The sequence below is a fragment of the Anabrus simplex genome, chromosome 5 (assembly GCF_040414725.1).
Source record: "Anabrus simplex isolate iqAnaSimp1 chromosome 5, ASM4041472v1, whole genome shotgun sequence".
In the NCBI taxonomy this organism is placed as follows: Eukaryota; Metazoa; Arthropoda; class Insecta; order Orthoptera; family Tettigoniidae; genus Anabrus; species Anabrus simplex.
The window spans coordinates 143,887,983-143,960,071 of record NC_090269.1 but is presented as its reverse complement, the minus strand read 5'-3'; the positions used below and the strand labels follow the sequence as shown (position 1 = coordinate 143,960,071).

The window sequence follows — 72,089 nt, the reverse complement described above, 5'->3', positions numbered from 1 at the left end:
AAATCGGGTACACCTTCTATAGTGTTCAAGTCAATTATGCATGTACGAGGATACTCTCGCAGTGCTAATAGACGTAATTCATTAACACAGTTGCACACAACCAGATATTGGTATTGTTGTTCACTGAGAAGATTGAAAAACGACGTAAGCGTGAAATCTAAATTAGGTACACTCATACCTAATAGAGCAGTAGATAACACATTTGTAGACGAATCTATATTACAACAGGCTATCTCGTAACATCCAGTAGGTAACCTCTGAATGTCAACTATCACTCCTCTGGGTTTTGCACTCATGGTGTGCTTGATATCGAAGAACTGAAGCAGAGAATCTTCACTCTCTCGTTTATATACACTATTAGCAAGGAAAAAAAAGGAAGAAAAACTCGCGCAAGATTATTGGAAGAAAAATACTTCATTCGTTAGTGGTTTATAATTTATTATGCGATCATGAATAATAATGCAATGCAGAGTAGTGTTGGCTGGAATAGGTTCGTTCGTTTCAATTTCAACGCGAACATCTACAGAAGAAGATTTTATCGATTCAACCTGTTCCATGCAATTAACAACAACAATAGGACAATGCGAGTGAAATTCACTTCGTGATATGTTCGGTTCGGAACGATTATCATCAAGCTGATAGTACGCATTACGAAACTTGATGAACATATCATACAATTCACTGTAGTCACCATTGTTAAAATTAGCTACAGCCTTTTCATAGGGATAAAAGTTTGAATTTAATAATACGCCAACGGATCGAATATTACAGTGACCGAACAGAGAAGAAGAAACATTAATTTTCTTACGATCGGTTTGGAAAGCAAGCATAAAAACTCTCGGTTTTTCTATTTGTGACGTAGTCATAACAGTCCAATTAATTTTCGTTGAATTTGGAATAGTAGGTAACTCGTGATAACTCCACGATCGAAATGCTACAGGAATAGAAGGATTTTTTTGGATTAACTTTATGCGTTTAACTTCTTCCTCGTCGGACAGTATTAGAGTTGGTAGCTTTATATACATTTTTCGTACTTTGACCTTAGCTGTATCTTCCGCGTTGGCTGAAAACAGTGCACATTTGTCATCTCTAGAACGAATAAAGATAAATTCAAGTTTACAGTTTATGAATGGTTTCCTGTAGTCTTCAAATAATCCACAAAGAAGACTCAGTGGGATAATTGCGTGGAACAGCTTTGTAGTTGCGTGGGCAATATTAGCTTCGTTTGGTGGTGTGGAAATTGATAGAAAATAGCCTGCATTTTGCAGCGCTAACATTTCATTTTTAGAATAAGAGGCGAAAGTTTTTATAGCAGTAGTTGTGCCTACACGTCGTGTTCTTTCAATCTCTTTCCCATTCAATTCAATACGCATTTCATCGAAGAGATTTGCTGCAAAGTTTTGATCGGGAACGGCTGTAGCTGATGGTGTATTATCTGCGCTTGATCTAACTATTTCACCTTCGATGTGAACATCAGCTTCAGAGGGTAAAAATATATGTTCTTGGTTGTGTACAGGAACTCGAATTTCATCGTTGTTTTCATATTTCGTGCCAGCATATGGATGATAGCTCCTTACTTCCCGCCTAGCAACTCTGTTGTCAAATATAACTTTGTCCGTTACGTTGAACATATTTCTCCTTGATGTTAGCGTGATTGTACACAAAAAGAGACTAAAGTAGTTTTTGGTAGAGAATTAGAATTTATATGCTTTATCCTAGGGGGGTAGTCGGTAGCATTGTAAAGTGAATTCACACAAAAAGAGAGTGATGTTACCTTGATTACGCACACGAAAAGAGAGTAAAGTAGTTTCTGTAGGAGAAATAGAACTTATAGTAGTCGGTAGCCTAGCGATTGTAAAAAGTCTTTATTGTTTGTGGTTAATTTTTTCTTGTCGCGTACACGATGAGATTGTTTTTTTAGCTTTACTCTATATTTTACTACTCTAGCTGCTTCCTCTTTTAATCCTCGGTTTTTTGACTGGTTGTTGTAAATTACTACCATGATGTTGTTGTTCAACTGTTCCTTACTCGAATGATAGTACATAAGTGTACGCTTTATGTTATATATGATTACTGTATTTTTACTGGACGAATAATTAACTCTACTGTTACATCCTCATTTTGTAAGTCGATTGGGTTTTCGAACTGATCTTCGAGTACAACGGATATATGTTGAATAACACTAGTGTTTACCGGTAAGAAGCTTATAGTTGACGGTTGAACTACGATAGGATAGCCTGCTGGAACAAGCGGTTTAAAATTGTATAACGAATGTGTTTGTTTACCGTTGAGGTAGGAACCGGAACCTAACACGAGATTACAACATACACGAATCGAGTTCACGTTATTAATTTTAATAATCTCTCCTGAAATATGTAATTTATTAGCATCATATTTTCGGCGTGAAAATCCTAACAAATCAGCAATTGAATCGGAAACATCAAAGTCTACGTCTAGGTTGGAGGACATTTTACAGCGAAGATAGGTCTTTTCGTAAGTAATAGTAATAAGTTTACTATCTCCATCTAGAGGGTCATTCTCCTCTTCGAGAATAGGAAAGTTGTTAATTATTGCTTCTTGAACTAGAGCTCCTATTTCCGAAAAAGTGTAACTACCTTCCGGTAATGTGAGTACAGTTGTTTTGTCTCCCTTCATTTTAATACCAATCTGGTTATTTGTGCTATTAACGATTACGTTACCTATTTCATTCAGCTGTGATTCATGGTTAGCATATTTCTCATATACATTTAACAGATAACCTAAGCTAGTGCCAACACTGTTCGGTACATTGAAATCAATGTCAAACGGAGAATGCATAGTAGGTTTGTTGTTAGTAGTCGAGATAAAAAAACTAAGTTTTGGAGTGTACTCCCGCAGAAATAGTTTCACATTTTTAATAGTTAGCAAACTTTCTATTTTTGCAACAAGATCTTCGAATTCATAAATGCCTTCTGCTACACTCAAAAGAATTTTTTTACCATTCAAATATATAGCAAACTTATTATTTTTACTAGTGACATTTCGAATACTATTAGATGTAAATAGTGCGGCAAGACCTATTTCATAGAAAGAAGCTCTATTCAAATAAATCGGAGTTTCTAATACTACATCAATCTTCGAGCCTCTACCCTCGAGTGTAATCCGTCTTTCATACGGCATCGTGCACACTGAACACAAATACTAAGGTCTTGCTTTATTTATACAGTATAAAAATAGTAAACACAGATGACCACAAATTGATGAATTAAAAGTTTGATAAGAATGAAAATTATATCGAATGTAACAGTTTCTTAAATATTCTAATACCTCTTTAGGGGGACGTAAATTACCAAAACTATCGAAGTAGTAGACATACGCACCTCGTTTACTGAACGCAACCCAGTGCGAACCAGATTTACTTATCGGATCTAAATTCAAAATACAACTCTCATTTTTACGAGAAATTTTCGGTAACGTATCTCGCATAAACACACCTCTGAAGTAGGGAATTTTTAAACGATATGCATAACGATACAGATCTATGTTAGTTAATGCTCTATTCGGCAGACCTTCCATTATCTTTTGTATGCTGGAGGATTTAAGTAAATGCCCTTTCCTTTGTTTCGAGTAGAAAGCCCTTTCCCACGCATCGCTTCTAGCATTCGATTGTGGCGCTTCATTTCTTTTAATTCTTCCTGTGCAGCTTTCGCCTTGTTTACAGCCGATGCTATGCCCGCAGCTCCACTTGCTAGACCGCCCAAGCCCGACAAGGCTGCAAATATCGGAAGGAGTGGAAGAAAACCACCTTTCTTTTTTTTTACAGCATGTTGTCTTTTTTTGGTTTTACTCGTTCTCTTCGATGTTTTGATTTTCTTCTTCGTCTACCACCACCTACTTTAGTTTTCGCTTTCATAATACCCGTAACTGCTAGTGCAGCTGCTCTTTCTCCTAATGATGCATCCTGAGAGTTTACACGAGACCAAGCCTTAGAGGCTAAGATTTCATCTGCTTCTTTCCTTCTGTTCTGGTCTTTGTATGTAGCGTAAGCGATATCGTGTTCTTTACATGCCTTATCTAATAGATTTATTCCTTGATCACCACGCTTAAGTCGTTTTTCTAACTTTGTCCCAAGTCCACAGAATTCATAACCTGGTATGTGCAATTCTACTGGTAAATTATCTATAGCTTTATTAAGAACTTTGCCTATTATTCCTCCTTTCCCTACTCGTTTACATGGAGCTGCTACAACGTTGCGTCTTCGACGCAGCATACTCAAATAAGAGCTCCTGCTATCAAGTGTGTTGTTATATACGAATTACATTTTTACACGATGTGCAACTGTTGAGTACTAAAAATGTATGTAAGTTTATTTTTTTTCTTTTTTTTTTCTGAAAGGTAGAAAGATATATATATATAAGAGAGATATTTTTCTGCTCTCCTCATTTTACAGCGACATGGCGTACATTCCTCGTCCGTTAAATTTAAAATCTGAGGTAGATCGGATAAGGACTTTCGCTAGATGGCGTGTACCGTGGATAGACCCCTTAAGTTTAGCTAAAGCTGGATTTTACTTCACGGGATACCTAGACGCAGTTAAATGTATTTTTTGCGGAATCGAATTATTTTCGTGGGATAAAGATGATGATCCGTTAACAGAACATAGAAAATGGTCGCCTTCTTGTCGGTATATGAGAGGTTGTGAAGTTGGCAACATAGTATTAGATCACTATAACAGGACAGCTCTTCCAGCACTTCTTAATACTACGTGTAGTGTGATGCACGAACCATTTTGGAACTAGATAAGTAAAACAGAAGGTAAAAAAAAAGTTCGTGTTTATTTAGTAATCAACAATAACTTTGAGAAAAAAGAAATCCACTGTGCACTCGATCGTTGAAAATTATCATCATCAAAAGAAAGTGATGGTGAAGACAATAAAACAATCGATATCTTTACCTGTTGCAAATCTGAACGACACAAAACGTTCAGTAGGAAAGAAAAATAAACATAGTAAACTGTTGCCAGACACAATACGCTGTCTCATATGCGGACCATCGAATGCAGGGAAACTAATGTAATGATTAATTTGTTATTGCAACCGAACGGGTTACGTTTTGAGAATGTGTATGTTTACTCAAAATCATTGTCGCAGAAGAAATATATTGAGCTAGAGAAGCTTTTAAAATCTATTAAAGAAATAAAATGCGAGTTTTACTCTGATCGTGAGCAAGTAATACCGCCAGAAAAAGCTCAAAGAAATTCCGTGTTTATTTTTGACGATGTAGCAAGCGACAAACAGCAGCACATGAAAGACTACTTTAGTAGAGGTCGACACCATATCGTGGATGTTTTTTACTTATGTCAGACCTATTCCTGCATTCCCAAACAACTTATTAGAGACAACGCTAATTTCATTATTCTGTTTAAACAAGATGCAAGAAATCTTCGGCATGTCTACGACGATCACGTGAACACCGATATGAGTTACAACCAGTTCACTGATTTATGTTATCGTTGTTGGTCACAGTCGAAATTCAGCTTTCTCGTTATCGATAAGGATAGCGAAATAAGCAAAGGTCGATATCGAAATGGATTCGATATATTTTATGTGATATAAATACGAGAGTGTATACATTAACGAACTCATTTTCGATTTGTTGAGTAGAGAAAGAACATCACGATGGCATCAAACAACAGAACCAGTAACGTGTATGTAACGCGACCATCATCACGTCATGATATTGCTACTAAATCATATGTAGATGAAAAAATGATGGTTAATACAAATTACGTAACATCAACATCTGACGGAAACTTAAGTATTCATGGTAAACGTTTAAAGAACGTCGGCAATCCTATAAACATGGAGGATGCTTGTAATAAAAATTATGTGTTAAAAACCGTTAAGGACAGTATTAATAAAGAAGAAATACAACGTGACATTTTAGATCTTAAAAATGAAATACATGACATATGTGAACTAGAAGAGGATGCAGTTGATTTTAAGAACAAAAGGCTGAAAGGAATAGCTCCAGCGATGAATGGAAACGAAGCAGTTTCGCTTGACACAATGCGTACGCACACTAACCATGTGCAGAGAAATTTAGAGAAACGAGTTAACGACGTTTCTGCACGCATAGAATATGTTGATTCTCTTTTACGTGATATTGTGGATGATCACCTTCCTGTAACTGACAATATCCTCAACATGAACAACAAGAGAATATCGGGTGTGGCAGATCCTGAAGAGGAACAAGATGCAATTTCGCTTTTATTTTTAGAAAAGCATACAAAAGGTAGACTACTACAAGTGAATGACGATGGATCGATAGATATGCAAAATAAACGAGTAACAAACATCGGCAAACCTATTCATTCGACGGATGCGATTAATAAAGCATACCTGGAAAAACATTCAGCAGCGCGTGAAGAACTCGAAAAACTGAAGAATGAAATAAGCAATCAACAGAAACTAAACGTTGATGGGGGTGGTACTTTGAGTATGGAAAATAAGCGAATTACTAACGTACATAATCCGTTAAATGAGAAAGATGTTGCAAATAAAGTCTTTGTAGAACAGTATGCAGCTGCACGGAGAGAAGTTGACGAGTTAAAACTTGTCGTATCTAAACTTCAGAAAAATTCTCTACCAGTAGAATCTAACGGAGAATTAAATATGAAGAACAAACGAATTACAAATGTTGATTCACCTATCCACGAGCAAGATGTTGTTAACAAACAGTATTTAGAAACGTTTGCAACTGCAAAAGAAGAGTTTGAAGTGATGAAAAAGGAACTGCACTAAAAACCAAGAAAAGCTCTTTTTCAAATTAACAGTCTACCGTCAAATCAATCACCAATATATATGCTACAAAACTGTCGTCTTATGTATAAGCTTCCCTACACGGGTACACTTACACCGTTAACAAGTACACGTGGTTCTCTGGTATATGCGATGATTAATCACGTGAACAATCCAATCGAATTAGAAGTAGGTACACCAATTGCTGTAAAGGAAGGTGATGAAATTCAATTCCGCCTAAAAGACCCAGAACAATGGAATACTAACGATCTTCCGCTCCATATACTCTTTGAATATACTATATATGAGTAAAACAATAGACGTTACGCTTCAGTTTAAAAAATGCAGGCGAACATAGTGGAAAAAAGTCGTGTAAAGGATAGACTAGCAAAATTAAGAAAAGATGTAAAAAAAAATATAACTCTCTTAAAGCAGATATGGCTTTAAACCAACTAAAGTTAGAAGAAACATTTAAACCAATAACTGCACCATTAAATAAACTACAGCAGCTTACAGTTAACTCGAATGGATTAGTTGCAAAGAAAAATCGAAAATTAAATAGTTATATAAGTGATGAGGCAGAAGAAGAATCGGAAGAAGAAGAAGAAACTCTGGACAGAAAGGTTACAACTCTCCTGCAAAATTATCTTAACCCACAATTGAGACACAAAGTTGATAGAATATTCGGGGTTCGAGTAGTTCATGGAGAACACTATTTAGGGAGAAAAAAAGTACTGTTTCGCGATAACAATCTTATAATTGACAATTTTAACTATCCTTTAACTGAAGGTCTCCTTGAATTAATATTTCAGAAAGATCCGGACGCACAGTTGTATGATGATAAGGATCTGTCAGCTTACAGTCATATATTAAATTACACTAACGTGCACAGGAAACAGTATGACGCAGGCAAGCCAATGAGAGGCACGAAATCGCTCAAATTTCAAAAAATTATCAAGCCATTAGCAGAAGATGCAAAAGTGAAAAAAGGAAGGAGCACACCAAAATTTGTAAGTGTACACAAATACAAACGTACAGGAAGAGGATCAAAAGTAGCCAAGTGGAAAAATGAACAAAGAAAGAAGATCGAATTAGTTCACTGGAATGATCCAAACAGTCTAGTGGAGAGATTGAAAAAGTTAATAGCATCTAGAAGTGCTGGTCATTCGTCACACGAAAACGAAATCTTGTCAATCGAAGAAGAACTTCGAAAGTCGAGGTACATCGAATAAATGAACACTGCGCGGTGGGACGAACTTCCGTTCGCAAATATATTTAAAGCGGTTAGATTCTCAAAGGATATTTCAGTAATCTATGAAATTGGATGTGAAGACAGAAGAAGCAACTGGCAACAACTGGCTATAGATCGACTGCGATTCAAGAAACGAATAGACGACACAGAACGAATTCTTTTACCTATACTTTATGAACAATATCAGAGAAGAAATAGCGAAAGAACTCCACGCTCCAGTGCGAAAGAATTTTGAAAGACGGAGCGTTATTAGCCGGGGGAGAGATGATTTACATCAAGCGGATCTTGTTGATATGTCTCTGTTTTCGAAAGTTAATAGTGGATATAAATACATGTTAACTGTTATTGATGTTTATTCAAAGTATGCCTGGGCAGTTCCACTTAAAACAAAAACAGGAAACGAAGTAGTGGAGAATATGGAACGCATCTATTCAAAATGTAAACGCTATCCAAAACATCTGCAAACTGACAGGGGAAAAGAATTTTATAATAAGATTTTTCAACAGTGGATTACAATAAGAAAAATTAAGCACTATTCGACAGGGAGCAGCTTGAAGGCAAGCGTAGTTGAACGCTTCAATCGAACACTGAAGCAGTGGATGTGGAGGAAATTCTCGGCGTGCGGATCATACCACTGGCTTCGCATGCTACCAAAACTATTAGATGAATATAATAATCGAAAACATCGTACGATTGGTATGAAACCTATAGACGTCACAAACAATCTACAACAACTTGCTACTGTGTACAAATTACGGGAAATGAAGAAAAAGAAGTCACCTTATCCACCAAAATTTAAAGTAGGTGACACAGTACGAATAAGTAAAATTAAGCGATATTTTACAAAGGGCTATACTCCTAATTGGAGTAATGAATTATTTACTGTAAGAAAAGTAAAAGAAACATCACCGAGAACTTACTTGCTTCACGACTATCAAAATAAACCAATATTTGGTGCGTTCTATGAACAAGAACTGCAGAAGACAAAACATCCTAAAATATACCTCATTGATAAAATTTTAAAAAGAAAGAACGACAAAGTTTTCGTATCGTGGCTAGGATTCGACGCCACGCATAATTCATGGATTCCGAAGGAATATGTATTCTAAAAAAAATCAATAGTAAGTACGCTAGTATAATATATTTTTAATTTTTTACTCTAATGTCTGATAGATTTACCATCTTATAGTGTCCTCTCTCTATTGTTGCAGACTTCCCTTGCCCAAGAAACTGTGCTGTTTGTTTTGTTGATGACAACGTTGGACATTACCTCAAGCAAGAAGATATTTCCACCTCAACTCTGCATAATTAATTCGAAACATTTGTGTAACATGTATCTTAATAAAATATAATAAACAAAATTTAACTAAAGATAACCTCTTGTAATTTTTTTAATATTAAATTCCAACCTTTTTCCTACTCCTTTACGTATCTGTGTTAGTGCGACGTAAAAAAAATTATATTTAATTAGTTTATCTTCCTAAGAGCAGAAAAGAAAGCAAGATAAATAAAATATATTTTTGCACTCACCTATAACAGTTCAAATAAATTAAATTCTCCTCCTCCTCCAGGATCACTTCTTAATCTTCTCCTATATAGAAAGAAAAAGTTAATGTAAGATTAAAATCTTTCGTAATCCGACAATAGACGAAGTCTTGAAATTTAGAAAAAAGTTAAAACTCACCAAGAATATCGCCATCACTTCCGTGATCGTCCATTAGCTCTCTTAGTTCTGCTAACATCGCGTTGCACGAAAAGAAACTAAATTTGTGGATAAATAATATATTTAAGTTCGGGCTTTCGCGCCGTAACAAAATACGTGTATGCAGCCTAACGAGAAGCCGAAACTCTTCGTTAGTCATATGCCGAATTCTGTTAACGATCGCTCTTTCAAATGAGCCCTGTACTTCTACTATATTATTTATCTCACACATTTCCATTAATCTAACTATTTCCCGCAGCGCGAGAAGCTTTTCAAAGAGAGTTTCTTGGACGGACGGCATTTCGAAGGCAGTTTGAAACTGTAACGTACCTACAGCAAGCGATCGCAGTATATATACCTGTTCTAACGGTGATATGTAATTTGAAAAAAAAAACAACTAGTTTCAAAAAACCTGCCTGGATACAACATCTGCTAGTAAGCTGCGTAGCGATCCGCACTTGAGTTCACGCATCCTCTTTTTTTGTAGCCTTGATGAAACCGTGGTCAAAGCACGACCATGACCAGCAATGACCGCGAAAGAAGTAAGGCGTTAACCGGTTTATGCGAAAGCTGCTTGCAGAAAACATCCGGGATAGATATACACTACAAAGGAATGTTCTGCTTCAAACATATGTCTACAAAATAATAATTTTACACACAATAAAGTTGCGTCTGGTAATATAATGTGAGATTATCTTACACCTAGCATTAAAATTTTTATATAAAGCAAGTGAATTCGCTCACATCTAGATGAGTACAAGTTCGATCCTCCTCGTTGGCAATCATAAAATTATTCTCTCTAGTTCGCTATTTTAACACTAGGTAACTGCTAAGAGAAGTGTACTTTAAAGCTAACTGGAGTATACACCATGTCAGTGTGACGTAACGTAAACTGTAGCACACTATTTAAAAAAGTGTGTGAATAAATATTAAGGTATTCTCTTTGTTGGCAACAGTGTGTGCGTGTCATCAGTCATGGAGCGACAAGTAAAGAATGAGTTTGGTGAGAAGAGAAACCGTAACATCCAGTGTAAATGTGAACTTTGTACACCAAGTATTAAACCTGATCCTTTACGTACAATATATTTCTCATTAGTAAGTGAAGCTATTACATCATACTATACACATGGCAGTTTACTTCGAATGCCACAACATCTAATTCGCTATTTACCATCTGGGTTTCTCTCAACATATGCCGCTAAAGATTTAGATGAAGCATGGGAGAAACTACCCTACTATGTAAAAGCAAAACTGGAAATAGCAGTTTGCAGCCCGTGTGTCAGACATTATTGCTACAGAGGACAAGACGAGGTTGATGGTTTTGACGGAGCGATTCCAATGATTAAAGACTGTGAAGCATGTAAGAAAGAATTTAATCATGTATTTTGAACTAACAGGTAAATAAAACAGTGTGATGTTCCACTTATTATTCGAGTTGCTTGAATAATTCATCCTAACCTATATATGCATACACATATTTTTTTTTGTTTTTACACCATCCAAATGCTATAACCTTGAATCCTTTACCAGATTTTATTTTTCTATCCTCAAATCACCAACCTGTGTAGGTGTGACAAATTATAGCTTTCACTCACACACTGTCTCAATTCAGAGGTTGATTAAGAAATAATTCGTAATATTTTATTTAAAAAGAAACCATGCTTTACAGTTTTTCAACCAATATTTCAGCTACGTGGCAGCACGTTCTTTTGTTTTGTTAAAACACTGTCGTGTTTGATGTCTTTGTTCACTGAAGTTCTTTGCTGTTGTTCTTTGCGGTGAATTCACGCACCCCTAACCGATTCATTAGACGATTTATTATTTCATCTTCCGTGCTAAACATATATATTCGATATAATTTTTGATGAGATAGCACATCATGTGTTTGCCTAACTAATTTATTAGTTCAGAGATCATAATGCATTTTTTTGTGTTAGCCATCTTGGACAAAGATAATAAGAAATCACAGACATGACACTCTCATGTATGAGCTGTTTGACCTCGATGAGTATACACAGTTGCCGACGTATCCAACAAAAATGGCGAGATGTTTTTGTTTTATTCCGTATGTAAAAATTCATACTATCGCGTTCGTAACAACGGAATGTCTTAATCAACCTCTGATTTCAGACTTTATCCGAGTTTTTTTTAAAATTTGTTTTTTACCTAGTACAATGATATTTCATAGATGACATTTATTGATGTAAGGTTAGTAAACAATGCGTGTATCTATCGTCAAGAATTACAGCTAGATGTGCATCCTGTTGAAAAAATAATTAAAGGTAAGTAGTCATGAAAAATATTTTTTTATTATTTAATTAAACTAAGCACTTTTGTGTTGTCCTTCACTCATCACCAACCAGTTGGCTAGAGTTGTTACTCGCTAACCTTCAACAGACCAAAGCTGGAGGAGAGGAGCGATTCTTTTTTACAAAAAAAAATCTCATATCCTGTTCACCTTTTGGGCAGCAAGTAACCTTGTCAAGCAAATCCAGTTGCTGCAATTATTTAACATGTAGCTGTCTCACCTTGAGCAGTGAGAGAAACTCCACCAAGTAACTTTTAGAAGCAAATCTACTCACAGAACCTTGCCTTTCAAGAAATATTTACCTCTTACATAAAGACCTCTGGGTAAGTGTAGTTAACATTTCCTACATGCACCCTAACAAGTAAAAAGAACTCTGCAAAAAAAAATATATAAATTTAGTACCATATCTAACATGATGATTTTTGTCAAAATGTCTTTCCTGTCACCAACATAAACATTTCAAGAGGTAATCACATAGGCAAGTAGGGTAGAATATTTTTTTTTTTTTTGATAATTGAGCTAAGCACTTTTATTACACTCAATAGAGGATCTTTTTTTTTTTAATCTCTACTAGAAGAGTGAGGTTAATAGTGAACTTGTTTTGCTCTTACAATACCTTTCAGTAAAAAGATACTCAATTACGCACCAAAACAAGTGATGTCACCTATCACGCCCACCCACCCTAAGCATAGCAGTAGTAAGCTACCGCAAGGAGCGACATTCCACACTTGTGTGTAGCCTTGACAGCGAGACGCGCCCCCCGCACGTGCCTTGCCAAGTGAGAGGCCCCTTCAGGGAGTGAAGCGCACGGGGCATGCGCAGTGGCTGCCGCTGGTCCAGAATTCTTCTATCGAAACTCTGGTCCAGCTTTCTTCTAGATACTCTACTAACCATACTTCGGCCTGAGGAGGGAGTTGTTCTTCAAGAAGCCGTTTGTAATTGTCCTGTTTCATTGTCCCCTCTACAATTTGAATTCGTCCAGGCCCATAGATGGACATCACACCCCACACCATCACTGCAGTTGGGTGTTTCACAGTCTGTTGTACGCACTCCAACTTGTATTCCTCTTCACGTCGATGACGTACATATCTTGAACATTCTTCAGAAATGCTGAAATACGACTCATCACTAAAACACACTTTCTCCCATTCATCAGACCAGTGCCGAAGTCCTTTTGCCCATTCCAAACGTGAATGTGCCATTGATGGAGTGATCTTCGCTTTCTTCCTTGGTCTGCACGATTTGATGCCCTCACTATACAAGATCCTCTGGACACTTCCAGGAGGAACAACTGCTCCATAACCTGTCATTTTAATGCTCAAGTCCTTAGAAGTGCATTTTCTATTGAGAAGAGCCCAATTTTTTAGTGTTCTAATGCCTCGTGGAGAAAGATTTGATTTTCGCCCATACTTTCCCACTCTATTTTGATGATAAGTTATATTCTTCCTCAATTCTACACTAATTCTACTCGCTGATTTTTGACTTAAAGACACTTTACGTGCAATTTGCCTCTGTGAATACCTTCCTTCACTCTGCAGAGTATTGACAACTGCAACTTTACGCGGGAAAATGTCTTTGCCTCTCCCCATCATCAACAAACAATCTGATTATACGGCACACAGCACTAGAAGTTAAAAAAAGAAACAACTGATTGAATAAAACTATGAGATCACTTCAAAATTAATGGTTAGAAATAGCTACACTTCCCTAACAACAGTACAATCCACCAACAATAGCCAGAACTACACTTTTTTACTGTTGTCTGAAGCAAGAATCCAACTGCTACTTGCAGTCACAAAGCAGGCAATGACTCTCCCTCCATAACAAAACAGCTGAAAGTCAAAGCAGAGTTGCCAACAGATTGATGCATTCGTAACTGTGTGGGAACTGATGTTGCACATGTTCACCAATGATCTAACAAGAAAAGTCCATTTTATGAAGAGATATCTTTAATATATTTCAACATACCATGAATTTGTCTGTCGAGTCTAATAATTTGAACAGATCTGTATCTATTGACTAGGTTTTTAAGATATTAGAGTTTATATTCCATATTGTGTAGGGTTAGTGGTGTACTTACTTGTTTTTTTCTTTAATGTTGGGGATTGGCAGTTCAACTTTATCTTCTTCTACCAATATTTCCTCCTTACTGTCTACAGAAGGCTGTAAGTAAGAAATAAGTAGAGTGAAGAGGTGAAGTACAAAAATGTATAACTAAAAAACAGATGAAAAAATACATCTAATATGGGCACAGAGAAATTATATATATCTTCCAAAGTAAAAATTATAAGAAATAGAGAGAAAAACAGCAAGTGTTAAATTAAGTCATAATTATATAGTAAGAAGGAAGGATCAAAAGAAAGAAAAGGATAGGGTAAAATTGGATGAGATAGCAACAAAGAAGAAGAAACTTGAAAGGATGGAAACATCTCCACATCCTTACAAAATAACATCCTTCTCATTTCATTACTTGCTCTTTCAACACTGATTAGCTATTCTATTTAACCTATCCTATTATGTTCTCTTCCTCCTATTCCAGTCTCTCTATTCATGACATGACTTGTCACATTTAAATTCTTTCCACTGAAAAGAGGACTCTAAGAATCAAGAAGCATGTAATGATAGTCATCCCAACCAAACTCTCCAGGTTGATGACTTGCTTGCCATCATTCCCAGACAGTTTTCCCAATCATTTTTCTAAAGACAATGTTTCTAATTATCAACTTTACCATGTTCTACCAACACTTCCTCCTTACTGCTTGCAGAAGATTTCCTTTCCTAAAACACACTGTTTTACCACAAGTTAATCACAAGGTATTTACATATTATCACATCTATAATGCTATCATCAGTGTGAAGGAAACAAATGTGCAATACAAGGACAAGGAGCTGAACATAACACTGTGGCATGGAGAGCAAAATGGAATGAAAATGATCAAGCAAAAGAGAAAGATAATGGTGTTGACTAGAGTAGAAGGGAAGAGAAAGTAACTGGCAAAATCTTGAAATTGCGAAGAACTTCAATTAATTGGGAGGTAAACTGATGCAGGATGAAGGGCTGGATATCATGATCAGTGAAATGATCAACATGGTGTAGCAGTTCAAGTATTTGAGTGCCTAAGTATGCCATGACAGTAACATGCCATTGACTGTGTTACAGAGATTGGCTGTCATTAATAATTACAGTGGACCATTATCCAGCTATTCGACTGTTAAATGTACACATATTCCCATTGCATTACTATTGGCCAGCCAATGGCCGTGGCCATGTTGAAACACTGGATCCCGTGAGAGCTTCGAAGTTAAGCAACATTGGCCTTGATCAAGATTTGGATGTATTGCCACGTGTTGTTGGTGGGTGGCAAGGGAATGGAGGAGCGGAAAGGAACTGGGCACTCTATCATACATAAACTCCGGCTCAGGCAGGCTTCTGCAGAGGTTTGGACCTGCCTTTGGGCAGAGTACACGTTACCTTACCACTCACTGACATTCTACCATTTCTGCCGCTTGCTCTGGCGGACTATTATGTGAACCTTGATACTTAGCTGCTGTCTGCCTGTCGTGATGGTCGCAGTTCTACGTTTCTGCATTCTAGCCCTTACGGCTAGAAAGAATGATCTACAACAACCATAATGGACAACTGCTATGTGCTCTACATTCAATTCATTTAATTTCTTTGTTTCTTATATGGTGGGTTGTGTTAATGAGTTTGTTTTAAAAATGTGATATCTGGTGTGACTAAGGCAGTCAATCTACTTCATACTGAAATTATTCTACAAGATCATTTATGTGAATTTTGAGTCGTATGTCGATTACTGATTTTGGATGATACTACGCAGCTTGGTAAGTGATCTACTGCCTTGGCAGAAACCTATTATAACCAACTATGCACTCTCAAAGACCAACTTCGAATGCAAGATGTCGCCATTGTCAGCTAATAATTCATTTTTGGTAGATGTCTCCACATTAATTTCAACAAAATTCCTTCAGCAGTGAAGATTTTACCCACAAAATATTATTTTAGAAATGTTTATAATGATACCTTTGTGAATTTATGGATTCTAACAATTTTTAAGTAACAATAATAATAATAATAATAACCTGCTCATGCTGTAAGTCTTTCTGTTGGAAATTATTGATGTTGGAGGAAATTCTAAATGTGGGGTGTAATATGCCTAATGCATCCAAGGCTCCTACTGACGTAGAAATAGAATTATCATACAATCTTAGTGTATGTAAACAATTCATAGCATGCCAAGCATTGTGTGTAACTCCCAAGCTTTCAGCAATAGTTTATTCGATGCTGAGGCCACACCTATTGTAGTAATACTTATTATAAAAATGTAAAGATATTCCTTAGTCAATTCTAAATGTTTTCTTTTCAAAAGGGCACTGAAGTTACTAATTATTTATCTTTCGGGTGTGCATTCTTCACATTTATATTTGTCGTATTAATTCTCATGTAGTAGCTTTCTCTTTGGGCATTGTTATTATTACATCATATCTTGAGACCTTTCATGTTATTGTTTTGTCTATGATTGTCAGATAAGATAATGTTATGTAATAATTATCTACATAATTGTTTATGAGGGCTCATTGGAGATAGATGCTTATGACTCAAAACTTCTTATTGCTTAGTTGCTGCGGTGCAAATTCAATTACTGGATTGGTGTGGATCCATTTGGGTTTTAGGGGAACAATGGTCTCAGTAATGTTTAGTTTAATTATTTAATATTTTCCTTTATGTAAATTTTGCAACTTTAATTTTCTGAATTAGCGATTATGTCAAATCTTGGGCATGGTACATACTTATTGTACTTTAAGCTTCCTCAGTTGCCTTCTGAATTCTGAGATCACTTCATTTCTCCCCCTTTGAGAAATTTCTGTTTTCGTTTTGCATTATTATTTTCCTGATTTTTATTTGAAAGGTATTTGATATATTGTAACTAATGCACTTCAGTGTTCTACTTGGAAACTCTAAAGGTCAGGATGGAAATGGATATCCATGGAACAAAATGAGATCTCAAGGATAACTTTCAAGATTGTCATTAATGTGCAAATATATGAGTTACTTATAACCAGACTGCAGTACCATAAATAATTAAACAAGAAAAGGGTAGTTTCATTATACACAAATTGGTTAAACATATTTTACAGTTACTTATTTAAGAACATGTACTTGTTTTAAAAATTTTCCACTATGTACAAAGGATTTTCTCATATTAAAATTTTTATATATAATTAATTTATTCTTTTGTCTGGTGATTGTTTAATTGATTCAAGGTACCTTCCCCTTTTTCAAGGTTTTTAAAAATGGTTAGATATAATATGGTGCACCATTCTTTGAGTTACATCGGTACCCCATTATTAGTGAACATCCACACATGATATTATTTTAAGCATGCTTATTTATTTCAAAGAGTTTTAATTTAACAAGATTAAATGTATTTTCATCAGATATTAATATTCAATAATATTATATTTCTTTTCGACTATGACAGTATTCTTTCAGGTGAATTGTCCTTGTCCTCTGTTGTTACCTGATCCATTTTCTGTTAGGTCCTTTAGACCTTGGTTCTGCTTGGATTCCCATGCTTTCTAGCCGCATTGTTTGTGTGTTGTGACTTCAGCCTGCATACTGTTACCAACATTTTTCTTATTACATGTTACAAATCTCATGACTTGTCAATATTGAAATGTACATTAATTCAACAATGATATGAAAGTTTATTGATATCAACCTCTTCAATACACATGAGGTTCTTAAAAATTATTTACATCCTGTCATCTAATTTACCGGGATATGTTTCGCCCAATGTATGGGCATCATCAGCCGTAATCTCATTTCTAAAAGATAAAGATCGGGATCCTGATTACTCTAGTTGTGTTACAAACAGAAATATATGTGTTATAAAAATGAGAAAAACTTGTAAGTTCACAAAATACAATTTACACAATTAAAAAATGTTTTAAAATATGTACGAGATAAATGAGTAATGTTGGTGCAATCTTACATTGAAATCCTTAAAACATTTTTAAATAGCCAAACTGTCCTTATTTACGTAAACGATAAGAAATACTGTGGCTAAAATTACGGCCTTGAGCTACAAAATCAAAATGAATGGAATCTGGTTAAAGACAACCTAATTTGAAGTCGTAGAATGGTTACAATGATCCTTAAGTAGCTTAAGACATTAGATATTTTTGTAGAAAGTTTATAGTAGGCCTATTATCATAGAGTATACAGCTGAGTGATTGATGGAGTTATTGTTGTTGTTATTAGACCCGTATTTATGAGGTGAGTCCACAATCTTCTTATTTTGTTGAAAAGATTACAAAAGGTTCATGGCTGAGTGTTGCCATATGTGTCTTTACTAGCTGATACGATTGTTTCTTCGTTCTGCTAATAGCCAAATTGGAACAGTCGTGCTTGATGTTGGCTATAGCTTGAATGCTGAGAATGAGTATTGATGGATGTGTGGTGAAGAATCTGTAATGAGAGGAGGATAGAAACACTTTAAGTTTAAAGATTTAAAGAAATACGGCTATGTTTGGCAGGAAACGTTGTGTATATATTTATTACCTCTCGATTTTTGTGGTATGAACTAGTTGCCTTTGCAGCATCAGAATGAATGACACTTGCTTATTTTGTGTTGTATCTGTGTGGAATTGAGGGAGGGGGGTGTGGTGTGGGAGAGGAGATGGACGGATCGTTAAGCTTATGCGCTGTTGGCTGTGGGAGGTTAGTAGGGGCGTACACAGAAGGAATCACCTTTAATGGAATGGTGGGAGCTTTTGTGGATGTTATTTTAAGATTTCTAACCATTTTATTTTGATTTAAATTCAGTGATTGTAACAAGTTGGGCAAAATTTCGTATAAAGGATCTTTTACTTCAATTAAGTCGTTGAGATTAAGGTTTTTGTTATAGAATTGATCTAAATAAATATAAATGCTTTCTAGTTCATTCATTAATTTCCCTTTGCTCACTCCTTTGATAATTGTAAGGTCCTTTCGATAGTTGTAAAACAATGCCCTGTGTCCTTCATGTGAGAACTGATGGCCGAGAACTTGTTGTGTTTATTGGCATTATAGTGCTCTTGATATCCTGTTAAAAATCTCCGGCCCGTTTGTCTGATATGCATATGAGTCTGCATATGCCTGAACTTGAACAGATGCTACTGTTTGAGTTGAGTGTGTTGTGATTGAAAAACAGGTTGCTGTTAGTGTTTGTTGTCCTAAAGGCAATGTTCATATTTTGCTTTTTTAAGGGATTTGTTACCTGGTAAATACCTGGATTATTGTAGGTTAAAGCGGCAAATATAGATTTTTTTGGGTTTATCTGGGATGAGGTTTGTTGCTAATTTAAGTTTAATCTTGTTGATTATTTGCTTAACTATTTCTGTTTTAAAGCCGTTATGTTTTGCCAAATTCTTTATATAATTGATTTCTGTTTTTAGATTCTTAGGTGTTACAGGGATTTTTAAGGCCCTGTAAATTAAACTGTAGAAGGTGGCCTGTTTGTGGGAGTTAGGGTGTACTGATGCCTTTTTAATTGTTAGAGGGGTATGAGTACGTTTTCTAAAAATTTTGAAATCAAGTGTATTTTTATCGTGTGTTACAGTGATATCTAAAAAGTTGATGGATCCGTTGACCTCGTCCTCTTTGGTGAACTTTATACTTTGGTCGAGGATGTTTAAAAAATCTAAAATTTTGTCACTGCTGTTAAGATTATTATCGATTATTGCAAAAGTATCATCTACGTACTTAAGCCACAGGCTGAGTCCCTTTATTTTTTATGTTATTCTGTGGTGTTCTAATGAATCCATGTATATGTCAGCCAAGATGCCTGACAATGGATCACCCATTGCTAGGCTGTCTTGGTGATAAATTTTGCCATTGAAAGTGAAACAGTTGTTCTTTAATACAAAGTTCAGAATATTAATACACACATCTATTTCAAGCATGCATAGATTACTATGTTTGGAAAGGTTTTCCTTAATAATGTTTACTGTTTCAGTGTTTATCCATTTATGAGTGATTGAATTATTTCTGAGGTGAAATTAAATTCTGAATGGTGTGATAGAACTTGTTTCTTTTTCTGACAGTAATATTTCAAGGTGATTAACTATTCCTTTGACCTGAAACAAGTGTGTTAGATCTTGCAAATTCGACTCTATTTCTTTATTTACAAGTGGTATGATTGGGTCACGTGTTCGATTCCAGTAAACATTCACCATGTAAAAGTTTATTTTCAAATGATCAATCTTAAACCATGGACTAGCTTTCATTGACATTCTACCATATGAAGTTACTACTCTATTCTTTTGAGCGCACAGTTCATTGGTGTTATGAATCATTTTTTTAACTTACTATTTCTTCATCTGTGCAGAAGCCGCTTTCCAAATTAGCACGCTCACAAGTTTAAATGCGTATGTTCACGTCTATATTTCGAGTGATCAATCTCAGTACCCCGACTGCTAGACCTTTCAGATCATCCAGACCTTCCAGAATGCCTAGAACTTCCATCACTGGAGAATTTGTGGAGCAGAGAGCTGATCAATGGTGGAGGGAGGGGAACCACCAGCCACAAGCCAAGGAACGGTCATACCCGACTTAACCTTCTGTACCGAGGTGACATAAAACTTGATCTTTTATGAATAAATTCTGACAGCTTTTTAAATAAGAACTCTACGAACTTTATTTGAGCAAACCTCTCTCGCTATATCACTCCATTAATCTACCGTGGATGCCCTGCATGAAGTCTTTTTTTTTTTTTTTTTTTTGCTAGTTGCTTTACGTCGCACCGACACAGATAGGTCTTATGGCGACGATGGGACAGGAAAGGCCTAGGAAGTGGAAGGAAGCGGCCGTGGCCTTAATTAAGGTACAGCCCCAGCATTTGCCTGGTGTGAAAATGGGAAACCACAGAAAACCATCTTCAGGGCTGCCGACCGTGGGGCTCGAACCCACGATCTCCCGGATGCAAGCTCACAGCCGCGCGCCTCTACGCGCACGGCCAACTTGCCCGGTACGCGTGAAGTCTTGTGCACTTCAAGCCCACAGTACGGGCATTTCCCTTCACAATACAGTATAAGAAAAATAAAGGCCCAATAATACTGCCTTAAGGAATTCTCCTCTTAATGGTTACAGAGTCAGATAATGTTTGAACTTCTCTAATTCTCTGAGCTCTATTGCAGGTATCTAGAAATATAGGCATCAGTTCAATCACTCTTTTGCATGTGCTATTTTTTTGTGACCGTATTTGTTTTTATGTCGCACCAACACAGATACAGCTTATGGTGACAATAGGATAGGAAAGGTCTAGGAATGGGGAGGAAGCGGCCATGGCCTGCTGTGAAAATGGGAAAACACAGAAAACCATATTCAGGGTTGCCTACAGTGGGGTTCGAACCTACTATCTCTCAAATGCCAGCTCACAGCTGCATGCCCCTAACCACACGGCCAACTTGCCCAGTTTTGTCTAGTACTATTGCACTCATTTTTGCCGGTGGTCTGAAGTGATCTACCCTATCAAATATTTTGGATAGGTCAATTGCAACACAGTCTATTTGACTTCCTGAATCTACCATATCTGCTATATCTTCCTGGAATACTACAAGTTGAGTTTCAGTCTGTACCGGTTGGTACACCCATAAGCCGCACATTTGAATTTTCCGCCTTAAAGTACTCCTCTACTGGAGACACTCTGAAACTTATAAACTGAATTAATTCAACCATTTATCTGAAGATGTCACTGTGTTCATTTCGAATTGTTTTGTTTACTAATTATCAAGAAGTGTGGACATTCTCTCACAGATGTCTCTACCAAAAACTATGATCATGCACCCTGGTGTGAAGTGAAGGAACTTTTCTTGTAGATATTTTGTATTCATAAGTTGTTGTCTTTACTAAATTTTGTTCTTTCGTTGGTGGGTTGGCAATATTAACCCTTTCTTTCCACCTGGTTTGAATTTACCCAATCAGGAATTTCTGTAATTAATTTCCCTCCAATCACAGGTTTCTTCTTCATTTTTGACTAGTAGCTTTTAGCTGACCAACGTCTGTGGGTGTACCTTAATTATTCATGAAAGGTCTCAAATCTTCCACGAAAGTATAAAAACTGCTGATTTCCTTGTCTCCCGGCCACTTCAACAACAGCTAGTTTAGTGTATGGAAGTATAGCAGGGGGCGAGTAGTGCCTCTTTCTTCGGGCAGCAGCTCTTCAACAAGGTAATGGCCGTTTAACATATTTCTTTTTCCTCGATAGTTCAGCAGTTTAACCCACGGGGCAGGTCCGAAACCTTTAATATGTAACTTTTAACTTAAAACATGTAAATCTTTTCCATCTTTGTGAGACTTCATATATCTTTAAATGTAAATCGGGGATAGAGAGTGCTTTACCCTCTCCAGCTCCCCTTCATTTTGACTTGAGGTGACTATGTTTTTGTAACTGATTTTCTAACCTTTCCTAATGTGTTAAAATTTTCTTATACAAGTCACCTATATAGTGTGGGAATAGCCTTGGTGTATCGGCTTAACGCCACTTAGGTTTTGACAAGGGATAAGGTAGGAGTGCAAGTACTCGCCTCCATTCAATCTTGTATTTTGGGCCATTAATTTAACCCGTTTTTGTTTTCCGTCCTGAGAAGGCCCAGTAGATTGGGCATGAGATACCCCTGTTTAATTCTTGTAAGTTGTGGCAAGCCTTGAATAGACTTGAAAGACTGAGAGCGGATCAGCTCTTTCTGGTATTTTGAAAGGTGCCTCGGGGAGGCGTGACATTTTGATTACTGGGAGCATGTGCTCCATTGTATTGAGGGAATTTCTGCCCTTTTCTAAAATATGTGGTTGTGAGCTGAGAGCTCAGACTGCTAAACTTTTGGGCACGTAGCCCAGGATTTGTAAAGACCCCTTAACTTGTACTTTTGTTTGTAAAATTACATTGTACCTGATATTTTTTATTTCACCTAGTGAAAATTGTTAAACCTTGTTGTCTATTGAAAATATAACCTTTATTTAAATTTTAAATTCATCTTTCGGACTTGTAGTTAGACCCATTCCAGCCCGCACCTTCTTTCAATTCTGCTGATCCACCAAGACACAGTAACAAGTGGCAGCTAAGCGTGGTTGAATGGGTCTCAATTTAGCCCCTTTTGACGGCTTAACATCGCTTTTGTTTTGAACTCTAACAATTTTCTCTGTCGCTGGAATTTTCTTTCTTATTTTCTAAATTTGTCAATCTTTGTCATCATGTCCGGCCCTCGCGATGCCCTCCATCCCGGCTATTTGCGCAAGGAGGAATTAATTTATGAATTAACTATTAGAAATGTTCGATCTGGAGGCACGGTTGCGGCCGATACCGCCAAGCTTAAAGATTCGCTTGATTTGCCGATTAGTATACCCATTTTGGGGGAGAAAGATATTGATGACGCTCTCTCCATGATCACTGATAATGCTACTGAGCTAGCATCTGTAGTTAGTTTTTTTGAAGGGGGTGATCCATCACCTAATCAACTTAAGCGTGTGCAAGCAAGATTGTTCATTTTTACAATAGGGTTACTGATCTATTGTCTGAAGTTAAATGACATTCAAGGGAAGGAGGCTAGTGCTGTTCTCAAAAACCCTTCTAAATTGTCCAGTAAGGTTAGCCTATTGTTAACTGGGGCAGTACCCCCCAAAACCGACCAACCCACTCTGGTAAATGTAGTTAGCGAGGAGCATTCTCCCATGGGGCAAGAAAGTAGGATATCTGTAGGAGTCCAACAAACATCTGCACCATTAGAAACTGAGTCCGGTCGTTGCACATCCATTCCATCCTTTGTATTGAATAATGCACCCTCTGAAACAGCTTCTACACCCCATAGGCCATTACCTACTATGTCACCCGGGTTCAGTAGTTTACCTCATCAATTAGCAATGTTGCTCAGGGGTATTTCTAAGTTTTTGGTTAACTCCACCAGTGATGTTATTTCATTCCTAAGGTTTTTAGTTGAGTTCCAAGATCACGCATTTGTATTTTCTCTTTCTCCGTGTCAAATTTTGCAGATTATTTATCCCTATTCCATCGGTGTTCTCTCTGACAAAACAGTAAGAGCCATTGCTGATCAATCCTCTATAGAAGACTTCCACGCGCATCTATTAGCAAACTCCAATCCGGCTAGGGCAAGGTCCTCTTTATTACAGAAGTAGTATTACCGAGTACAGAGGCTGGATGAAAATCTTGCTGACTTTATCCAAGACATCAAATTCTACGCTAGAGTATTTGCCCTCCATTTTCCAGAAGATCAAATTGTTCAGGCTACTGTGGAAGGGATTTCACCTCCCTACAGGTCATATTTGTGTTTTGCGTCGCGTCCTCAAACTTTTGCCGAATTAGAGGCTATGGCTGTCTCAGCGGAAAGAGTTAGAAATGCTGACACACTACGTGTCGCGAGGGAACCCCCTCCTTCTTCAAGTAACATTCGGCTTCCACCTTGCCGAGCTTTCACACCCCGTAAATCTTATGCTTGTGGGTCTACTGACCATCTCCGCAACGAGTGCCCTTTGATTAAATCCAACGGGCAAAGAATGGAGCAGGGTCATCTCGAGGCTGTTTTAAATGCGCCACTTTTTCCCATATTGCCAAGAATTGCCCGAATTTTAATAGCACTCCCTCCTGCTCAATTTCGGGTGCAACTTCCACCAACAATCAAAAGTGACTAGTGGCTTCGGCTGAGTCGGCTAACTCATCTTTCCGAGGCTCAGCACCAAGTAAACGAGCCCCAATCTCAGGCTCAGAACATGGTAGGAAGACTTCCAACCCCGCATTTGAATGCCCTAAAGAATGTTTTAGGATTGCGGCAGATTCCCCTGCTCCTGTACCATTTCTCAAAATTGAATGAAATAATGAGCCTGTAACTGCTCTTTTAAACTCAGGCAGTGTTTGTTCCATTATTTCGGCTGAATGGTATTCCAAATTAAAAACTGTTTGTAAATTTTCCGATTTTTGTTCGTCTTCGGTTCTATGCATTTCGGCTAACACTTCTCCATTAGAAATTTTAGGTTTTCTGTATGCCAAAATTAGAATTGCTAAATTTACTTGGAAAGTTAAACTGTTTGTGGATAAGCACTTGTCGTGCCCCATTATATTGGGAGCGGATTTCATGTCTCACACCGGTCTAGTGCTCGACATTCAGAGCAAGTCGTGCACCTTCAAATTTGCTAGTAATTTCAAAATCCCCGTACTTAAATGTAATTCTGCATCATGTTCATCTGTGTCGCCTACCCAGGATGAGATGTTGTTACACCTTAGATATCTACCTGAGGAGCAGGCTGATAGTATTCGTAAGTTGTGTCAGTCGTTTCCAGAAGTTTTCTCCGATACTCTTGGTGTTACTGACCTTATTGAATACAAGATTGAAGTTACGGATTCGATCCCTGTTTGATTTCCTCCTTATAGGTTATCTCCACCTAAAATGAAGGCTCTGAAAGAGATCACAAATCAGATGTTGAAAGTTGGTATAATTTGGCCCTCTAAGTCGGCGTATTCATCGCCTATTTTCCTTGTTCCGAAATCCCAAAGTGGCTTCAGGCCTGTGACTGATTATAGAGCTCTCAATCGGAAGGTGGTGTTACAATCTGTGCCCCTTCCAGACCTTCACTCTTGTTTTACATGGTTTCGAAAGGCTAAATTCTTCACCATTTTAGACCTCAATCAGGCTTATAACCAGATCCCTCTGGCGGAAGAATCTAAACATCTTACAGCGTTTGCCACTGATTGGAACTTGTATGAATACAACCGCATGCCTTTCGGGCTCCCCACGGGAGCAGCCGTGCTTACGAGACTGTCAGACAGGGTCTTCTCCGACATCAAATTCGAGTACTTGTATCACTATCTTGATGATGTCGTTGTATTTTCTGAGACCTTTGAAGAACATCTTGATCATCTGAAAGAGGTCCTTAGTCGCCTTCGTAAGGCAGGGTTAACAGTTAAGCTGTCCAAAGTTGCTTTCGCTAAACCTTCCATGTCATTTCTAGGGCATATTGTGTCGCCCGATGGTGTCGCTGTAGATCATTCTGGAACTCAGGCCATCCGTGATTTTCAAACTTCCTAAGGACATCAAAGGAATTGCCAGATTCATTGGTATGGTGAATTTCTTCAGGAAATTTATTCCTAACTTTGGTAATAGAGCGGCACCCTTGAACTTACTTCGTAGGAAAGGCGTCAAATTTGAGTGGGGGCCTTCTCAACAAGCCGTTTTCGAAGATCTCAAATTAGCTCTCTGTAATGCTCCTGTTCTTGCCATGCCTGATTTCTCGAAGAAATTTATCGTCCAAACCGATGCGTCGTCGTCAGCAGTGGCTGCAGTCCTTCTTCAAGAGACTGAACTAGGGAGGCGACCCATCGCCTATGCGTCTAGGACTTTATCGACTTAAGAAGCCAGTATTCCATTTATGAACTTTGAAGGTTTTGCAGTCTTATTTGCTCTAGAAAAGTTCCGCCTCTATCTGGAACATGTCAAGGTTGACTTGGAGACTGATAACCAAGCCTTAAGTTGGGTCTTAAGTAGGCCGCGTCTTACTGGTCGCATAAGCCACTGGGCCATCAGAATTTCTGCCTTCCAGTTTGATGTTAGGCATATAAGAGGCTCTGAAAATGTTGTTGCTGACGGACTAAGCCGTATGTTTTCCAATGAGGTAGAGCCCCTTGAACAGGAAGACAGTTCTTCACTTCCCAAGTCCATATCTCATGGTGTTAATGCCATTCTAACTGATGCTCCCATGCTATTTAGAAATATCAAAAAACGTGAAGATCCACTGCTAGCTCCTATTATGGAAACCCTTTCCTCTGGGGAACACGTCGTCCCTTATGTATTGAGGAATGGTATTCTATTTTGCCCGTCGAGACATGATCAGAAAATGAAAGTTGTGGTTCCAGCTGTTCTTGTACCTATGATCTTCAATTACTACCATGAGACCCCATTAGGGGGGCATTTAGGCAACTTCAAAACTCGAGAAAAGATCAGAGAAATGTTCATTTGGAAAGGTATGGACGGTGAAATCCGCAAGTTGGTGAAGGCTTGTAAATCTTGCTTGCTTAGTAAACCCACCATGTCCACTAAGCTAGGTCTTCTGTCCTCCCATCAAGCACGGCGCCCCATGGAACACCACTATATCGACTATGTAGGGCCCTTCCCCCAATCAAAGGGGAACGCCAATAAATTCATCCTTGTGTTTCACAAGATTTTCCTGGTTATTTCTGACTAAGCTGGCTACCGCTCAGTCCACTATTTCTTGTTTAAATTCCATCTTTGCTTCTTTTGGTCCATGTCAATATATCGTTTTGGATAATGCTAAAGCCTTTACCTCCAATCTCTCCCGTAAATTTTGTTTTGATCTATCCATCTCACATGTAACAACTTCTGCATACTATCCTCAACCCTCTGTTGCTGAACGGGTCAATCGTAACCTGAGGTCGGCTCTAATTGCCTATCATCATAATGATCATTCCAGGTGGGACATAACCCTGCATTGGTTAGCTTTCGCTTTTAATTCGGCGGTTCATGAATCTAATAAGTTCACTCCAGCTTCCTTGATATTTAAGTTTGTACCCAACACGCCGCTCTCTAACCTTTGGTCTCTTAGTGATATTCTACCTGAGACAATAGATCCAGATAATATTAGAAATCTTTGGAAGAAGGCTAAGGCCAACCTTAAAATTTCTCATGAAAAGTTTAGGGAAAGATATGATCGTGGATGGAGGCCCACCAATTTAAAGGTAGGAGAGCAAGTTATGGTCAAAAACTTTGTTCCCACGGGCAAGCTTGCCCCCAGATTTCATGGGCCATGCACCGTTTTGAATTTCTTAACCCCGATGACATTATTAGTAAGCAATCCAGCCACTGAGAGGATTTTTAGTGTTCAGCTGTCTCAGGTGAAACCTGTGTAATGTAATTGCTAAATTGCCATCTGTGTCTTCCAACGATGTAAAGGTTATATCTTCTATTAATGTTAGGCCTTCTGCACTTTGTTCCCTCATCTACCTTGTATATGTATGTAAAACCTTACCCGCCGGTTATTCTGCTGTCCTTTCCCGTATGGCCATTACCAAGCTCCCGTCTCCTGCTAAACCATACCAGTGGCAATTTTAAAAAAAATTTCAAAAATTTTCTATGCCACTGACCCCTCAGCCTTTCCTCCAAGATAGTACCCTAAAGCACTAGTTCCAACAACAATTCTGCCGCCGAGATTTTATTGTTTCAGTGCCCCGCAGCCCTTCGGCGCCTTACCGCCACAGTGGTGGGGTAAGGCCCACTCCACTACCGTGATGACCCTCTGTGTACGGCGCGCCGGAGTCTATCTCAAGGCACAGGCTGAAGTGTGGCGCACCAACCGCAAGCTTATCAGGGGACTGTAAACAAACTTCACATCTGCGGCGCCCTTCACCATGACTACCCCTCTCATAGTGCAGGAGAGAGGTATCTCAGGATACTTGAGGGGTCCGGGCGACCTCGACTGGACTTTGGCAGCGGCGGCTGGTCTTGCCGTTAAAAGTAGCAACATGTACCTTGTATTCTACGGCAAACAAGACACTCTAAATCTGGAGTCTAACAAGTTATCAACGAAAAGACGTAGAAATTTTTTTCTTTCTTCAAAATTCTTCTTCTTCAATATTAAGAGATTTTTTCATCGATTAACGTTTCTTCCATGTACTTCAACAAATCTATCACCAGAGAAGCAAAATTTTCTTCAAGTTGGGTTGAACAAAACTTGGACTTTTGTTTTGGAAAATAATCTTATTCAACATTCTTCTGTGTCACCCCTTGGAAGGACTTTTGGGGGGAGAGGTCTGTACCGGTTGGTACACCAATACGCCGCACATTTGAATTTTCCGCCTTAAAGTACTCCTCTACTGGAGAAACTCTGAAACTTATAAACTGAATTAATTCAACCATTTATCTGAAGATGTCACTGTGTTCATTTTGAATTGTTTTTGTTTACTAATTATCAAGAAGTGTGGACATTCTCTCACAGATGTCTCTACCAAAAACTATGATCATGCACCCTGGTGTGAAGTGAAGGAACTTTTCTTGAAGATATTTTGTATTCATAAGTTGTTGTCTTTCCTAAATTTTGTTCTTTCCTTGGTGGGTTGGCAATATTAACCCTTTCTTTCCACCTGGTTTGAATTTACCCAATCAGGAATGTCCGTAATTAAATTCCCTCCAATCACAGGTTTCTTCTTCATTTTTGACTTGTAACTTTTAGCCGACCAATCAACGTCTGTGGGTGTGTCTTAATTATTCATGAAAGGTCTCGAATTTTCCACGAGGGTATAAAAACTGCTGATTTTCTTGTCTCCCGGCCACTTCAACAACAGCTAGTTTAGTGTATGGAAGTATAGCAGGGGGCAAGTAGCGCCTCTTTCTTCAGGCAGCAGCTCTTCAACAAGGTAATGGCCGTTTAACATATTTCTTTTTCCTTGCTAGCTCAGCAGTTTAACCCACGGGGCAGGTCCGAAACCTTTAATATGTAACCTTTAACTTAAAACATGTAAATCTTTTCCATCTTTGTGAGACTTCATATATCTTTAAATGTAAATCGGGGATAGAGAGTGCTTTACCCTCTCCAGCTTCATTTTGACTTGAGGTTACTATGTTTTTGTAACTGATTTTCTAATCTTTCCTAATGTGTTAAAATTTTCTTATACAAGTCATCTATATAGTGTGGGAATAGCCCCGGTGTATCGGCTTAGCACCACTTAGGTTTTAACAAGGTTTAAGGTAGGAGTGCAAGTACTCGCCTCCATTCAATCTTGTATTTTGGGCCATTAATTTAACCCGTTTTTGTTTTCCGTCCTGAGAATGCCCAGTAGATTGGGTATGAGATACCCCTGTTTAATTCTTGTAAGTTGTGGCAAGCCTTGAATAGGCTTGAAAGATTGAGAGCGGATCAGCTCTTTCTGGTATTTTGAAAGGTGCCTCGGGGAGGCGTGACATTTTGATTACTGGGAGCAAGTGGTCCATTGTATTGAGGGAATTTCTGCCCTTTTCTAAAATATGTGGTTGTGAGCTGAGAGCTCAGATTGTTAAACTTTGGGGCTCGTAGCCCAGGATTTGTAAAGACCCCTTAACTTGTACTTTCGTTTGTAAAATTACATTGTACCTGATATTTTTTGTTACTTCACCTAGTGAAAATTGTTAAACCTTGTTCTCTACTGAAAATATAACCTTTATTTAAATTTTAAATTCATCTTTCGGACTTGTAGTTAGACCCATTCCAGCCCGCACCTTCTTTCACCTCTGCTGATCCACCAAAACACGGTAACACAGTGCATTAACCTTTCCTAAACCCAAACTGTCTTCTATCAAATGTTATTAATTTTGCAAACATATCTAACATAACCAGTAATAAGTATAAAAGAACTTCAGATATAGTACTATATCCAAACCCATTATCTTTAGTATATCCCCAGAAATCTTATCAATTCCAATTGTTTTCTAGTTTTCAAATATGTATCTTATTGTAAATGTCTTTGTTATCGTAAGTAAAATCCAATACTTCATTAGTATTAGTCACCTCTTCTATCTGGACATTTTCCCCCTAACAAACAATCTTTACATACTGCAGACTGAATACTTCTGCCTTCTGTAGATCCTCACATACACACTCCCCTTGTTCATTAATGATTCTGGAAATGTCCTTCTTGGAACCTATTTCTGCCATAATGTATCTATACACATCCTTCCATTTTTCACTAAAATTTGTATGACTGTGCATGCCATCATGTTATCCTTAGTGGACTTCTTCACTATATTCAATTTCCTAGAAAGTTCCTTCAATTTCTCCTTACTTCCACAACAACTTCTAATCCTATTTCTTTCCAACCTGCACCTCTTCCTTAGTCTCTTTACTTCCTCTGTTACCATATAGCAGGTCTTTACCATTCCTTAATACCTTCAAAGGTACATACCTGTTTTCACATTTCTAAACCATCTGTTTACAATGTTATTTACTATATTCGACTGATCATAATTACTTTTTAAAAACTCTTTCATGCTCGTTTTAACAGCCATATGGTACTACCTAGTAGTCCTACTTTTATGACCTTCCTTTATAATACATATAATGTTTAATGACAAGAACAGCTTCATGATCACAAATACCATGTATTACTTCAGTTTATCTATACAGCTCATCTGGTTTTACCAGCTCCAAATCCAGAATATTCTCCCCTTCTTGGAAAAGGTGCGGTATCCAACTGATGAGCCCATGCTGCACTCTGGGCGAAACACTGGTAACTTTTGACGATTGAGTTTCCTGAATTTTATTTCTAGCTACCTCAATCGGAAGCCATATTTTTGGTCATGCAAGCCCGGGAGGGCAATATAGCAAGTGGAGATGCAATTCTCCCCTAGGGGCCGATGACCTTCGATGTTAGGCGCCTTAAAACAACAAGCATCATCATCAACAATTCTCCCCTAGTATGTCGGCACTGCATTGTGCTTATCATGTGTATGGCTTGCAGTGGTGTCGCTACCGGCATGCTAGCCGGCCAGGGTCTTGGAAAAGGTCTGGTATCCAACTGATGAGCCCATGCCGCACTCTGGGCGAAACACTGGTAACTTTTCACGATTGAGTTTCCTGAATTTTATTTCTATTCTCCCCTCTAGTTGGTTGCATCACTTTCTGATTCAGCTGTCCTTCCCAGATTAACATGTTAGCCATTTGTAGGTGATGTTTCCTGTCATTTATATTATCCTTCCCGGCTGACATTCGGTAAATTGAGATAACTTGCTACAATTACATTATTTTCTGTATCGTTTACTACATAGTTTATAAACTAATTCTGAATCAGAATCTTCATCAACGCTTTGAGGTCTGTACTTTTCTAAAATATCATGTTCCCTGTTATCCTTAGAGATGAGCCGTACATGTAGAATTTCATGTTTGTTACCTTCAAATCTTACAAATTCTTGTTTCACCGAAATGAATACTCCACCTCCTACCAAACCTACCCTGTCTTTATGATAAACACTCTAGTTTTGTGAGAAAATATCTGCATCCATTATATAATTTCCCAGCAATGATTCAACTCTTATTACAATATCTGGTAAGTATATATCTATTAAATTATTCAATTTTATTCCTTTCTTTGCAATACTTCTAAAGTTCAACACTAACATTTTTATGTCATCCCTACTTCATGTCCCAACCCCTGTACCCTTATCACCACTCCATAGTCCACCCCGTTTCCCTGAATGTACCTCGCTATACCCTTCTTAAAAAACATCATAATTTATGTGTATCTTACTTGTTGAAATTTAGGGTTAAGCCATTTTCTCACTATTTCTATTATCAGACAGTGGCATATCATATTATGTACATTACCTCACATGTGTTTTCCTCTGCTGGCCTTGGCTCTATTAACTCTGATTTTGTTTCTTGTTTCAGAAGTACCATTTCTGATACAAGTTCAAAATTTTCCTGTGGAAAAGAATATATATTAGGCAAGCTTTTTACATGCATCTGCCCATTCACTAACAAATAAGCATTGTAACATATTACCTGCCAGAAGACAAGTTCATTTCAATATTAATGGAAGTTGAAAGTAACAGAACGTCAGCTTTTATAAAGCACTCAAAAACAATTGATTTCATTTCATATCTGCTTACAATGTGAAAGATCACAATATATTCCGTACCACGTGATACAATAATCGATCTCTTCCATTCAGGAAGAACACAAAAGTGATGACAGTCAAGAAAATAGACTTCATTCAATAATACTACAAACCTTGTAGTTAAACACTGGGTCAATGAAAGACGCACAATAGATCAACACAGATCTACCCAAGGTGAGATACATATATAAATACATAATCAATATAGACTGTTATGCCTTTCAACATTCAGTCTGCAAGCCTCTGTGAATTTACTAAATGTCGCCACAATCTTCTATTTGCAACTAGTGCTGTGGCCTCATTTAGTTCTAAACCTCTTATCTTTAAATCGTTACAAACTGAGTCTAACCATCGTCGTCTTGGTCTTCCTCTACTTCCCTTACCCTCCATAACAGACTCCATTATGCTCCTAGGTAACCTATCCTCCTCCATTCGCCTCACATGACCCCACCATCGAAGCTGGTTTATGCGTAAAGCTTCATCCATTGAGTTCATTCCTAAATTAGCATTTATCTCCTCATTCTGAGTACCCTCCTGTCATTGTTCCCACCTGTTCATACCAGTGATCATTCTCGCTACTTTCATGTCTGTTACTTCTGACTTATGAATAAGATATCCTGAGTCCACCTAGCTTTTGCTCCCACAAAGCAAAATGATAATTTCGTCTGGGAGCTGACTTCCTTCTTACAGAATACTGTTGATCCCAACTGCAAGCTTACTGCATTAGCTTTACTACACCTTGATTCAATCTCACTTACTATATTACCATCCTGGGAGAACACACAACCTAAATACTTGAAATTATCAACCTGTTCTAGCTTTGTATCACAAATCTGACATTCAATTCTGTTGAATTTCTTACCTACTGACATCAATTTAGTCTTACCATACTCATTGCAACTATTTTCAAGTTGCAAGGTATTAAAGTGCAGGCTTTCGGCACAATCTGCCATTAAAACCAAGTCATCAGCATAGCCCAGACTGCTTACTAAATTTCCATTTAATTGAATCCCTCCCTGCCATTTTATACCTTTCAGCAGATGATCCATGTAAACTACAAACAGCAAAGGTGAAAAATTACAGCCTTGCCTAACCCCTGTAAGTACCCTGAACCAAGAACTCATTCTACCATCAATTCTCACTGAAGCCCAATTGTCAACATAAATGCCTTTGATTGATTTTAATAATCTAACTTTAATTCCATATTCCTCCAGTATGGCGAACATCTTTTCCCTCGGTACCCTGTCTTATGCTTTCTCTACATCTACAAAACATAAACACAACTGCCTCTTCCTCTCGTAGCATTTTTCAATTACCTGGTGCATACTGAAAATCTGATCCTGACAGCCCCTCTGTGGTCTGTAACCACACTGCTTTTCATCTAACTTCCTCTCAACTATCGATCGCACACTCCCTTCCAAGAAGCCAGTGAATACCTTGCCTGGTATACTAGTCAGTGAGATACCTCAATAGTTTTTGCAATCCTTCCTGTTCCCTTGCTTATAGATAGGTGCAATTACTGCTTTTGTCCAATCCGAAGGTACTTTACGAATACTCCATGCTAATCTTACTAATCTATGAAGCCATTTCGTCCCTGCCTTTCCACTATACTTCACCATTTCAGGTCTAATTTCATCTATTCCTGCTGCTTTATGACAATGGAGTTTATTTCCTCAAGCGTAATTTCACCAACATCAATTTCCTCCTCCCCGTGAGCTTGGCTGTTTGCAACACCACCAGAAGATTTCCATTTACGTTGAGAAGATGTTCAAAATATTCTCTCCACCTCTCCAGTGATTCACTAGGATCTATTATAAGTTCACCTGAATTACTCAAAACACTGTTCATTTCCTTTTTCTCTCCCTTCCTAAGATCCTCTATTACTGTACAGAAAGGTTTCCCTGCTGCTTGTTATTACCAAAATCTTCCCACGACTTCTTTTTGGATTCAACAACTACTTGTTTCGCTCTGTTTCTTTCATCTACGTACAAATCCCTGTCTGCCTCAGCCCTTGTTGGAACCATTTCTGGTAAGCCTTCTTTTTACGTTTACAAGCTGTTCTTACTTCATCATTCCACCAAGATGTTCACCTTTTCCCATTTTTTACAAACAGTTATTAAAATAAATTTGTCCTAAAATGGACCGTAGTCCAAGTTACAACAATTCTGCTTTATGTCGCACCAACACAGATAGGTCTTATGGTGTTCATGGGATAAGAAAGGCCTATGAGTGGGAAGGAAGCAGCCGTGGCCTTAATTATGGTACAGCATTCACCTGGTGTGGAAATGGGAAACTACAGAAAACCATATTCAGAGCTGCCTGCAGTGAGGTAACTCACTATATCACAGATGCAACCTCACAGCTGCGCGGCCTTAACCCCATGGCCAAATCGCCTGGTTGTCCAAGTTAAACCAATTTTATGGTATAATGAATATTCTGAAGCTGATACTCATAAAATTGTAAGAAAACAATATACTGCATGACATAGTGTTCCCAGATGGACCAGTAAGAAAAGAAGAACAACAAGAAGCGAACACAAGTTTTTACCAGAGGCAGCCATTTGCTGACAAATACCAAAAAATCCAAAAAAATTACTTAATGACACAAAGTATTAATGTCATCAAATAATAATATTTACAGAAATACCTGAGAGATTAATACAATTGTGAAAAATTATATTTCAACACCAAAAAGACATTAGTTTAGATGAAGGTATTTTTTTCAAAGCAATAGATTTATTTCTTTAAATTGTCCAGGTCCAAGTTTTAAGTATGCACGAAAAGACATGTGACATGGTGGTACCTTAATAATTGCTGTAGTCACCACTATTTAAGTGCAAGCATGCATTGTGTCATGCAGGTGCCGTATGCCATTTCGAGGAGTAGAGTCCCTCACCTGCTGCACTTGGCCTGTCAAATTAGCAACAGTTAAAGCTGGTATTGGGTGATACTGGATGTCATCCTAATAATGTTCCATTCATGCTGAATGGGAAAAAGATCTGGTGACCCAACAGTCCAAGGCAGCTGGTCGACACCTTGTAGAGCATGTTGGTTAAAAGCAGCAGTACAAGTACAAGCGTTATTCTGCTGGAAAGAATGCCCCTGATTTCTGCAAATGAATGATAGCACAACTAGTTCAATAGCCGCTCTGATGTACAAATATGCTATCAAGGTTCTTGAGATAATGACGAGAGTGCTCTAGCTACAGCTTGGCTTCAAGTGCACACCTGACTTCCTCCTTATCAACGTTCGGCTTTCATTGGCACAAAGATACAAATGGCTCTCATCTCAGAACACTACAGCTCTTCACTTTGCCCTCCAATGAGCTCAAGCTTGACACTACTGAGGTAACAAATGACAGCGATTTGGAGTTAATGGTATGAACATTACACAACGTCTGGCTCAGAGCTCTCCCTCAAGTAAGCAATTTGTTACAGTTCACTGTGTCACTCTGGTGCCAACTAAAGCTCTAATAACTGCTACAGATGCGATATGATCACCAAAGCCATGCGGTCTTCCATATCTGCAGTGGATCGTGTGCAGCCAGACCTCATTTTCTTGAATTAGTGTCTTCCCATGACCAATTGTTTCAATTCTTTGTTGAAACATCTGTGCAACTCTTTCTGCAATATCACAGAAAGATCATCCACCTTTTTATTGCCCTAATACACAGCCTTGTTCGAATACTGATGCTGCCTTCTCAGTCTGCTAAATGGCATGTTGACTCATACCAACATCACAAATATCAACACCAGATAAGGACTAAAACTCATGAAGTGTACAGCATGTATTTCAAAAAAACTTACTCTGCAAGCCCATAGTAATGCTACTAGCATCACACGTCACTGACCACCACACAAGTCTGAAAAGGCCTATCAAATTCCTTTTATCTAGCACAACTCCTTGGTGTTAGGATTTTATTTTTCGCCAGTGTATATCAGTCAATATTTTAAATGTAGTTATTACAAGCAAGACACCTGAGTATCTATATAATAACTATTAGGATACTATGCAATCCACTAACAATGACCTGCATATTGTTGAATATTAAACATTTTAGCTGCTGCCACTTTCACTTCAAATATTTCCCAGAAAGGTATCCGAGTATCTACAGGAAAAAGAATCCTCAGCGAATTTTGAAATAATATATACATAAAAATGACTAGTGATAAAGCAGAACAAAGAAAAATTACTTAAAAACCAAAATGAAAATAATGATTTACTGAAAATGACAAAAAGTGAAATTGAAGAATATCTAAATGTAAAAAATGGTAAAGTGATAAAAAGGATTTCTGTAGTCAAGGGCCATGATCAGGATCTATGTAAGAGTTAGCAAGGTGTATAATACACCTGTTATAAGATGACATGTCATCGAAATCTGGGCCCAACAATAACTGACAGAGTTTAACATAAATGGTTCTACTTACTTACTCACTTACTTACTCCTCAGCGCTACAGCCCTTGTAGGGCCTTGGCCTCTCTGACGATTGTAGCCCAATCTTCATGATCTTCTGCACACCTCCTCCATCTTCTTATTCCCATCTTTCTTAAATCCTCCTCCACATCATCCAGCCATCTTTTCCGGGGTCTTCCTTTCCATCTTCTACCACCTGGATTTCCCTTACAGATCTTCTTGACAGCCCTATTATCTGGCATTCTCTCCACGTGTCCCAACCACCTTAATCTGTTGCTTTTTATTTCGGTTATGATACTTCGATGTCGATAGAGTTCTTCCAATTCCTTGTTTTTCCTTATTCTCCACAATTCCCCTTCCTTCACCAGGCCAAAAATCTTTCTCATTATTTTTCTCTCCCATCTGTTCAACAGTTCTTCATCTACTTTGGTCATTGTCCATGTTTCAGAGCCGTAAGTTACCACTGGTCGTAATACTGTTCGATAGACTGTCAACTTTAATCTTCTACCAAGGCTGCGTGATCTAAACACTTTCAATAAAGCTAAGTAAGCCCTATTGCCTGCAGCAATCCTCGCTTTTATTTCCTCTTTCATGTCGTTATCTTTTGTCACCAGCACTCCTAAATACTTCAACTTTTCACATCTCTCATAGTTAATCCCATTTAATTTTATGCACTTGTCTTCCCTTACTACGGTCCTCCTAGATGCAAACAAGTAACGAGTTTTGGCATTATTCACTCTTAGGCCCATTTCACCTCCTTCCTTTTCTAATCTATCCAGTCCTTCCTCTAGGTCCTTCAATCTTCTAGACAGCATATCAACATCATCAGCATAAGCCAGATTCTGTGTTACACGGTTGAACAACGTACCGCCTGGATTACTGACCTCCACCTTTCTCATCACACGCTCCAAAACCACATTGAAGAGCAGGGTAGATAACACATCCCCTTGCCGCAAACCTTGGTTTACTTCAAACTCTTTAGTAAGATTTTCTTCTATTTTAACCATGCATTTAGTACCTGTTAAGATCATTTGTACCAGTCATATCAATTTAGTTGGGAACTCCATGTCCATCATTGTTTGATACAGTTTCCTTCTCTTCACACTATCATAAGCCGCCGAAAGTCCACAAACAGCTGATGCACATCCACATTATATTCATAGCATTTCTCCATTATTTGCCTGACAGTGAAGATGTGATCTGTTGTTGATCTACCCTGTCGAAAGCCACTTTGGTAGTCTCCTAGTATCTGCTCAACCAGTGGAGTGAGTCTCATAGACAAAACCTTGGCTAAGACCTTATAAACCACACTAAGCAAAGATATACCTCTATAATTTTCACAATTTGCTTTATCTTTCTTCTTATGAATTGGGCAAATAATTGCTAAGCTCCAATGCTCTGGCATTTGTTCTGTTTCCCAAACTTCCACAATTAGTTGGTGAACAAGTTGCGTCAACTGCTCACCCCCGTATTTGATCATCTCAGCTGAAATGTTATCACTTCCTCGAGCCTTATTATTCTTCAAGTACTTAATTGCTGTCCTCACTTCTTCTATAGATGGTACAGGCACTGGTTTTAAATCTAGGCTAGGATCCTGCCAAGGCTGCCAATCCACTTCTTCCAATCTCACCGTCTCTGCAGCCACATTCAAGAGTTCACTAAAGTATTCCGCCCATTGGTCAAGAATCCGGTCTCTTCCCCCAATCATGTTTCCTTCTTTATCTCTACAGAATACAGCATGTGGTTGAAAACCTTTCTGTACGTCCTTTATTTTCCCATAGAACTTCCGTACTTCTTGCATATCATATTGTTCCTCCAAATCTGTAATCCATTTCCTCTCTGCCTCTCTCTTCTTTCTCCTACACATTCTGTCTGCCTCTTTCCTCTTCTTCCTAAATTCTTCTACGTATGTTCTTGTTTTCCTGCTAAACATTTTCTTCCTTGCTTCATTTCTTTCCTCAACTGCTCTTCTGCAATCATCATCAAACCATCCTTGCCTTTCGGTCTTTACCTCAACTCCTAGTACTTCATCCGCAGTTTCCTGCAATGCATCCCTCAATAAAATCCACTTTCCTTCGATGTTTTCCACTGCCCAGCTTTGTTGTTTAGCCTCCAATTTCTTCTCCATCCTGCATTCATATAGTTGTGCAGTTTCTTTATCTTTCAATTTTGAGACCATATATCACCTTGGAGCTTTCCCTTTCTTAGCAGATCTGTAAGTTGCAATACGTTGCCTGTATTTTACCCGTACCAAGTAATGGTCCGAATCACAATCAGCTCCCCTACAACTGTCAACTTGTAGTATGTCAGATGCATGTCTCCTATCAATTACTACATGGTCTATTTGATTAAAGGTGACACCATCTGGTGAACACCAAGTGGCTTTCCGTATATTCTTTCTCTGAAACCATGTACTCTTTACCACCATTGAGTTTCCCATGGCAAAATCAATTAGCCTCTGTCCATTATCATTTGACTCATCATGCAAAATTTCCTTCCCATCTGTCTCCCTATAGGCTTCTTCTTTACCCACTTGAGCGTTGAAATCTCCAAATATGATTTTTACATCTTGTCTTGGGATGCATTCTATTTCTTGTTCCAATTGTCCATAGAACATATCTTTCTCTTTATCCTCAGCCTCTTCTGTAGGTGCATACATACACACAAGGGTGATATTGGAAAAATGGGCCTTCATCCTTAGAGTGCATATTCTTTCATTTACAGGTTTAAAATTCAAAACTGCTGACTTATATCTGTCATCCACTAGGAAGCCTGTGCCACCTACTGTACCTTTGGCTCCTCCACTATGCAGAACAGTATATCTACCACTTCTAAAAACACCATTTCCTTTCCATCTGACTTCCTGAATTGCTGCTATTCCAATATTATATTTCTCCATTTCTTGTTTTAGATTGTTTAGGGCTCCTGGTTTATTCAGGGTTCATACATTCCAGGTTGCTACATACATATCATATTTCCGTTTGCATCTTCCATTTCCTCGCGTGGGTCGTTTACCATTATCATCAGTCCGGCTATTCTTGTGTGTGAGTTTTGTAACGAGTTGTTTTTCCGATATAGGGTTGTTAGCCCCATGATCAACCCCCAACCTGGAGGACCAGGGTATCCCTCTTAGTCTGGCCTATCACCTTTGACCTGTCCGGCTTGGGTGGCCCTACCAGGAGCTTATGCTCCCGCTGGCATAGCTCTCAGGATCACTTAGGCACGCAAGCTCCCACATCGCGACAAGATGAAGATACCAGCGTGGGAGTAAATGGTTCTACACTTCTCAATAATATTAATCAATTCACAAGTAATAATAATAATAATAATAATAATAATAATAATAATAATAATAATAATAATAATATGTATTAATGCTCCCGCTGGCATAGCTCTCAGGATCACTTAGGCACGCAAGCTCCCACATCGCGACAAGATGAAGATACCAGCGTGGGAGTAAATGGTTCTACACTTCTCAATAATATTAATCAATTCACAAGTAATAATAATAATAATAATAATAATAATAATAATAATAATAATAATAATAATATGTATTATTTGATGCAATCTGATTGTGTTCCTTCAAGAATGAAATATATATGAGCCAGTAATTTCATTCTTTCAAAGGGTCACATGGACAGAAACACCATAAAAGGCCTAATCTTTGGAGCCAAAGGAACGATTACCAAAGTATTTGTAAAGTGGAGAAAAATATATAAGCTGTAAAACAACTTCAAGATCAGATAGTATGAACTATTTTAAATTTTCAGTAGCAATCATCAAAAACCATCTGAATGAATGTCATAGAACTTCCAATTTTCCTCAGAAGCTATGGCTCAAAACTTGTTAAAAATAAATGTAATAATAATAATTTGTGTAATATTCTGTCTCATGGCAAGCACATTTTAGTGTCACATTAAATTATTATTGTTACCGAGTTTTGGTGGTAGTTATGCATGAAAGAAGGTGCTGGGTGGTGAAGGGGTCTCAAGCTACTAAAGTGAAATTAATTTTAAAATTTAACAAGGTTATATTTTCTTTTCAAAATTAGGTAACAACAAATTGAACAGGTACTTAGTAGCCGAAACACGATTGACAATTACATTTACATAGGTACCCCATTTGGGGCTTCAAAAAGTCAGAAACATAATTCTTGAGCCATGAGCCCAACCTTACAATGAACACCATACAACAAAGGGGCCGAAAACCCCCAAACATGCCAGAAACACCGGCTTCCAATTACATCCAAAAGCCTCCTTGAGGCAGAAACACAATTTTCAAAAAGGGCAACTTCCCCTTAAAATACAAGCCTATCATAGGCCACTCCGAACTCCACCTTTAAGCCGTCCTCAAAGGACATATACACAGGAGCAAAATACCCAATCTACTGAGGTCTGTTAAATGACAAGAAAGTTAATACATGACCTCTAAAATCACAATTTGAGAGGAGGCGAACTTGCACTCCTAATACACTTTGTCTTTAAGACCTATTTTGGCTCTAAGGCCACTGATGCAAGGGCAAATCCCATACTACAGAGGTGACTTAAGAAACTACTAACTTACATTACTGAAGAATAGGTTGCGAAAAATAAGTTCACCTCAAACAATGTGAGTGGGAGCTCGAGAGGGTTAACACTCTCTATCCCAGTATGTCGCTTTACAAGAGAATAGAAGAAAAGAGAAGTTACATTTTAGGAAAAGGTTACATAGGGGAACGCTTAGAACCTGCCCCGAAAGTTAAACTGCTGAGCTGGCAAAGAAAAAAATTTATTAATCGGCCATTACCTTATTGTTGACCGCTGCCGAGGAAAGAGGCGCTTCCCGCCTCCTGCTATGTACTTAATACACTGAAAGATGGAACAGAAGTGGCCCGGAGACCCTAAAATCAGCAGTTTAAATACTCTCGCAGAAAGTTCTAGGCGTTAGGGGAAAGAAAACACCCTCCCACAAAGATTTTATTGGGTAGGACCCCGCAACAGATACAAGTTGGGGAAAGATACACCAGATTGGTCAGAAATTAATTGAAAAAATTCGTGATTGGATACATTCAAAACAAGGGGAAGAAAGGGGTAAATATTGCCAACTTAAACAATGACAGAAAGAAATTTAACAAAGAACAAACTCCTGAAATTAAATTTTCTCCAACAAAATAGTTCTTTGACTCCGCACTAGGGTGCACTATTGTTTATCTTCAGTAGTGTCCTCTAGAAGAGAAAGTTCACACTTCTTAATACAAGCAAGACAAAAGTACGTCGAAAATGACACAGTTCACAAACTCAAAAATTTCCAGGTAGTGACATCTTCTGAGAAATTTGGAAATTAAGACCGTAGATAAAGTTCAGACTTCCTCCAGAAGAGGAGTTTCAACTGGCGCAACTTTTAAATAAACGGTGTGGAGGTGTACCGCCCGGTACAGACCTCCCCCCCCAAAAGTTCCTCCACGGGGTAACAGAAGAACATAAACTTTAGTTTGAAAATAAGTTCCAAGTTTTGATGTTGATATTAAGATAACTTGCAGAAGTTTTTGAGAAATTTCTTAATTCGGTTCCAAAATTTTGTTGTTGGAGGTGAAGTGAAGTCTTTAGGTTTATAGAAGTTGAATTTCTGAAGATAAGCTTTTACTACTTAAAAGTGAAGGAAAAATTTGCAATGTCCATCAGATATTGCGGTTGAATTCCCAAATGTAGTTATCTCTTATAGTAACTGTCCATGTAGTTGATGTTGATGAAGTTGGATGGCCGGACCGGCCGTTGCAGCTTGCGTCCAAAAGGAGGCCGCTCGGACCCCTTAAGTACCCTGAGATACCGCTCGCCCGCACTATGAGGGGAGCAGAGTGTTGAAACACGCCGCGCCCGCGGTGAACATATACAGGCTGCGGGCCAGTAGCAGGTCGTGCGCCGCACATCAGCCTTGGCCGGGAGGAGAGCTCCGGCTCGCCGTGCACATGTCGTCCTCGCTGGAGAGGAGGGGGCCCATCCCCCTCCCCAGTTGCTGCACGGCGCTGCGCGGCTGCGGGGGCACTGAAACATTAAGGCTAGGCGGCAGAATTGTGTTGGACCATCGTCTTTTTGAAGGCACAGGCATTATGGAGAGGTTGAGGGGCCAGCGGCGTGTAGATATCCGTGGCATTTAATCTTATTAAGCCACAGTGTAAGGTGGAGCAGGAGACGGGAGCGTGGTAATGGCCGTGGCAAGAACAGGATGGCAGTTTAACGGATCGGGGCGGGTTTTACAAAAGGCTTACATCTAAAACCAAAATATTATAGAAGGGGCAGAATGCCATAAAAGTGAAACTCAAAAAAAATATAACCTTCATATCCTTTCAAAATAATATGAAGCAAGTTAACACAAAATTACACCGGTTTCACCTGGGACAGGTGAACCCTAAATATCCTCTCGGTGGCTGGATTACTTAACAATAAGGAAACCGGCGTAAGAAAATCGAGAATGATACAAGGCCCATGAAATCTGGGGGCAAGCTTGCCCGCGGGAACAAAATTTTTGACCATAACCTGGTCACCTACCTTCAAAGGGGTGGGTCTCCGTCCACGATCATACCTTTCCCTAACCTTTTCATGAGACACTTTAAGATTGGCTTTAGCCTTCTTCCAAAGATCTTTAATGTTGTCCGGATCTATTATCTCGGGTAGAATGTCATTCAGAGACCAGAGGTTAGAGAGCGGCGAGTTGGGAACAAACTTGAACATTAAAGAAGCTGGAGTGAACTTGTGAGATTCATGAACCGCTGAATTCAAAGCAAAAGCTACCCAATGCAGGGACGTGTCCCACCTGGAAGGATCTTCATGATGATAGGCAATGAGTGCGGACCTGAGATTACGGTTAACCCGTTCAGCCAGAGATGGTTGAAGGTAATAAGCAGAAGTAGTTACATGAGAGATGGATAAGTCAAAACAGAATTTACGAAATAAATTAGATGTAAAAGCCTTAGCATTATCGGAAACTATGTATTGACAAGGACCAAAAGAAGCAAAGATAGTATTAAGACAAGAAATGGTGGACTGAGCGGTAGCCAGCTTAGTCGGAAATAACCAGGAAAATCTAGTAAAACCATCTACACATACAAAGATGAACTTGTTGGCATTCCCCTTTGACTGGGGGAAGGGTCCCACATAATCAATATACAGGCGCTCCATGGGGCGCGACGCTTGATGAGAAGACAAAAGACCTACCTTAGTGGACATGGTCGGTTTACTAAGCAAACAGGATTTACATGCCTTTACTAATTCACGGATTTCACCGTCCATACCCTTCCAGATGAACATATCACGAATCTTTTCACGAGTTTTAAAGATACCAAGATGCCCTCCTAATGGGGTCTCATGATAATACTTGAAGATCATAGGTACAAGAACTGCTGGAACAACAACTTTCATGATCTTATCATGCCTCGAAGGGCAACATAGAACTCCATTCCTCAGAACATAAGGGACAACATGTTCCCCAGAAGAAAGGGTTTCCATTATCGGAGCCAGCGTCGGATCTTCACGTTGGTAGTTCTCGATATCCCTAAACAGCATGGGAACATCTGTTAGGATGGCATTAACCTCAGATAGCATGGACTCGGGAGGTGATGGGCTGTCGACCTGTTCATGGTTCTCAACGTCGCCTGAAAACATACGGCTGAGTCCATCAGCGACAACATTTTCGGTACCTCGGATATGCCTGACATTGAATTGGAAGGCAGAAATACGGATGGCCCAACGGGCTATACGACCAGTACGACGCGGCCTACCTAAGACCCAGCTTAATGCTTGATTATCTGTCTCCAGGTCGAATTTGACATGTTCCAGATAGAGACGGAACTTTTCTAAGGCAAATAAGACTGCCAACCCTTCGAGCTCATAGATGGAATACTTGGCTTCTTGAGCCGATAGAGTCCTAGATGCATAGGCGATGGGTCGCCTCCCTAGTTCAGTCTCTTGAAGAAGGACTGCCGCTACCGCCGACGACGACGCGTCCGTTTGGACGATGAATTTCTTTGAGAAATCAGGCATAGCAAGGATAGGGGCATTACAGAGAGCTAATTTCAGATCTTCAAAAGCGGCTTGTTGAGAAGGTCCCCACTCGAATTTGATGCCTTTCCTACGAAGAAGGTTCAATGGCGCCGCTCTATTAGCAAAGTTAGGAATGAACTTTCTGAAGAAATTCACCATACCAATGAACCTGGCGATACCTTTAATGTCCTTGGGAGGTTTAAAATCACGGATGGCCTGTGTTCTAGAATGATCGACTGCTACACCATCAGGTGACACAATATGCCCTAGGAATGACATAGAGGGCTTAGCAAAAGCGACCTTGGACAACTTGACAGTTAACCCAGCCTTACGAAGGCGATTCAGAACTTCTCGCAGATGATCTAGATGTTCTTCGAAGGTCTCCGAAAACACGACGACATCATCCAAGTAGTGATATAAGTACTCGAATTTGATGTCGGAGAAGACCCTATCTAGTAGCCTAGTGAGCACAGCTGCCCCCGTGGGGAGCCCGAAAGGCACGCGGTTGTATTCGTATAAATTCCAGTCCGTGGCAAACGCTGTAAGGTGTTTAGACTCTTCAGCAAGGGGAATTTGATTATAGGCCTGATTCAAGTCCAAGATAGTAAAGAACTTGGCCTTACGAAACCATGAAAAGCAAGAATGAAGGTCGGGAAGGGGCACAGATTGTAACACCACCTTCCGATTGAGAGCCCTGTAGTCAATTACAGGCCTGAAGCCCCCTTGGGGTTTCGGGACTAGAAAAATAGGCGAAGAATACGCTGACTTAGAGGGCCTAATAATACCATCCTTCAACATCTGATCGATGATTTCTTTCAGAGCCTTCATTTTAGGTGCAGATAGCCTATACGGTGGAAAACGGACAGGAATCGAATCCGTGACCTCAATTTTGTATTCGATCAGGTCAGTAACGCCAAGAGTATCAGAGAATACCTCGGGAAACGACTGACACAGTTTGCGAATACTATCAGCCTGCTCCTCAGGTAGATGTCTAAGGTCTAACAACATCTCATCCTGGGTAGGCGAAATAGAAGAACATGACACAGAATTACACTTTAATAGTGGAATTTTACAACTTGAAGCAAATTTGAATGTGCACGACCTAGACTGGAGATCGAGCACAAGACCAGTGTGAGAAATAAAGTCAGCTCCCAATATAATGGGGCAAGACAATTGCTTGGCCACAAACAATTTAATTTTCCATGTAAATTTAAAAATACGAATTTTGACCAGTAAGGAACCTAGAATTTCTAATGGAGATGTATTAGCAGAAACACATTTCACAGGAGAAGAGTCATAGACAGGTAGGTTACAAACAGACTTCAATTTCGAGTACCATTCAGCCGAAATAATGGAACAAACACGGCCTGAATCTAATAGAGCTGTTATAGGTTCGTTATTTACCTCAATCTTAAGGAAAGGAACAGGTGCGGGGGTATCCGCCGCAATCTTAAGACACTCTTTGGGGCATTCAAAGGACAGATTAGCAGATTGAACGTTCCCAGAATTTTCGATCTGCTTACCAGGGGCTGAGCCTCGGGAAGATGAATTAGTTGACTCAGCCGAAGCCACTAGTCACTTTTGATTGTTGTTGGAAGTTACCCCAGAAGTTGAGCAGGAGGGGGTGCTATTCGAATTGGGACAATTCTTGGCGATATGTGAGAAAGCCCCACATTTAAAACAGCCTTGTGATGAACCAGCTTCATTATTTGCCCTACTAGACTTGATCAGAGGACACTTATTGCGCAGATGGTCAGGCGCCCCGCACGCATAACATTTACGGGGATTGACTGGTCGGCGAGGTGGAGGCCGAGTGTTACTAAAGGAAGGCGGGGGTTCTTTCGCGACACGCAAAGAATCGGCGTATCTAACTCCTTCCGCCGAGACGGCCAACGCTTCAAGTTCCGAGAAGGTTTGCGGGCACGCCGCGAAACACAAATATGACCTATAGGGAGGTGAAATTCCCTCTACAATAGCCTGCACAATCTGATCTTCAGGAAAATGAAGGGCAAACACCCTAGTATAAAACTTAATGTCCTGTATGAAATCAGCCAAGTTTTCATCCAAGCGCTGTACCCGATAATAGTATTTCTGAATCAGAGATGACCTCGCGCGGGCAGGAATGAAATTTGCAAGCAAGTGTGCGTGAAAATCTTCAATAGATGACTGTTCAGCAATAGCTCTTACTATCTTATCTGAGAGAACACCAATAGCATAAGGATAGATTATTTGTAAAATTTGACAAGGGGAAAGAGAAAACACAAGGGCGTGATCCTGAAATTCAACTAAAAATCTTAAAAATGAAATAACTTCACTAGTGGTGTTGACAGAAAACTTAGAGATACCTCTTAGCAACATTGCCAATGGATGAGGCAAGCTGCTAAACCCGGGTGACATAGTAGGTAGAGGTTTCAGGGGCAAAGAAGTTAATTCAGAACGGATGTTACTCAACGATGCACGGCGTTCAGGCTCGTTGTCCAATGGGGCAGAGATAGTTTGAGCAGTGGGGGTTTTCCTATTTACTTCTCCCTTAGGAGACTCTTCCTCGCTACCTACATTCACTATGGTGGGTTGATCAGATTTGGGAGGAATTTCCCCAGTTAACAATTGAGTGACTTTACTAGACAATTCAGAAATAGTTTCAAGGAGCGTATTAGCTTCCTTCCTCTGAACGTCATTCACCTTTAGAGACAACAGATCATTAACTCTATTTGAAAAATGATATAGCCTGCCTTGCACACGCTTAATTTGATTAGGAGACGGATCATTTTCATCAAAAAAACTAACGACCGATGCTAGCCCAGTAATGTTCTCGACGATCGTGGAAAGAGAGTCATCAATTTCTTTCTCTCCCAAATTGGGGATGGAAATGGGCAAATCAAGGGAGTCTCTAAGCTTGTTAGTATCGATAGCAACCGTGCCTCCAGATTGCACGTTTCTAATAGTTAATTCGTAGATCAACTCCTCTTTGCGCAAGTAGTTAAGGAGGAGAACATCGCGAGGGCCGGGCATGATAACAGAAAAATTTTGAAAAACCTCAATAAAAAATTTCCAGCAACTGAGAAAATGGTTAGAGTTCGGATCAAAACAGAGTTTAGCCGTCAAAAGGGGCTAAATTGAGACCCATTCAACCACGCTCTGCTACCACTTGTTACCGAGTTTTGGTGGTAGTTATGCATGAAAGAAGGTGCTGGGTGGTGAAGGGGTCTCAAGCTACTAAAGTGAAATTAATTTTAAAATTTAACAAGGTTATATTTTCTTTTCAAAATTAGGTAACAACAAATTGAACAGGTACTTAGTAGCCGAAACACGATTGACAATTACATTTACATAGGTACCCCATTTGGGGCTTCAAAAAGTCAGAAACATAATTCTTGAGCCATGAGCCTAACCTTACAATGAACACCATACAACAAAGGGGCCGAAAACCCCCAAACATGCCAGAAACACCGGCTTCCAATTACATCCAAAAGCCTCCTTGAGGCAGAAACACAATTTTCAAAAAGGGCAACTTCCCCTTAAAATACAAGCCTATCATAGGCCACTCCGAACTCCACCTTTAAGCCGTCCTCAAAGGACATATACACAGGAGCAAAATACCCAATCTACTGAGGTCTGTTAAATGACAAGAAAGTTAATACATGACCTCTAAAATCACAATTTGAGAGGAGGCGAACTTGCACTCCTAATACACTTTGTCTTTAAGACCTATTTTGGCTCTAAGGCCACTGATGCAAGGGCAAATCCCATACTACAGAGGTGACTTAAGAAACTACTAACTTACATTACTGAAGAATAGGTTGCGAAAAATAAGTTCACCTCAAACAATGTGAGTGGGAGCTCGAGAGGGTTAACACTCTCTATCCCAGTATGTCGCTTTACAAGAGAATAGAAGAAAAGAGAAGTTACATTTTAGGAAAAGGTTACATAGGGGAACGCTTAGAACCTGCCCCGAAAGTTAAACTGCTGAGCTGGCAAAGAAAAAAATTTATTAATCGGCCATTACCTTATTGTTGACCGCTGCCGAGGAAAGAGGCGCTTCCCGCCTCCTGCTATGTACTTAATACACTGAAAGATGGAACAGAAGTGGCCCGGAGACCCTAAAATCAGCAGTTTAAATACTCTCGCAGAAAGTTCTAGGCGTTAGGGGAAAGAAAACACCCTCCCACAAAGATTTTATTGGGTAGGACCCCGCAACAGATACAAGTTGGGGAAAGATACACCAGATTGGTCAGAAATTAATTGAAAAAATTCGTGATTGGATACATTCAAAACAAGGGGAAGAAAGGGGTAAATATTGCCAACTTAAACAATGACAGAAAGAAATTTAACAAAGAACAAACTCCTGAAATTAAATTTTCTCCAACAAAATAGTTCTTTGACTCCGCACTAGGGTGCACTATTGTTTATCTTCAGTAGTGTCCTCTAGAAGAGAAAGTTCACACTTCTTAATACAAGCAAGACAAAAGTACGTCGAAAATGACACAGTTCACAAACTCAAAAATTTCCAGGTAGTGACATCTTCTGAGAAATTTGGAAATTAAGACCGTAGATAAAGTTCAGACTTCCTCCAGAAGAGGAGTTTCAACTGGCGCAACTTTTAAATAAACGGTGTGGAGGTGTACCGCCCGGTACAATTATTATTATTATTATTATTATTATTTAAGATGTTTTTTCTTCAGGTATAATCTGTTTTCTTTGTAAGGCATTTTATAAATTGTATTTATCCATAAATTAGTTTTGACAGGTTGAAGAACTAACAGACATAAATAGACTGAGCTGAAAGTAACAAGAAATGGCTCTCTCAAAACCAAACTATACAATCTGCCACTTGATACGTAGTGCGAGATCTTGGAAACTCTTGAAGGAAATATGAAAATGAGGTAAGAAAACTATCAGTCTCATAAAAATGATACTATCCCTCAGATCTTCAAATCGTGTACACTGAAATTGATGATGATGATGATGCTTGGTGTTTTAAGGGGCCTAACATCGAAGGTCATCAGCCCCTGCACTGAAATGAAGGGTTCAGCTGTTATCGCACCATTTTCATTACCCAACGGTGACATACCAATTTATGTACATTACTTCAAATGGTTGAAGAAGCAGGCATGGAAATAAGTCAAACAAAAAATGAGGTAATGAAAAACAGGAGAGAAAAAAAACAATGAAGGATGCTAAGTGTAATGGAAAAATTCTTAACGAAGGAGATGCTTTTAAATACGTAGGAATTAAGCTAAGTGGGAAAGGAAACGTCAGACATAATTAGAAATGGGAAAGTACCTACCAAAGCAAACATCGTTATATACAAATCATATTATTTGCCAATATTGACTTATGGATCACAATGTTGGACTTGGACAAAAAAGATCTCAGTAGATTACAAGCAACAAAGATGCACTTTCTGTGAGGGATCTTGGGCAAAACAAGGAAGTACAAGATAAGAAATGAAACCATATGAAACACGCTACAGATCAACCCTCTAAAAGAAAGTATGAAGAGAAATAGAGCTCTGGAATGGACAGAATCTGGAAAAAGACCAATTGAAAGACCACAAACAAGATGGACGGATCAGATGGAGGATGACGTAAATCAGAGAAGACTACAGTGGCAGACAGTGATGTATGATAGAATGTGGGGAAAGAAGAGAAGATTGGAAGAGGCTCTGTGAACGGCCTGCATAAGCAAAAACGTATCAGGAATAAGAAGAAGGAGAACAACTCAAATGGACTTGGCTTTGTTAACTCTAATTTGGTTTCTTCTTTCAGAGGTACCATTTTGGATACAAATTCAAACTTTTTCTGGAAAAAATGAATATATATTAGTCGAGCTCTCCACGCATATCTGCCAATCTAGTCACAGACCAATAAGCATGAAACCTGACACTATTTAGAATTCAAGACGACAAATTGGGGTAAATATTTGTTTTCAACATGAGGAGTAAAGGTTTGGAATACATTATCAAGGGAAATGTTTGATAAATTTAAAATATCTTCAAAACATTTAAGAAAAATGTACATAAACAATTTATAGGGAATCTGCCACCTGGGTGACAGTGCTAAATTCACATCATTGATGACTGATGATTGATAGTTAATTTCAATATTTCACCAATATTTAGGAAACAATTCTGTATGAAGACGATCCTTGGTACCAAAGGGTTCGGTTAAGGAGAAGAAAACTTTCAGGTTGAATGTTTAGGGATACATTTTTATTGTATCACATATAAAACACACCAAATATCATCAGGAAAAATGTACGGTAATACTCATAGTTATTCTGCTCACCCTAAACAAGATAACTCCTCACTACTCTGCTGTCATAGGCAAATTCAACATATGAGATAATTAATATTGAATATCCAAAGCAGTTTGGAACCCTATTTTATATAGTATACTAGGGTTGTAGTTAAAATAGATTTTCAATTTTACAATGAAAAAGAATTCATGTATCTAATCAACAGAAAATGAAGTGGATGAAGTTAATAAAATATTTGTAACAGCACAGCTTCTTAAACAAATGATACAGAGGTTTTGATACTGCAATGATGCAATAATTCAAATGAGAGTTCAAGTCATGCCTTCTTCTTTCAAATGCAGCACATTCAAACAGTAGGTGATCCACCGTTTGTGAGGATCCACAAACACACACGTGGCCATCAGGACGATTAATTCTGAATCGATGAAAATAGTAACCAAATTTGCCATGACCACTCAAAAATTGAGTAATTTCAAAGCTTGGTACCAACACGTTACTTTGTAGGCGGTTGAAAATCTTAGGGAAGAATATTTCTCTGGTAACTTGGCCTCTAGTGGAAGAAGTCCAAATGTTGTTCCATTGATGGATTATGTGCTTCTTTATGATTCTTTTAGCATAGCTAGGTGACGTTTTGTCATAAGAAATTTCCAAATTAGATGTAGCCGCTGCTTTCACCAGTAGATCAGCTTTCTTGTTTCCAGATATTCCACAATGACCGTGAATCCAGTCAAAACAGATGTGCGGACTTTGTTGAGCTGTGGGTCTAATAGCTACAGCTACTGGATTCAGATTATATTTATTATTTATCGCATTCAGCGCAGCTTGCAAATCACTTAATAACCGAGATTTCGTATTGTTAGATTTGCACCATTCGATCACAGACTTGATCACCCACAGTTCAGCCTGGAAAATAGAGCATGTGGAAGAGAGTTTGTACTGGGATGAGAATGCCTCAGAATCGTTTTCAAGAACAACAAAGGCACATCCAACTCTGTCCAATTCATCTGTACTTGGTATGCGAGATCCATCTGTGTAAATAAAGCAGTCATGGGTAATTGAACAATTTTCATAAATGAAGTTTTTGAAGATGTAGTGTTTCTTGATGTATGAATAAGAAAGCCTTGTCCAAATCTCATTACTTTATTGTACCTGACGTTTGGTTCTTGTATGCATAAGATTGTTCTGCCATTTAGCTCGAAATTGGACATTAGTTCCTGAGCTGGAACGAGAGACTTGTGCAGATTTTGTTGATATAATTTCAGCCATAATTAATTTTAGATCTGATTATATTAAGTACCTTCTTGTAGATAGGACACTCTACAGATGTTGCTGGGTGTTGAATGTTAAGACATTCATACTGACATTTTGTGCGGTTTCTCTCGTTTTGAGACTTGAAATTTATGCATTCGGTATTCATTTTTGAACATTCATGGGCATTATGTGCCTCAGAACAGTGCGAACAGATCTGCGGTTTATCACAATTAGAGGAGAAATGACCAAATCCTAAGCACTTATAGCAACGAATTACGGAGATGTATTCATTAAAGCTACACCCAGTGTAACATACATACAACTTGTCACAATTTTGTAAAGCCCGAAAAATGGCAGGGCTAACTTCTATAACTGCGTACTTTGTGCTGCCATCTCGAGATATCTTTGCGAAACGCTTTTGTATTTCAGTACTCGCATCTGCCAAAGCTAGTTTCACAGCTGGATTTTGCTCTATGATTGATTCTACTAACTTGTTCTTGGGAAAACTAACCTCTATTCCATGAATTATTACTCTAGGATTCTTCTTGTATGGAATTGTAATTTTTAGATGAAGGCTGGCTTCTATCGTATTTACCATAGTCTTGCATTCATCTTCACTTCGTAGTTCAACGATCACACCTTTATTGCGTACTTTCTTAACTCTATTTACTCCAACTTTCATGGACTTGGTATCAAAATCAAATCAAAATCTCTTTATTTGCAAATGAGGTGTCTACCTTGGTGGCAAATGGTACACTAAAATACATTATTGTCAAGCACTAAATTTTAAATTAACAAGAGACAAAGAAAATTTTCCTAGAATACAATATTATACAATTTACGCTAATAATTTGTTCTATTAAACACATACAACATCCTTAATAAATTTATATTGTTTACAAAATTCTACTTATAATATCTTACAAACATAGTCAACTCATATACAATATGTGAAATTACTTCTAATAATAATATACAACTGGTATAAGATTAAAATTAACATTGAATTTATTTACATATTTATATTTTACCCATTCTGGAACATAAGTAGCATAACGACCTGCTGCGTCTTAACCAGAGCTCCTTTTACTACCACTTTTCAGAGTTACTGAAGGGCCTTCACAGCTAGCGTAGCGGTCCCAGGGCCCTCAAAGTCCCCACTGTACTTCACCCCTACAGGCAGTCCCCTACTTGGGCTGTCCAAACTCCATAGACCAGGGGATGGAATTAATTTAATTACACACATTTTTTATTTACAATATCCTACACTGGTCGAATGCCCTCTAACATTTCATTTATTTTCTCTGTTGTTGTTTATTCTCTTCTTGAATATCTGTACAGATTTTGGAAAAGGATCAAACACTACCCCTGGTAAACTGTTCCACTCCTTCACGCCCTTCCCAATGAATGAAAATTTACCCCAATCGCTTCTGCTAAAATTCCTTCTAATTTTGTACTTGTGGTCAGTTCTACCAATATAATTATTTTCCAACTGAAGCCTCTCACGGATATCTCTCCATGCTTCTCCTGTATAGGCTCTATATAATCCTATAAGTCTAGTTTTCTCCCTTCTCTTACTTAAAGGTTCCCACCCAAGTTCCTTTAACATTTCTGATACACTACTCTTTCTCCTGAAATCCCCTGTTACAAACCTTGCTGCTTTCCTCTGCACACCATCTAGTTCTTTTATTAGGTATTCTTGGTGAGGATCCCAAACACTGTTTGCATATTCCAATAATGGACGAACCATACTTAAGTAACTTTTTTCTTTTAATTCTTTGTTGCATCCTTTAAGTAGCCTCATTATGACATGTAACGATCTGTATGCTTTCCCAACAATGTCATCAACATGACCCATCCAGTGCAAATTACTTTCAAATCTCACACCTAAGTATTTGCACTTGCCATCTTTAGGGATAACTACCTCATACAAAGTATATTCAAATTCAGTTTTAAAGCTCCTGTTTGTAAATGTTGTAACAGTTGATTTGCCTCCATTAACCTTCATATTATTTTCTTCAACCCATTCTTGGATACTCTCAATGTCCCTTTGTAATTTTGAGCAATCCTCAATGTTATTTATTTCCCTATAAACAATTATGTCATCTGCATACAATCTTATTTTCGATGTTATATTGTTCCCTAAATCATTTGCGTATATTAAGAAAAGTAACGGACCGATTATACTACCCTGTGCAATTCCCTTCCAAACTTTCTCTTCCTGTGATATATAATTTCCTACTTTGACTTTCTGAACCCTTGAATTTAGAAATGTTTGTAAAATTTTAAAAGTTTATTCAGAGTCTCTCACTGTTTCATCATTTTTACGAGAAACCATGACTACATGTTTAGTTGAGGTAATTGGAAGTTTCTTAGACTGTACTGCATCCGAATAATGAACAGGTTACTTACCTGGATTAAGAGATACATTCATCAAGATCATTAACTGTTCATTGAAGGCATCAAAAGTCTGCCTGATCACATTAACAGAAGCTAATACCTCATCACACCAGTTTTTATTTGTATGTTTGTCAGTTTTTAAAATATCATTGATTAATTTCACTTGACTTTCAGCCGAGTGATATAATTCACCAACATTCATATTCACCGCCATCTTTATTTCGAAGATACAACAACAAATGAGATAACTGCTTTTTAAATTTTGAGCTGTGTTACCTATCACGTGCTTTAGGTGAATCTGTAATTTTCCCAGTAAACTTACCACATATTCTGGCACATACATGGTTAACCCAAGGAAATGCAAATATCCCATTTCACCTGTTTTAATTTGTCATTAACAATGATTCTGCAACACACCAAAAATAAAGCTAACATCTTGAGTTGGGATGTAGATATATTAAACTTGCTCTGAATAACTGATACCAACTCCAAACCCAGGATGTACACTTATCTCAAAAGCTCACATTCTGTAGATATGCACAGCAGTATTCTTCTATGACAACTTTGACTTAGGAGGCTCATGTCACTATAATATCAAAAGGCTACCCTCTGGTGTGTTTAAAAGTTAGGGAGGCAAGTCAGTGTTATGTGCAAAACTGCAAAAAATTTACTGTGATACGTGGAAAGGTATACAGCTGCATATACAAAAAAATAAATAGATTTCAGACATATATTATCTTTCTTATATTACTTTTCTCATATCCCGATGGGGTGAACATTGTTGTACACACGGATTTCACTGTCTTACAGCCCGATGCTCTTCCTTTAGAAGGGATGACTTTCTGTGCTGGTTCATAGTGCAATTTGTTTGTAGCATATATGAAACAGAGAACATAAGACAAACACAAATAACCAGTCCCCAAATCAAAGGAAATAACGATTCTCTATTAAAATCCCATATCCTACCAGGACTTAAATCAAGAACCCTCTGAACCAAACATCTCGATGTGCACCATTCAGCCACCTGAAAATGTTCAATCCTTTATATACAGTACACATTGGCCAAGTCAACTAAACTATTCATCATTAGATTTTGAAAATCTGTGTGCACTTTCAATATTACCAATGGGCTGATAATATGACTTATAACACTTTTCTTCTATAAATGTCAAACTTATGTTAAAGAAATTAGAGCCAATATTGTTGTTGAAATCTTGTAAAAAACTACTTATTCTCCATGGACTTAGTGTTATTCTACATGTGTGATTACAATTCACAAACCTATAGTATTGTAGTGATTGAAAGTTTCTAAGTTCAAGACGAACACTCGTATTATAAGTTCGTTGAAGATAGTTACCATATAGTTGTACACTGCGATGAATGAGTTCGAGTCTCGGCGTACACATTCGCATACGACAGCATGTATGACCTTTGGCTGTGAGTTGAGAACTGTTTTCTACTCAGAAAATCCCGGCTCTTTTATATGATTCTCCCAGGTTTGACTTCCTCCCCTCTTGGCAGAACTGAATTTCTTTATAGTGGAATTATTTGCAAGTCCCTAGGCTGATTTTTACAAAATATGACCATGTTGGCTTTTAAATAATGGGCTACAAGCAGATATATTTCAATAATTTATATCTCATTGTGATAATTGATGGTTATGAATTTCATGTTTTTGGTCCGTATTGAACAATATATAAGTAATAATAATAATAATAACTTAAATGTTTCCACCTTTTCAATACAATATATTCACAAAATTACAAAATTATACGGTACTAGTTTCGACCCATCTAGGGGTCATCATCAGCCGTATTGGAGCAAAGATCATTTGTGGCGAAATCCTAAGACAATATTATTTTAAAGAATAACAAGTGAAATGAGATGTTATGGTAATAGTTAATAATACAAGGAATATACATAATAAGAGGTTTTTAACAAAGAATAAAGTATAAATGGGGTGTTGTAAAAATTATAATCATGGAAATCAGTAAGTTCTTGTATTGAAATGAAATATGGCTTAGGAAGAGGGCTTAAGGTGGGGCTGAAGGGTGCGGGAGAAAGTGTAATTGTCTTGGAAAAGTACCTTTGATTAAATTTAGGATTGAGTTTAGGTTGGCTGCATTATTGTTTCTGAGGAAAGTGATAAATAGATAAATACTAAATTTAATCAAAGGTACTTTTCCAAGACAATTACACTTTCTCCCGCACCCTTCAGCCCCACCTTAAGCCCTCTTCCTAAGCCATATTTCATTTCAATACAAGAACTTACTGATTTCCATGATTATAATTTTTACAACACCCCATTTATACTTTATTCTTTGTTAAAAACCTCTTATTATGTATATTCCTTGTATTATTAACTATTACCATAACATCTCATTTCACTTGTTATTCTTTAAAATAATATTGTCTTAGGATTTCGCCACAAATGATCTTTGCTCCAATACGGCTGATGATGACCCCTAGATGGGTCGAAACTAGTACCGTATAATTTTGTAATTTTGTGAATATATTGTATTGAAAAGGTGGAAACATTTAAGTTATTATTATTATTACTCATTGTGATAAAAAGTTAGTTGAATATGTTCTAGAAGTTTGCATATCACCATGTGTTGTGCACGTGATTGGTACTTCACTTCGATGTCAACTTCCAGAGTGGAGCTTGTGACATAGTTTGCTCGCTAAATGCATTTGCGCGCCATGCTGTTGCTGTTCCTTGCAGACAAAATGCACGCCAGGGCCGTGCCATTGCAGAACTTGATATTCTATAACGTTCCAGGCCGTAAGCAGTTCCTGGTACAGTACATAATAAGAAATGTAATCTCTCCAAGTTTTAAAAGGCACAACAGGTAAACAATGTTTCTTCCTTTTATCATACAGCAAAAATCTAGGCAGTAGTCTAGTCAGTCTGATACACAAATTAACATGTTTGTGTTGATGACCTTCAGAACAGCACCGATGCAATTCTGGAGATCATTCATTGATACAGAAACTTGTGGGTACTGTAATTGGTTACTTTAGGACATTGACATCACACCATTTTCTCATTTGCTCTCTTCTGACGTGACTGTTCTCTGCCCAGCGAGCTGACAGTTGATAGTTTCACATATAATGCAATTTAGGAAATGCATAGTGCTCTAGCTGTGGTGTGGTCATACATTACTAATACTCATGACACCACCAGAAAATGAGTTTATGGGCTTTCTCAAAGCCTTTTGATGGTTACCGTTAGTGAGAGAGTTCAGAATATCAATTTGTAAGTTTTTACTATCCTCATCAAAAAAATCTCAACGAGTTCTTTGCTCCTGGGGAAAAGAACCTTCTTTTTAGCTAGATACCCCTGGTTTGTTTTGTAGCCAGTTCAGGTATTATTTTTACCTGAATCGAAGAGTTAGTTTGAGATCCACACAGCCTATGTGAGAACAACTCCAGAGCTGATGGGAAGATATGGCCCTCAGCCTAGAAGGCAAAGTATATCAACCAAGAGCTGAACGTGCATCATCTCATAATCTGCAGACCTCGGGACAGATTGCTTGGAAGGTCAAGGTCCACCATGATTGAAGTAAACTTACAGTATATTTTTTGTTTTGTGAATCTTACTGCTAGTATCATTTAGGTCACTCTTTTTGAATGAATTATTGATAGGGACTGCTTAGGTACATTCAGCTATAACACTGTAAGCTACCAAAGTCATGATATCTCTCATCATGTTCACCATTATGGTATCCATCAATTTATCTTCTTTTATTTGGAAAAAAGTAAATTATTACTACTTATTCCAGTTAAGGGGTTGGTCATGGGAAATATAGATGCATATATGATTGATGATTTGGTTTCTTGTTATTCCTTGATTGGCTAAATTCTGGGACATGGACTCTTAATTTTGATATTCAACAGTCATTACCTTATGGTCCTGTATGGTGTTCAACAGATATCTTTGGTGGGATTTTTGCCACTTGCTTTCGTGCTCTACACAGTTGGATACATAGGTGAAGGTGTTCAGGCAGCAGGTAAGGACAATATTCTTATGACAATAGTTACCCAGTCATGATAAATAAAGATGTCTTTAGTACGTCCCTATGTGGATGAATCACTAGTAATAATGTTTGCAACCTTGAAAGAATCTATATACACAGAGTCATCCACAGCACTGCATCCAATCTGGTAGTCTGAGAGTCTTAATCTAGGTAGCAACACTTTTTTGTGCACCAGTCAGAGAACGTTCCATCACACTGGAATACGAAATTGACAGAATTCTCATTCAGTTGTGGAGATGACAACAGTTGCAACATTTGAAAATGATGGACCTGTCCCAGTGATCTCTGTTAAATGGAAGGATCTGTATACCTTTGTTCTTGAGAATGCACTGTTCACATTATCATTTAGGAAGCCTCATTCTTATTCAATTTTAGCAGCAGGGTATCCCTTGCCCAATAACTAGATAGTGTGAAGGTTAATTCTCCCATTCAGTGAAATGTGACTATACTTCTGGGATCACAATTAAATAACCATATAGTAGGTTCCACCTTTCCAATACATTTACAATGCTGTTATCGAATGTTTACAACATTATTTATTACAAATTACAGGACATGTTTCGGTGTACAATTTTTAACACCATCATCAGCTGCATGAAAAGTGTATAGAAACTTGGCGGTCAAAACAATGAACAGCATATTATCCTACTTAACTCCATAGCCCTTTCAGACCTGAAAGAAAACTGGCGGTGTGAATTTTTGTTTGTACATCAAAAACTGACCAAAATGCTCTTAAATACATATATTTTTAGTTTATTCTACAAAATAAAAATTAACATCTGAAAAAAAGCACCCTCACAATTGTGCGTGTCAGGACTTACTTCACTACTTACAAAAAAAGAAAAATTACCTCAATGCATGTGAATATACATATGCACATGATCAAATGTTCTATTTTACAGTGGGGAATAATTTAAAACAATTAAGGGCCGGTTCTACCATGTGCTGGTAAAGTGGCTGGCAGCTGCCCGGGAGGTAAACTACCTGGGGGTGTAAATCGGCTGGTACTTTGGCTTGCGTGCAACCACCTCCGCGCAAGCGCTAGGTAGCTACCCGGAGCTAAACACCGATATACGAAGTTGGCTTGACTGATTATCAGCGACTTCTCGCTTTCGAGTGTGGTGCTATGTATCGTCAGGTGTATGAAAGTCATTTCGATTGTCTTATTTTCCTGTGCTTGCATCTACTGATTATCACCAAAAAGCCTAATAAGGGGAGTCTTAAGTGTTATGGACAACAATTTATATCAAGCTTTTGTGATTTTAATCTATGAGCTTCAGTATCAATATCTAATTGGGATTAAAATCTCGAGATTACATTTTCTTACCCTAGTTATAACCTGTCATGTAAGGCCCTCAACCCCGACACGGCGCGTCCCATATGGCTGATAGGGGAAGCTCCTGTACATATGCAGGACAGGTGTGAATAAGGCTTAGCCAAATAAGCACCCGCGGATCAACTGAGGTGAACAGAGAAATGGTCAACGGCCTCGACGGCAGAAGAGGACATATCCCAATGGCAGTGAGGGCGGAAGAACCTAATCAAATCCACTTCGCATCTGACTTGTAGCAAGCGGCAAGTGGTCAGCGTCTGATCACCAGAGGTGCGGCTGTAAATATGCTCCAGGAACTAACAATCCCTGGTTCTACACCACTAGCGAAAGCTAGAAGATTGTTTACAAGCAGACATGACTCATACAAGAAAAGACAAAATTACCCCAGGTGGACAATCCACCCACTCTAAAGTGGCAACCAAGCATTCGGATTCTGGGGAGCTTGGGCGAATACGAGAGAGCAAGTCAGAGTGCTCTGATAAACTTCCACAAAAGACTCACACTTTCATTGGCACATTCAACATTCAGACACTGATTCAAACAGGAAAACTGCACAATCTCACAACAGAACTTACAAAGCAGAAAATCCAAATTCTGGCCCTACAAGAAACACGCTTCACCGATTCAGAAACGATGGATTACAATAATTATAGGATCTTCAAAAGTGGAACAAACAAGAAAATTGGTAAAGGAGCAGCATTGTTAGAAATGGAATTCTGTGTAGACAAAAAAGTTTTGGATTCAGTAATAGAGGTGAAACCCATCAACAATAGGCTTATGACCTTAAGAATCAGGCATACAAACAAAAAATACACCTTTATTAATGTGCATGCACCAACAAATGGAGACAATAAAAAGGAGCCTGAAAAAACAGAAAGATTCTGGGAAGAACTTGAAACAGAAATGGCCAAAATCCCTAAAAATGATGTGAAAATTCTACTCGGTGATTTCAATGCACAGCTTGGCAGGGAATACAAATACAGGAGGACAGTGGGAGACTATCCAGCCCACAGATTCACCAATAAAAATGGCACATGCCTCATTGAGTTATGCCAACAAAATAACCTCAAAATTATGTCAACATCACTCCGGAAGAATCCCAAAAAGCAAAAAACTTGGCGATCACCCATCCATCATTTAGGAGAATTTCAGATTGATCATGTGGCAATATCATATGATTACCAAAAGGAAATTCACGATGTGCAAGTGCGCAGAAGTGCTAACATCGATTCAGATCATTATTTAAGCAGAATCAAAATTAAATTCACACCCAAAGGGAAATTCAACAGGAAAACATTGGTGATTCCAAAATTTGATCTACACAAAATCAAGGACTACAAAATTTCAGAAGAATGTGAAAAACAACCTGCAGAGAGCTGGGAGAATTTCCAGACTAAAATCATTGAAACTGCGAAGGACCTAATCCCTCTTCGCAAGAAACCACAACATCCTTGGTGGAATCAAGAATGTGAGACCGCACTAGAAGAAACGAAAAAGGCATTTCAAAACTACAATTGTAACAAATCAGAAGAAACACATAAGAAATTCTTCGAAGTTCGCAAGCATGTATCCAAGATTTTAAGAAAAAATAAACGGAAATACGTCAATGACCAACTGAAGTCAATTGAAGACAACTTCAAAAATTACAACACACACGATTTCTACAAGACCTTTGCGAACCAAATTAAAGGATATTCCCCACAGAACCTTTGCTTTCGGAAGCAAGATGGTAAACTAGCCTTGACAAATAAGGAAAACTGCTAAGAATTAGCTACATATTTTTCACAGCTTTTAAGTTGTCTAGAACCCAAAAAGAGATTCCCAAAAGTACAGCCAGAAATCATACCGGAAAATTCGTCACCACCAACTCAGGAAGAAATTTATTCACATATCAAGAAATTTAAAGACAACAAAGCATCAGGGGAAGACGGAATTGTAGCTGAACTTCTGAAAAATTTAGGCCCAAATTCACTCAGAGAAATTACACAAATAATCCAAAACATTTGGCAAACCGAAAAGCTCCCGGATGACTGGAAGATTGCTCTAATCCATCCTCTACATAAAAAAGGCAGCAAGTTAGGCATAAACAATTACAGAGGAATCTCACTTGTATCAGTCACATACAAAATACTATCATCCTGTCTCTTGCATAGAACACAACAACAATTAGAACCCAAATTATCAGAATTTCAAGCAGGATTCAGACCAAACAGGTCATGCCCAGAACAAATTTTCAACCTCAAAACCATACTTAAACTACGAGCCCTCAAACAAAAACCTACACTGTGCACATTTGTAGATTTCAAAAAGGCATATGATTCGATAGACAGACCCTCACTATTCCAAATTCTACAGGAGAGAGGACTAGATCCCAAAACCTTAGAACTCATAAAACAAACACTAACGGGCACAAAATCTAAAGTGAAATTTATGGGAGAAATTTCAGAACCCTTCGACATTCAAACAGGAGTGAGACAAGGTGATGGACTCTCTCCTATTCTGTTCAACGTCATCCTAGACAAGGTTCTGGAAGAATGGGAGAAGGAACTCAAGAAACGTGAATCTTGGAAACCGATCAGATTGGCTTTCCCAAAAACAACCTCTACGTACCATACCTCACATTTGCGGACGATCTGGCAATTTTAACAGAGGATGAGGAGACTGCCATCAAGCAGCTTGAGATACTTAAGGAATCTGCAGAAAAAGTGGGACTACAGATTTCATTTGAGAAAACTAAATTCTTCTGTTCAAAGACAGATATCACGAGCCTGAGAACAAAATACGGTAAAATCGACCGGGTCTCGTATTTTAAATACCTCGGAGAATTCATCGAACCGACAGGCCTTGAGAAGATCTCACAGCAAAACCGTCTCCAAAAAGTCAAGAAGGCATTAAGGTTAGTTCAAGACATCTACAAGAAAAAACGCATGTCAAGACAGACAAAAATTCGGCATTACAACACAGTCATAAACTAACAGTCCTTTACGCAAGTAAAACATTGTCACTTAACAGTAAACAAGAATTAGAAGAAATAAAAAAGCAAGAGAGGAAGATTATCAGGAAAATTCTAGGAGCAAGATATACCCAAGATGGTTACAGGCTACAATCAATCAAAACAAGAGAAAAAGATTCAAACATTGAAATTGACATTAAGAAAAGACGAATGAAATTCTTTGGACACCTCACAAGATTACCAGAAAATCGACTGTCAAAAAGAATATTAAATTATGTTAGCTCACTTAAGAATTTAACACCTTGGCTGGACGAACTTCGAAAGGACCTCAAAAACGCAAACATATGTACAACAGACATTTTAGAAAGAGACACCTTCAGACACAAAGTCAACAAGTGGGAAGTTACATCAGAGCAACCAAAGCAAGAACAGTGCAGACCGAAATGGTCAGAAGAACGTAAACAAGCCTTCTCAGAGAGAATGAAAGCCTATTGGAAGAACAAGAAGAACCCAAAGAAGCTTGATTGAGTTGTTTGCTTAACGTCTTCCATTACTGGGAGAATACGCTAATAATAATAATAATAATAATAATAATAATAATAATAATAATAATAATAATATAGTCATCCCCAAAGATTATTTCAAGGATAGGAAACAAATACTGGACATTAAAAAGAAAAGAAAAAACGAAGAGCTTATTGTCACTAAGGCTGATAAGGGCAATGTAACCGTTCTTATGCATAAAGATAATTACATCCAAAAAACAAAAAAAACTTCTTCAAGGATGACTCTTTCTCTATTACTAAGAAAGGCCCTACTCAGTCTTTACAGAAGGAATTGAAACAAACATTGAAAACATCTTCCTTCCTCTTTAACGAATACGAAAAGCAGAAATTAATTAGCATGAACCCTGGCCTTCCTACCGCTAAAGCGATGCCAAAAATCCACAAGGCCGGTGTCCCCATTAGGCCAATTATTAATTATAGACCTAGCCCCCTTTACAAATTAGCACAGTATAAACAAAAATTCCTTAAACAACATTACAGATTCATGGCAAATAATTCCATAAAGAATTCCATAGATTTCACTAACGAATTAATTAAATTCTGATTACAGGATTACCACACTATCCATTCTTTCAATATAGTAAATATGTTCCCTAACATCAAAACAAATAAATTGCTTCCCCTCATTGCCAATAATCTGAAAATATACAGCCGCTTAAGCAAGCTAGAAATCGATGAATTCATGGCACGCGCCTGCCCTCCTCTCTGCCCACACTTCTCTCCCCGCCACCAATCGCACACCATCAGCTATACTACACACACCGCAGCGCGAGGTAAGCGTCCTTTCACTTTATGTTAACCTTTTCCTATCTCCATTTTTGTTTTTACTGACTTTCTCCATTTAAACAGGTCCAATTTGGTTTCCGCTAAGAACTGAGAATCAATATATCCACGCGCAGTTTCCACCTTCTTCTCAACCAGAAATTCAAAAACAACTTCACGTCCAACAATCAACAACGCAGCCGACCAACACAGCTTTAATACACCAAATACCTAATTTCTCCGCTTAAGTGATCAGTGTTAAGCCAACTCAACATTAAAAGAGTATCACTCTTTACTCTCCAGACTTTGTACATACTTGTATATATGTTTATATGTGTTATTTTACATTGTTTCTTTAGTACGAGGACTACTGACATCCACGAGGTAATATTTTACAACTCTAAGCACCCCACTAGTACTTTGTTCCAAACTTGTTTGTATATATATTATTATTTACTACTCACCTGTACCATACTAACATTTCTCATCTCATTACCAAACTTCACTTTATAAATTATAAAATCCATACGATTATTACAGTTAAAAATAACATGTTTTTAGGATTCGACAAAATACTTATGTATGCTTTAATATGGCTGATGATGATCCCTAGGCAGGTCGAAACTAGTTCCATGTAATTTATAACATTGTAAATACATATTAGTACTGAATAGGTGGAAACCTTACTGTGTTACTATTCATATGTTAAAATTGCTGATCAATAACAACTATTTTATTTTCGGCCAAGTTATATATAAACAGAATGGCCTTGCAATGGGGTCTCCAGCCTCAGGAATTTTGGCCAAAATTTATATACATTATTTAGAGGACACACAAATAATTAATAATGAAAAATTCAAGAATGTTCTATTCTGGTCTAGGTTTGTAGACAATGTATTTGTTATCCTAGATGAACGCATAATCAACGCCTCTACAACACTGAATAATCTTAACACTACAGATACAGATATAAAATTTACTTTAGAATCTGAAATGGAAAAATCTATTAATTATCTGGACCTAAAAATTAATAGACACGCATCTTCATTTTCTTTTAGTATTTACAGAAAACCCACACAAACTTCAGTTACAATAAGAAATGATTCAATCCACCCCTTAACTCAGAAATCCGCAACCTATAACAGCTTAGTGAATCGCGCTTTTAGCATTCCAATGTCCAAACAAAATTTGGACAAGGAATTCAACATCATTCGAGCTATGGCTAAAGCTAACGGTTTTAAAGGAAATATTATAGAACGAATAATAAGCAAATTCAAATACCGCCCTCATACTACCTAATGAAAGAGAGAACAGAAGCAAAGGAAATCACAACTTTCACATATAATAAAGACGTGTATAGAATCACAAATATTTTCAAAAAACATAACATTAGGATTTCATTTAAGACAGATAATAGAAGTGCAACAGTTCTACATAATGCTTCAATTGTTAACAAAGTCAACCCCTAGTCTAAATCAGGCGTATATACATTCGAATGTAGAGACTGTGAAAGCGGATACATAGGGCAAACTGGGCGTAGATTTAATGTCAGATATCACGAACACCTCAACGCTCTGAAATATCATAGATTCTCAGCGGTAGGCCAGCATATCCATGAGTATAAACAAAAATTTACAGATATAAATGAAGACCTTGAGATCATGGAAACACTGGCTAAAGGACAGAGACTTGACATTATGAAAGCATGTTTAATACATCTAGATCAATATTATAACGCCAACCTTAATCTGAACGAAATCTCGGAAAAACCTAAGATATTATTTGATTGTCTGATTCAACAACTTAAAAATTCCAGAAAATTCAAACGTCTTCCGTACTCTACGTAACAACTTTGCGTAATACAGTGTATGTCCACAACGTCCCCCGGACTTCCTCCTGAACAGCCAATGTTCTGGAAACACCCCCTTTACCGCCCCTACTTCTCCTTCCCTAATGCTTCATCACACAGTACAAGACACAAGCAGACACACTCGTTGTGCTGTAGCCATCAAGCGAGGTATACAGCTTTAGAGGTGAGTCAAGGGTTTCAATAATTCAATCAGTTTCTCTATCAATTTTCTCGCTTTCCTTTAACATAGGGTTTCATCATTGCAGGTGCCTATTGAACTGAGAATCGTAGCCCACTTAACAAATATAGGGCAAATTAATATCACAGTTCAACCACCACATATACAGCATCAAAAATACTACGTTTTTACTCAACAAAAGACGAAGGCTCAGCTTCAATAATTCTTCTATATACAACGAACTTTTAAATCAACAAAATAACATATACAAAAAATGAATATCTTAATGTCAAACGGACTGTATTCAACTTCAATCCTCTGATTTAGGATCGCATGTGTAACCAATATTACGAGTGTATAATATTATAGACATTAATGAACCGAAGACCATCCATATACCAAATGAAGAAGTTTATATTTTGACCTCCAAGAATCTCCTTGTCACACAAATTAGTTTTTATTTTTGCTAGGGGCTTTATGTCGCACCGACACAGATAGGTCTTATGGCGGCGATGGGATAGGAAAGGCCTAGGAGTTGGAAGGAAGCGGCCGTGGCCTTAATTAAGGTACAGCCCCAGCATTTGCCTGGTGTGAAAATGGGAAACCACGGAAAACCATTTTCAGGGCTGCCAATAGTGGGATTCAAACCTACTATCTCCCGGATGCAAGCTCACAGCCGCGCGCCTCTACGCGCACGGCCAACTCGCCCAGTGACAAATTAGTTTTAACCTAGCATAATAAGATGTTAATTTAATTATAACAACATTCTATTGCTTGTAAATAAGGAGTTAAGTATGATAATATGCTGTTCATTGTTTTGACCGCCAAGTTTCTATACCCTTTTCATGCAGCTGAAGATGGTGTTAAAAATTGTACACAGAAACATGTCCTGTAATTTGTAATAAATAATGTTGTAAACATCAGATAACAACATTGTAAATGTATTGAAAAGGTGGAACCTACTATATGTTTATTTAATTGTGATCTCAGTTCAATACGAGTAAAAACATGAAATTCCTTACGCTTAATATAATTCTGGGAATCAGACATTCAGCAAAATCTTTGGCCTCCTTCATTTCTACTACGAACTTTGAAGGTATTGCCATGCCTTAGAATATTAAACAAAAGAAGGCATGGTAACACAGTAATCTTACTGTTATTTTATTAGCTTAGTAGGACACATTGTAAGATAAACAGGTCTTCTGTAGTTGGTTGTGGAATTAAGTCTAGTATAAGATTTGTATATGGAACACATATTAGAGTTACTCAGAAAAGAAGAGGGTAGGACAGTATGAAATGGTGTGGAATCTGTTATCATCCTAATCAACTGCACAGTAACACTGTAAGAAATATCAAACATAGAGTTGTTGAACAGGGGCCCACTATATATGTCAGATATATTAGACATCACTCTCTTCTGAGTGCTTGTACTTTCGAACTCTTACAGCAAACATTTCTTCTGAAGACAGTGAGAATTAATTGCAGAATCTTAGCCTTTAGCAACTACTGGGTAATACCACATCAATAAAGTAGCAGTCAACAATCTCTGAAATACATTATTGCTCACAAGTCACAGTTAATCATTTAAAGTCCCTCGGCCAATGTTTAAGGTTTCCCAAGACACTGAGGTACCAGAATTTTGTCATGCAGGAGTTCATATACATGCCAGTATTACTACCGCCATGCACTGGGATATTTCAGCATCTTTAAATACCACTGAACTTAACCAGGAATTCAGAAGGCCATTGCTCTACCATTTGAACCACTTAGACTGACATTCTTCCTGTCAGGAGCCACCGCACTGCAAGATTCACCACTCAGAAGTTTAGTACATATTGTGGTGAGTGTAGCAACAAATAGAGCAAAATTAAAGGATAAAAACCTCACTACATCTACAAAACTTTAATTGAATCTTGGCCTTCATTGGGATGTTTCCCTTGATGAGAGCTATAGTGCAGTAACCAACCAAACTTACTTCACAGCTAACGGTCAAATTCTAATCACAATAAAGTTATCTGGAAATATACTTACAAGTGAATCATTTGCTCTCCCTTCATGCCAAACTGGCTCTTCTTTGATCTCTATATCAAGTCCATTTCAAGCTGCCAATAAAGTAGTTGGAAGGTTCTGGGATTGTAAATTACTTCCATAGACTTTCCACTGAAAAAGGAGTGAGAAAAATATATCTCTTTATTATTATTATAACTGTTCAGATCATACAAACTCTGAATGGTCCACAAAGCAACAAAGTCATCTATTGTCTCTGTATCTCTCGCAACACCTGAGCAGATGTAGGAGTAACAAACCAGTTATCTGCATGCATGTACAAAGATGAATTGAGCTCATAGCAGTATTTTATAAATATTTGAGTTTAACAGATTAAAAAATATTATTTTGTTTCTGTATGAAAGTGAAACATGAATTATAATTAGTGCTGAGTAAAACAGAACTGAAATCTTTGAAACGTGTGGTATTATCTGAAATTTTTTGATGTAAGAAAAATTGTTCCTAAGAATACAAAGATTGCTAGAACACATCCTGAGAGGATGGGATATGTTCAGTTAGTTTAGAAGGGAAGTGACGGGCATAAGGATGGTAGGAAAATATAACAGACCAGAATATGTGTAGGATGCTCTAAGTAGGTATGTCAAAAAGAAGATGGCAGCAAAGGATAGTGCCATGGAGAGCTGCATTAAACCAAATTATGGACCCAGGTGTATACAAAAATTTGTCAGTACATAATACTGCATCAGCTAGAAGCATGGCTATGTATTACTGTTTTATAAACATGTATATTGTGCTCAACAAACATAGAGGTTATTTAAACTATATCAACACCGAAAAACAAACTTTCCATTTCACCATGCTAAACTTAAAATCAAAGTCTTAAAAAAAACTATTGTAACATAAACATCTTTGTCTGGAATGAGAAAAGTTATATTCTTAAGAAAGGTTTGACTTCTGTATGTTCCATCACCGAGCATTGAAAGAGTAAAATGCACTGCGTGGAAAGGAAAATGCTCTCTTGTTTTTAGCACCTTGCTCACTTGCTCCAAAATGCTACAAACATTTACTGAAGCACACCTTCTTTATTGGTTTTTTTGCATGCCTTGGATAGTGAAAAACCTAGGAGTGCTTAGTAGAGAACCTCTCGAAGGGAGTTTCATATCAGGCCATTGGTCTAAATATTCAGGAGACTCTACTTTTCTGCAGGTGATAATGAAGCAAGTGTTGAATTTTGGAAGTGACATTTAATGGATTAATTTCAGCCAATTGCAGCATTTTTTCAGCTCAATTTCTGTCAAATGTCACTTTTTTCATGATTAATTTGTTTATAGGAAGAGGATTTTGGTACTGGAATAATTTATCAATGGAGATGTTTAATAAATTGATAACTTCTTTCAAATTGTCTAAGGAAAGACTAAGATAATCAACAGATCTGCTGCATGAGCAACAGCTCAAAATGCAGATCAGTGGTAACTGATTCATGGATTGACATTGCAGGCCATTTTGTGTGGTGCTTTTGTGTACTATATACATATTCAGCCACCAGTCTATGTTACAGCTTAAGTTGAAACTTAGTCTCAAGTGTCCTCTATGTTTGTGTTTTGTCTTTCCTGATTCAGTCTGTATTTGCAAAGTGATTTATTAATAGGATTATTGAAGGCATTTTTTCCATAATCCCTTGAGGAAAAGCCGGATGATAGTGTAAGAGGTGTCCTTAGGAATCCTCTAAATCCTGTAGCAAATTCCCTAACAGTTTCCATAGAAGTGACTCTTACTGATTCAAAAGTTTTAGACAATGATATGGAGCAATCTCCTAACTACAGGACAACCAGGGATGGCAAACCTTTTCTGACTAGCGTGTCACTTAAGGTCTTGTTCATTACTTTTTACTCTCTAGTGTGCCATTGGTCATTCTCCTTTAAAATCATCATGAAAACCACTCATTTGACTTCATTCAGGTAATAGATTGAATTATACATAAATCCACTCAACTGAATGTTTCATGATTCTATTTTGCAAACATCACTGAAAAGGACACTTCAAAAACAGGTAAATTTTAAGAATAAGATATATTGTTGCTTTAACCTAATAAAATTTGTAAAAATTATGGCAATAAAATTAATTGAGACATACTTCTTTATTAAAGTGTATTGTTAAACTATGCTATGTTGCTAAGTTTGGACCTATTTTTATTACATGTTGAAAACATTAAAATGTTAGTATGTTGTGCAGCGTGCCACAGATGTCATGTCAATGCACTGCACCAAGTTAAAACTCTCCAATAAAATCTGACCTATACAATGATCATCACTCAGGTCCTTATGTGAGGTTTATGGAATCTACTTCTGACAACCATAATGTTGTTGACCTAAATCCAATGGCCCTTGATCAATTATGAGAAAAAATTCCAGATATTAGACAAATATCAAAAAAGGTAGAAACAGAGTTCAGATTAATTTCACATCTAATAAAGCTGCAAACAACTTCCTACTAAACCCCCTTCTTTCAGAAAGACATCTCATCTGTTAATGGAGAAGAATCATTAGGGGAGTTGACTGTTCGCTATAAGAAGCCGACATCCAAGCTTTTACTGAATAACCAACACCTATCATCTCAGTTAAATGCATGAATAGACGCACTTCTCGCAATGGTGAAAGAGAATATATCCCCAATGGCCCCATCAATGTCATATCTGAATGCCAAAAACTGCAGTAGAGTCTCGCTCACCCGACCTTCGCTTATCCGACATTCCGTGTTATCCGACACTGGTAGACTTAATTTGAACTTTTGGTGGAGAATAAATTCAGGCACACCTGCTGTGGAGAGTGTGACCATGGGACAAGCACTGGCCTGACCGCTGGCGGTAGGGCAGTTTTTTTTCTCAAGGACAGATGCAGTGAGTCTTCAGTCATTGTTCATTGTAGTATTGGTTGGGTGCGGATGTTGTAGTTTTCATATCCTCTGTGAGTATAGCGAGTAAATGGAAGAAAGTGATTGTTTCTATGGAAGACAAGTTGAGTGCATTAAAGAGACTGGACAAAGGAGAAATTCTTCAAAATGTGGCTTCAGATTATGGACGTTGGATGTGTTACAGTGGGAGACTGGAACAAAACAGAGGGAAGAAATTTAAAAGTGCTGCTCTACCAGAGCAGAGAAAAAAATGAAAATTGTGAGTACGAAAAAGTAAGTGAAGCACTATTTCTTTGGTTATCTCAACACCGGGAGAAGGAGCTGCCAATATCTGGCCCCATTCTGCAGGAAAAGGCTGTGTATTTCCAGAAGGAGTTTAATGAATGGGATCCTAAATTTCCTGCCAGTGCTGGGTGGCTTGATTGGTGGAAGAAACGATACGGCATT

The 72,089-nt window shown here is 38.0% G+C and overlaps 1 long non-coding RNA gene across 1 annotated transcript; it reads right to left on the bottom strand.

Annotated features, from left to right (window-relative positions):
* Positions 1–14,123: 14,123 nt before the first annotated feature.
* Positions 14,124–68,873, bottom strand: LOC137500978 (uncharacterized). The gene is made up of 3 exons (XR_011018305.1): positions 68,757–68,873; positions 32,413–32,508; positions 14,124–14,204 (listed from the first exon to the last, which is right to left on the bottom strand). It is a non-coding gene; the product is annotated as an uncharacterized lncRNA (long non-coding RNA).
* Positions 68,874–72,089: the final 3,216 nt, after the last annotated feature.